A 72,089-nucleotide genomic window follows, 5' to 3' on the forward strand; every position below is an offset into this window, starting at 1 on the left:
GATAAGTTGCTTATAGTTTCCAAGATATACATCTCATGTGTATTTTGCTAACCTGTTTTCTAAGTACTTGATGTGTTGGACATTAGTTTGAATAGAGTAGAATCTTTTGTCTCTTTCTCTTCTAGTTCATGATTTGCATGTACAAATATGACAGGCATTTGTAGCTGACTATTTTGCTATATTGGCTTTTTGTTTCTAGGAGCCTCTTTATGGTGTCTTCAGCATTTTCTAGACATTTTATCATATCATCTGAAAATAGTGATAGTTCAACTGCTTTTCCAGTTTTGATCCTTTTATTTCTTTCTCTTGCATGAGTACTATTGAAACTTCTAATACTACCTTGAATAAAAGTAGAGACAGTGACATTCTTACCTTGTGTTTGAACCCAGAGGAATGCTGATTTTTTCACTGTTGAGATGACACTAGCTGTGAGTTTGTTATAGGTAGTAATTACAATTTTGAGATAGATTTTTTTCTAACCCTACTTTTTTCAAGTTCAATATCATTAATTGATGCTGTATCTTATAATGGTGTAATTAAAATTTTATTACCATTTCAGGTTTGGAGGAACTTTCCTCAAGATAGTCGAAGCCATCTACCACAAGTTTACGGCAAGCATTATCCTCAACGGGGAAAAACTAAGGGCCTTTCCTCTAAGATCAGGCACAAGACAAGGATGCCCACTCTCACCACTTCTCTTCAATATAGTACTGGAAGTACTTGCGATAGTTATTAGACAAGAAAAAGAGATTAAGGGCATCCAGATAGGAAAGGAAGAAATCAAACTCTCACTATTTGCAGACAATATGATCCTATATCTAGAGAAGCCTAAAGCCTCTACTAAGAAACTCTTAGAAACAATAGACTTATACAGTAACGTTGCAGGCTTCAAAATCAATACCCAAAATCCATGGCCTTCCTATACACAAACAATGAGGCAGAGGAAAGGGACATGAAAAAAGCAATCCCGTTCACAATCGTGCCCCAGAAAATCAAGTACCTCAGAATCAGCTTAACCAAGGAAGTAAAAGACCTTTACAAAGAAAACTATAAAACGCTACTCCATGAAATAAAAGAGGACATGAGGAAATGGAAACATATACCCTGCTCGTGGATAGGGAGAATAAATATTGTCAAAATGGCAATATTCCCCAAAGCATTATACAGATTCAACGCGATCCCTATAAGGATACCCATGACAATCTTCAAAGAAATGGATCAAGCAATCCTAAAATTCATATGGAACAACAAACGTTCAAGGATAGCTAAAACAATTATTGGGAAAAAGACAATGGGAGGCATCACCCTCCCCAACCTCAAACTTTATTACAAAGCAGTAACAATTAAAACAGCATGGTACTGGAACAAAGGCAGAGCCGCAAACCAATGTAACAGGGTGGAATATCCCTACACACAACCCCAAATGTATGATCATCTAATCTTTGATAAGGGAGCAAGAGATGTGAAGTGGAGCAAGGAAAGCCTCTTTAACAAATGGTGCTGGCACAACTGGACAGCCACATGCAAAAGAATGGGCTTAGACCTCGATCTGACACCGTGCACAAAAGTCAGATCAAAATGGATTAAAAACCTCAACATCAGACTACAAACCATAAGGTACATTGAAGACAAGGTCGGCAAAACCCTCCACGATATTGAAGATAAAGGTATCTTCAAAGATGACACAGAACTAAGCAATCTAGTAGAAACAGAGATCAACAAATGGGACTACATTTAACTAAAAAGCTTCTGCACCACAAAAGATACAGTGACCAGAATACAAAGACAATCTACAGAATGGGAAAGGATATTTACACAATACCCATCAGATAAGGGGTTGATATCAATGGTATATAAAGCACTGGTTGAACTCTACAAGAAGAAAACATCCAACCCCATCAGAAAACGGGGCAAAGAAATGAACAGAAACTTTCCCAAAGAAGAGATATGAATGGCCAAAAGGCACATGAAAAAGTGCTCTACATCACTAATCATCAGAGAGATGCAGATAAAAACAACCATGAGATACCACCTCACACCACAGAGACTGACACACATCCAAAAGAACAAAAGCAACCACTGTTGGAGAGGATGTGGGGAGAAAGGGATCCTTATACACCGCTGGTGGGAATGCCGACTGGTTCAGCCCTTTTGGAAAACAATATGGACGACTCTCAAAAAATTAGAAATTGAGCTCCCATTTGAGCCACCAATATCATTGCTGGGAATATATCCCAGAGAAGCAAAAAAGTATAGTCGAAATGACATCTGCACTTATATGTTCATCGCGGCACTGTTTACGATAGCCAGAATCTGAAAAAAATCCGAGTGCCCTAGAACAGATGACTGGTTGAAGAAACTTTGGTACATCTATACAATAGAATACTATGCAGCTGTTAGAAAAAAGGGGGTCATGAATTTTGCATATAAATGGATCAGCATGGAAAGTATCATGCTAAGTGAAATGAGTCACAAAGAGAGAGACAGACATAGAAAGATTGCACTCATCTGTGGAATATAGAATAACAGAGTAGGAGACTAACACCCAAGAATAGAAGAATAGTAGAAATAAGTACCAGGAGGTTGACTCCATGGTTTGGAGGCTGGCCTCACATTCTGGGGAGAGGACAACTCAGAGAAGGGATCACTAAGTATAACGCGGTCGGAGGCCATGTCGGGGAAGTGTGATGTGGTCTGAATGTAGACTAGAGACTGAACACAGTGGCCACTCAACACCTCTATTGGGAACCACAACACCTAATTAGAGGGAGAGAACAAAAGGGAATACCCTGCCACAGTGGCAGGGTGGGGTGGGGGGGGAGATAAGATTGGGGAGAGTAGGAGGGATGCTGGGTTTACCGGTGGTGGAGAATGGGCACTGGTGAAGGGATGGGTTCTCGAACTTTGTATGAGGGAAACATGAGCACAAAAATGTATAAATCTCTAACTGTACCCTCACGGAGATTCATTAATTAAAAATAAATAAATTTTTAAAAAATAAAAAAAAGTTCAAGGAACAAAAAATAAATAAATAAAAATTAAAAATAAATAAAATTTTATTACCATTTCATTTAGCATAAAGTGAGCAGAAACCTACATCACATCTTTCTAAATAAGTTTCAGTAAAACCTATCTTGCCTCACCCAAATAAAGTTAATAGAAAATGTTCAGAAAATTAAAAATTAAATAAAACTTTATTTTCAGACTGTTAAAAATTGGAAAATATAGTTCACTGATCTTCTCTTTTGGCAACAAAGGAGTGAAGCTTGCTGTCAGTGATGGCAGCATCCTTTTCTCATTTCTAGCAATTACCTCTTCTCTACACTGACTCCTTACTTTAATTAGCATTGCTCCACTTTACTTATTTGTGCTTATTCTCAAATCTCTTTAAAGCATCAGTGTTTCACGCATCTGATTTTTAAAATATGGATTATTCTTTCAAAATAACAGAATAAGTGACATGTTGTACCCTAGGCCGCAAATAGAGGGTTTCTACATTTCTACTCTAGCTTGTTAATTTTTGCACTTTTCATCTGCAAAATGAACTGCATAGATGAGAGAACCTGACATGTACTAACATACTGTTTCAATAACTTATTGCTATCAGAAATCTTGGGTCGGTATCATAACAAATGGAGGAAATAAACAGTATGAACTAAAACATTGCAAAGTGTTATTTAAGGCTATCATAGTGTTATTCCGTTAGTCATCTCATAATTTGACGTGCTTCTTTCTGAATTGTTATTACTTTTCTTATGATATATGTTTTTACTTTGTTTCTAAGGAGAAGAAATATCTGTCAAATAGAAACAAGGCATTTGGTGCTTGCAAAAATTATTTGAGTCTAGTTTTTGCAGCCAGTTCTCGAATTGGAAAGAAATCGATCGCCATCAGTTGAAGTTGGTGTGAAACTGGTATTTACAGGCAAGCAAGCTGTTTATACAATGGTTATAATTCCACAGAGTTGACTCTTTATTGGGAAATTAAATAATTCTTGTTGTGATGACTATTGACAGCTGCGTGGTAAGCAGTGAGTGATCTTTAAATAATAAGACACTGTGTATATGCTCATTTGCCATGTCAAAGAGTTGTTAACATATTTATAAACTATTAATTATTAATATTTATCTAATGGTTGGAATTGCTTGATATATTTTCCTCCGCATTTGGACTCATGTCATTAAGTCGGATTTATCTAATAATTTATTCATCTTATGTTAGTTATTCTATACAAGAATATCACAAAGTGTTATCAGTGGTAGATTAAGGGAAGCAAGTTATCAACTTAGTACACTAATAGGAAAAAATCAGGACAGAGAGACAGCACAGGTATGAAGGCACTTCCTTGCATGTATCTGAACCTGGTTTGATTGCTGACCCCACAGCATGGCCAGGAATTACCCTTGATCAGGAGAAGCTGCTGAATAACTCCAGGTATGGACCAGCCTACTTTCCCCACCAAAAAAAATAAATAAAAGCCAGGGAGGGAAATATATAAAATGACTTCACAGGATGATTCATTTTTCTCATACCCCTGCACATCTATACTACACTGGTTTTCTATTGCTAGTAATATTTATGCAGGTACTGTGATTATATTTGTTATAAAAACACTATGCCACATGTAGATTCTTAGAATATTTTTATTGTTTTACATAAGATAGATTATAGGGCAATGGCAAAAATTGTGCAAAAAAGATGAAATTAACGGGTTTCCTGAGATGTTCAAACTTCATATTTTTAAAAGACTCCTGTTTTGGGTGTTATCCATTACTGACTCCTGGGGTATTATTTCTAATTCTTAGCAGTAGACTGCCTTAAAAGAAATTTTGTGGGGCTGGAGCAATAGTACAGCGGGTAGGGCATTTGCCTTGCACGCGGCCGACCGGTTTTCGAATCCCAGTATCCGATATGGTCCCCCGAGCACCGCCAGGAGTAATTCCTGAGTGCATGAGCCAGGAGTAAACCCTGTGCATCGTCAGGCGTGACCCAAAATCCAAAAAAAAAAAAATTTGCATGCGTGAAACCTTGGGAGAGAAATCGACAATTTCATTAGATAGTTTTTGCTAATAGTGTGGTTCGTGGTAAATGTTTTTATTTTTTTAATTTAATTTAATTTTGGTTGTTTTTGCCACTCCTGGTAGATCTCAGGGCTCTATACTCAGGCATCACTGCTGGACAGTAAGGGGACAGTAAGAAAAATGTGTAAACATAATTTCACTAATACATATAAAAAACTTCAATAATGTGCAAAGATTCTTGAAAGACATGAATTGCCCAAAATCAATGAATAAGGAGATACTCTTTATTTGAAAATTATATGTGTTTATATACCTTCTATTCTTGAGAGCTGGGCAAGCTCCTGAGAGTATCCCGCCTGCCGGGCAGAGCCTGGTGAGCTACCCATGGCGTATTCGATATGCCAAAAACAGTAATGATAGGTCTCATTCTCCTGACCCTGAAAGAGCTTCCAATCATTGGGAAAGACGAGTAAGGAGAGGCTGCTAAAATTCAGGGCTGGGAGGAATAGAGATGTTACTGGTGCCCGCTCAAGTAAATTGATGAACAACGCGATGACAGTGATGACAGTGACAGTGATATACCTTTCCAGATAGAAGACACTCTATCCAGTTTCACTATTGAATTCTATGAAGTATTTATGGGCGAGATAGTAACAATTATGTTCATACTGTCTCAAGTAACAAACATAGATTTAAACCTTACCTTCTCATTATTCTCCAATCCCCTCCAATATCCAGAAAGACCCTGATAGCAAAAGAGGAAAACAAATTATAAAAAAGAAAACAACAGACCAGAGGTGATCTAATGTTGTGAAAATGGAGGAAAGGGAGCAAGCTCCCTGTGTTTATGACAAACAACAAGAAAAACAATTAAGAACAGAATATTTGGCAAGGTCATACCAAAAAGATAAACAAGAAAGATTAGTGACCATCTCCAGCAAACTACCATTAGGAAGTTTGCTGCACATCAGCATCTGAAGGCACAGTTGAGGAGCTTTAACAAATTCAAGAGTGAGAGGAGAAAGAGAGATACAGGTGTGTATCAGGGCCACTGGAGTCACAGCACCTAAGTCCAAGGTGAGGTCCGTGCGTAGGTGGGACCAGTGAGCATAATAGGAATGAGAGAGCAACTGTCTGGGGCAAGAACTAAGATGGAATCTGAGAGTAGAAATGTTGTGGGTGGATCTACAACCCTCTTGTTTGCATCTATTGCTGGTACTTGTTTGAACATTTGGAGAGAGACAAGGCATAAAATGCTTGCCAGGTGGGCTTGGTCTGACAGAACAGTTGGATTCGTGAATATGCATGAATACGCATGAATACTCTCTCCCTTGTGAGGACCAGTCTGCAAGCATGTCCCAGGTCAACCTGACCCAGGAGAACAGTCTTATGTGCAACATGAAGAATGCATGTGAGAACAGACACACAGGTGGGGACCAGGCTACATTTTTCAGGTATGCAGGACACAGGAGGACACATGGGCACACAGCCTTGTGCACAAAAATTAGTACTGTTATATATTAGTCTGCTGAGTTCTGGCCATTGAGAATTACTGAGTGTTAATCAGGACCTTGCAATAAAGAATTGAGACAAAGTAAGGCATTTCTTAGTTAAAGCCTGGTCTCTCCTACCCACTCACCCCCAAATTAAACAAACTGGGCTCACAGTTAACCTTGAGTTAACCTTGAGATTTCAGTAAACCTTGAGATTTCAGAAGATTGAATTTCCTGGTGTTGACTGTCCATATCTTTCAAAACTGGTAAAAGTGCACATATGGCTGCCAGAAATTCAGAGTTCCAGGCACCACCCTGATCTCACAAACATGAGCCCCTTACCATTGTTAAGCCTGATTCATATTTCGAGTTTCATTCCACCTTCCACATGTCTAAAAGGATTATGAAAAAAAAAACAATTCAGCTATATTGGTTAGCTGGGGACAAAAGCCAAGAAGGTTCCCCAACTACATAAGAACTTTCTAAAAATGCCTAAAATAGGATTTAAAACAAACAATCCTTTTGATATTCAATGACATGATAAATCTGTGCTAATGACCATCAATAAGCAAGAGGAAATTTCGATGAAAATGGAAAAATAATTCAGACAGAAATTTTTCAAAATTGAGTTAGAAATTTCATAAACCCAAATAGAACATCACTAAGACAGATTGTAATCAAAATGGAAAGAACCAAAGAGAGAGAGAGAATTCTTAAAAGCAGCACAACAGAACCAAAGATTCATGTGTGGAGGAAATGCTGTGTGTTCTCATTGAAATTCTGAAATAAAACCCGGCAAACGAGAAGAAAATAGTATGACATAACCAAAGTTCTGAACAAAGAAAAAATTTTCCTACCAGACATCTCTATTTTGGCAGGATTTTATTTAATTTTTTGTTTTGGGGCCTCCAAAGTGGTGTTTAAGGGACGCCGAGTCACTCCTGTTGATACTCAGGCTGTGAGGTAAAAGTTAGCACCTTAAGATGTGGTGCTGCTTAGACTTTTTTGTACCAGGACTACTAAGCCCACCCTGGATGTGTTCAGGGAACCTCCAAGACTGCATCTCATGATTCTTGGGGTCTCCAGGGCTACAATCAGCAATGCTTGGGGGGCTATATGGGCTCAGGAATTGATTCCAGGTCACACATAGGCAGGGGATGCACTGTATATGCTGTTTAATATTCTCTGTCCTTATTCTGACAGGCCATCACTGAGATTTGAGGGATTGATTAAAATTTTCTTCAGGCTAACAAAAATTAGAAACATTTTTTTCTTAAAACTAACTATGCTAGAAATAATAAACATTTTTCTACAAAAGGCAAAGAAATTTTATCTAAAGCACAAAGATAAGTAAAAGTCAAGAAATGGAGAAAAAGGTGGAAAATATTTAAGGCTTTAAATTTAAAGGAGAAATGAACTTGGAAGTTCAAATTTCACTTTACTGTAACTTCAGAACAAGACTCTTTAGAAGAAAATAACATAAGGAGGCAAATGGAAGCAAATCAGTACAGAAAGGTAAGCAGAGAAAACTAAGAAAACAATGTTAAAATGCACAACAACCCAAATCATAGGAAATTGGCTGTAAATTCTTTTACATCAATAATTTCTCTAAGTGCCAATGGATTGGATTTTTTATTTATTTTTTTTTTCCTATAAACTCTTTTTTTTTAATTTTTTATTGTGGAAAGTTACAAAGTTACAAAGTTTTCAGGTTTAAATCTCAGTTATACAATGCTCGAATACCCATCCCTTCACCAGTGCTCATATTCCACCACCAAGAATCCCAGTATAGCTCCACCCTGCCCCCTCACACCCCAAACACCCCCACGCCCCTAGCCCCCCCAACCTAAGCCCCCCCCCGCCTGTGTAACTAATAAATTTCACTTTACTTTCACTTTGATTGCATACAATATTTCAACAAAACTCACTATTATTGTTTGGAGAGTCTCTCCCCTAAAGTCAGACCTGCTGAAAAGGAAGCATTAGGTAATTTGTTTTCCATTGCTGAGGATGAAGAAGTGTGAGGTCGAGTGACCACACTTAGCGGCCTCTCAGTTTTGGGTTTCTGTAATTTAGTATTTTAGTAACTAAGTCCAGAGAGATATCTGCCAGAAGTTGCATCGTTGCCAACTTGTACTTCTCAGTTACATTATATTCCACATATGAGTGCAATCTTTCTATGTCTGTCTCTTTCTTTCTGACTCATTTCACTCAACATGATACTTTCCATGTTGATCCACTTGTATGCAAATTTCATGACTTCATGTTTCCTGACAGCTACATGGTATTCCATTGTGTAAATATACCAGAGTTTCTTTAGCCAATCATCTGTTTTCGGGCACTCTGGTTTTTTCCATATTGTGGCTATTGTGAACAGAGCGGCAATGAACATGGAAATGCAGATGTCATCTCTACTATACCTTTTTGCCTCTCCGGGATATATTCCCAGGAGTGGTATTGCTGGGTCAAATGGGAGCTCAATTTCTAACTTTTTGAGAATCGTCCATATTGTTTTCCAAAAGGGCTGAACCAGTCGGCATTCCCACCAGCAGTGAAGGAGAGTCCCTTTCTCCCCACATCCACGCCAACACCGGTTGCTTTTGTTTTTGGGGATGTGGGCCAGTCTCTGTGGTGTGAGATGATATCTCATTGTTGTTTTGATCTGCATTTCCCTGATGATTAGTGATGTTGAACATTTTCTCATGTGCCTCTTAGCCATTCGGATTTCTTCTTTGGAAAAGTTTCTGTTCATTTCATCAGCCCATTTTTTGATCGGGTTGGCAGTTTTCTTCTTGTGGAGTTCAACCAGTGCATTGTATATCCTTGTTATCAACCCTTTATCGGATGGGTACTGCATAAATATCCTTTCCCATTCTGTAGACTGTCTTTGTATTTTGGTCACTGTTTCTTTTGAGTTGCAGAAGCTCCTTAGTTTGAGATAGTCCCATTTATTTATCTTTGTTTTCACTAGCTTAGCCAGTGGCGTGTCAGCTTTGAAGATACCTTTGGCTTCAATGTCGTGGAGGGTTTTGCCGACCTTATCTTCAATGTACCTTAGGGATTCTGGTCTGATGTTGAGGTCTTTAATCCAGTTTGATCTGATTTTTGTACATGGTGATAGATGGAGGTCTAAGCCCATTTTTTTGCATGTAGCCGTCCAGTTTTGCCAGCACAATTTGTTAAACATGCTTTCCTTGCTCCACTTCACATTTCTTGCTCCCTTATCAAAGATTAGATGATCATATATTTGGGGGTGTATGTCAGAGTATTCAACCCTGTTCCATTGGTCTGCCGCTCTGCCTTTGTTCCAGTACCATGCTGTTTTAATGACTACCGCTTTGTAGTAGAGTTGGAAGTTGGGGAGGTTGATTCCTCCCATTTTCTTTTTCCCAAGGATTGCTTTAGCTATTCGTGGGGGCTTATTGTTCCATATGAATTTCAGGAGCGCTTGCTCCATTTCTTTGAAGAATGTCAAGGGTATCCCTATAGGGATCGCATTGAATTTGTACAATGCTTTGGGGAGAATTGCCATTTTGACAATATTAATTCTTCCAATCCATGAGCAGGGGATGTCTTTCCATTTCCTCGTGTCCTCTTTTATTTCCTGAAGTAGTGTTTTATAGTTTTCATTATACAAGTCCTTTACCTCCTTTGTTAAGCTGATTCTGAGGTATTTGATTTTTTGAGGCGCAATTGTGAATGGGATTGCTTTTCTCAGGTCACTTTCTTCTCTCTCATGATTTGCATATAGGAAAGCCATGGACTTTGGGGTATTGATTCTATAGCCTGCAACTTTACTGTACGAGTCTATTGTTTCTAGGAGTTTCTTGGTAGAGGTTTTAGGGTTCTCTAAGTATAGTATCATATCATCTGCGAATAGTGAGAGCTTGATTTCTTCCTTTCCTACCTGAATGCCCTTAATGTCTTTTTCTTGCCTAATCGCTATTGCAAGTACTTCCAGTACTATATTGAACAGAAGTGGAGAGAGTGGGCATCCTTGTCTCGTCCCTGTTCTCAGAGGGAAGGCTCTTAGTTTTTCCCCATTGAGGACAATGCTTGCCATAGGCTTGTGATAAATGGCTTTGACTATATTGAGGAAGGTCCCTTCTATACCTATTTTGGCTAGTGTTTTCATCATAAACGGATGCTGGATCTTGTCAAATGCTTTCTCTGCATCTATTGATATGATTATATGATTTTTATCTTTTCTTTTGTTGATATGGTGGATTATGTTGATTGATTTCCGGATGTTAAACCATCCTTGCATCCCCGGGATGAATCCCACTTGGTCGTGGTGTATGATCTTTTTGATAAGTTGTTGAATTCTATTTGCTAATATTTTGTTGAGAATTTTTGCATCTGTGTTCATCAGGGATATTGGCCTGTAGTTTTCTTTTTTTGTGGTGTCTTTGTTTGCTTTTGGTATTAGGGAGATATGAGCCTCATAGAAACTGTTAGGGAGGGTTTCTGTTTCTTCAATTTCCTGGAAGAGCTTGAGAAGGACTGGCAAAAGGTCCTCTTTAAATGTTTGGAAGAACTCACTAGTGAATCCGTCTGGACCTGGGCTTTTGTTTTTGGGGAGACTTTTGATTACCATTTCAATTTCCTTGATGTTAATTGGACTATTCAGGTACTCCAGGTCTTCTTGATTCAGCCTTGGGAGATTATAGGAGTTGAGGAATTTATCCATTTCTTCTAGATTCTCTTGTTTCGTGGCATAGAGATTTTCAAAGTAGTCTCTGATGATCTTTTGAATTTCATTGGTTTCTGTCGTGATGTCCCCCTTTTCATTTCTGATTCGGCTTATAAGGGTTCTCTCTCTCTCTTTCTTTGTGAGTCTTGCTAGTGGTTTATCAATCTTGTTTATTTTCTCAAGAACCAGCTCTTGGTTTCATTGATCTTCCGGATTGTCTTTTGGGTTTCCATGTCATTAATTTCTGCTCTAAGTTTTATTATCTCTTTCCTTCTGCCTGGTTTTGGCTCCTTTTGTTGGTCCTTTTCTAAGGTCTTGAGCTGTGAAGTCAAGTTATTTATGTGGGCCCTTTCTTCCTTCCTGAGATATGCTTGCAGAGCTATAAATTTTCCCCTTAAAACGGCTTTAGCTGCGTCCCACAGGTTCTGGTAGCTCGTGTCTTCATTCTCATTTGTTTCTAGGTACCTTTTGATTTCTTCCTTGATTTCCTTCCTGACCCACTCATTGTTCAATATAGAGCTATTTAATTTCCAGGTGTTTGATTTGGTTTTCTGCATCTGTCCACAGTTAAGTTTTATCTTCAGTGCATCATGGTCTGAAAAGATAGCTGGTACAATGTCTATCTTGTTGATTCTGTTGAGGTATGTTGTGTGGCCCAGCGCATGGTCTATTCTGGAAAATGTTCCATGTGCACTGGAAAAGAATGTGTATTCCTTTTTTCGGGGATATAAAGCCCTGTATAGATCTATTAGCCCTCTCTCTTCTATTTCTTCCTTCAAAGCCAGTATTTCATTGGTGAGTTTTAATCTTCTAGATCTGTCCAGAGGAGACAGTGCAGTGTTGAAGTCTCCAACTACTATTGTGTTGCTCGAGATGTCCTTCTCGAGGTCTCTTAGCAGCTGTTGTAGGTATTTAGCTGGTCCCTCATTGGGTGCGTAGACATTCAGGAGTGTGATTTCTTCCTGATGTACACATCCCTTGATTAATAAAAAGTGGCCTTCACTATCCCTTCTAATCTTTTTCAACCTGAAGTCTATGTTGTCCGAAACTAGTAAAGCCACTCCGGCTTTCTTGAGGGAGTTGTTTGCTTGCAGGATTGTTTTCCATCCTTTGACTTTGAGTCTGTGTTTGTTCTGGCTATTCAGATGTGTTTCTTGCAGGCAACAGAAGGTTGGGTTGAGTCTCTGAATCCATTTTGCCAGTCTGTGTCTCTTAATTGGTGAATTCAGACCATTGACATTAAGGGAGATTATTGTTATGGGATTTTGTGCCGTCTTTGTGCAAGGGTTTGTTGTGCTTGTAGAGGTTGTTCTTGTCTTACAATAGCCCCTTTAGTGCTTCTTTTAGGTTTGGTTTTGAGTCTATGAAGTTCCTGAGCTGTTGTTTATCCCCAAAGTAGTGTATGATTCCTTCTAGTTTGAATGAGAGTTTAGCCGGATAAAGTATTCTTGGTGAAGCGTTGATTTCATTGAGTTTTTTCACTATATCCCACCATTGCCTTCGAGCTTGGAGGGTTTCCTCTGATAGATCTGCTGTGAGCCTAAGGGGTGCTCCTTTGTATGCGATTTCCTTCTTGGACCTTGCTGCTTGGAGTATTGTGTCTCTCTGGAAGATGTCCATCATTGTAACTATGATATGTCTTGGGGTTTTTCTGTTAGGATCTCTTTTAGCTGGCACTCTCCGGGCGCCTTGAATCTGGATGCCTGCATTGTCCAGCTGTGGGAAGTTTTCCGCAATGATTTGTTTGACTGTGTCTTTTTCGTTGGGGTTGGTTCCCTGTGGTTCTGGTAGTCCAATGATTCTAATGTTGTTCCTCTTGAATTCATCCCCTAGGACTCTGATTCTGGCTAGAGCTATTTTGAGGTCTCTTGCCATGGTTTGATGTTGCCTGTAGGCCTCTTGCAGCTCATCTTCAAGCATACTGATTCTGTCTTCGGCTGCAGTCATCCTATTGTTGAGGGCAGTCAGAGAGTTTTTGATTTCATGTACGGAATCCTTCATTTCTTTTTGAAGGTTTTTTATTTCTGCTCTCATTTCTTCCCGTATTTTGTCGGCTGTCTGTTGTATTGTTTCCGCCAGGTCTTCCTTGAAGTTGTCCATCTTTGCATTGAGTTGATTGAACATGTTGAGGATTTCAAGTCTGAATTCTTTCTCAGAGAGGTCAAGTTTGTAGGAGGCGCCCATTGAGGTTTCCGGATTCCTTTGATCGTCCTCTGGTTGCAATGGGGATTTTCGCTGTTTCTTCATGTTGTTTGTGGTGATATGAAAGAGGGCTCTTGATGATGAGTGTCCCTGTTTCCTTTTGTTGTGAAAAAGGATTGTGGATAGGCTCAGTTAATAGTGGTTGGCTTTTTACTTGCCGGTGTAGAACCTGGTCTCCCACTGAGATGTTCTTATGTGAAGTCTTGTGTTTTATTGTCCTACTGCTTGCGAATAGCTAGGATGTTAGTCTTGGATAGGATGTTGAGAAAACTACTTTCCGCCGGGTGAGCTTTGGCCGCCGGCAATGAGGCCACGCCCACTTTTCTTAGGCCACGCCCCCTGGTGGTTAGGCCACGCCCCTTTCCCACAGACCTTTGCGGGAAGACAGGACGGCGGCGGCGCTTGGGGTCGGTGTGCCGGCCACTCGGCCGGCAGTCCGGAGGGGAGGGAAGCCCGGGGTGCTCAGGGCCGCGGATTGGATTTTTTAATCCAAAGACCTTGCTGGCAGTATGGATCAGGAAGCAAAATGCAATCTTCTACTTCTACTGTTTACACTGGAGATACACTTAATCTCTTACAATATATACCAGCTCAGAATGAAAGGCAAAACAACATGAACAAAACCCAGAAACAAACAAATACAAACAATAAAGCACCTTAGCACTGTCATCCCATTGTTCATTGATTTGCTTGAGTGGGCACCAGTAACATCTCCATTGTGAGACTTGTTACTGTTTTTGGCATATCAAATATGCCAAAGCGGATAGCTTGCCTGGTTCTGCCATCTAGGTGGGATACTCTCCGTAGATTGCTTGGCTCTCCGAGAGGGACAGAGGAATTGAACATGGGTTGGCTGCATGCAAGGCAAAGGCCCTACCCTCTGTGCTATCATTCCAGTCCACAAACAACAAAACCCCAAATATATAGACAAAAGATAAACAGAAAAATAAGGGACAACTTTTTTTTTCAGACCAAATAACATTCGCACTAAAAAATGTAGTAAGATATAGATAATGGACATGGCATACTGGTTAAGGGATCAAAAGAAAACTTAGCTCTTGTTAGCATATGTATATTAAATGAAGTATTTAAGTATTCGAATTTACAAGGAAGCTACTAGTAAAGATATATAATCACTAACACAATAGAAGTAGTGCAAGATTTTAACACCTCTTACCTGTCATTGGAAATAAAAAGGGAAAAATTATTAAAGACAGATGAATCCAAAATAAAAGATTAGAACTATGGAGTTTGCTACTACCAAAGTGAAATACACATTATTTTCTAGTGCACATGGGATATTCTAGACCAGAAAAATGTTGGAACATATTATGCATGCCCGCAAAGTTTTGAAAAATAGATATATATTGAGTCTCTTCTCAAACCATAATATTATAGAGGTAGAAGTAAATCATAAAAAATGTTGGTAAAGCTCAAATGTTTGAGAAATAACTTACTATTGAGCAACTATTGGGTTACAGTGGAAACTAAAGAATCAAAAATTTTCTCAAAAATACAACTATCGAATCCTATGGGATAAAACAAACATTATACTAAGGAAATAAGAGTTTATTATTACAGATTTTCATGAAGAAGTTAAAATAAATAGCCTAACAATCCTAAGTAGCTAGAAAAAGAATAACATTTGAGTCCCAAAGTCAGTCGGAGGAAGAAAATAAAATAATTGCAGGAATCAATGATATAGAAATCAAGACAATACAAAACATTGATGAAACCAGGACTTGTCTTTTTCTTTTTGTTTTTAAAGATTAAACAAGATCGACACATCCCTTGTTAGATTCACAACTAGAAAACAAGAAGAGTCTTGGGCCCGGGGCCGGTGCCGGCTCGAGCTCCGCCGAGATTCGACCCGGGTGGCCATGCCTTTGCACAGCTGCTTGGCTGCTGAACGAGCAGGATCCAGAGCCAGCTATATGACTTGGGGTTCCAGCGAGTGCTTGCAACCATGTATCCAGACTGTGAACTAAGCTTTTTCTCCATGCTGCTCCAGGAAGGGAAATGATTCAATTTCCAACTTAAATCTCCCTGGACTTAATTACTAAAATACAGAAATTGTAAAAAAGATAAAGAGACTTTTTATCTCTTCATCCTCATCAGTGGAAAACTAATTATCAAATATTTCCCTGTCAATAGGGCCGTATTCTTGGGGGATAAATTTCAACAAGAATAGTGAGTTCTGTGTTGAAACTCCAACAACAATAGTGAGTTTGGTGTTGAAATATGGAATGTAATCAAGGTAAAGAGAAGGGGAAGTGAGATTTATCAGTTATGCAGGGGGGGTGGTTGGGGTTGGGAGTTGGGATGTATACTGGGTTTTTCGGGGTTTTTTTTGGTGGTGGAATATGGGCACTGGTGAAAGGACGAGTGTTTGAGCATTGTATATCTGAGACATGAGCCTGAGAACTTTGTAACTTTCCACATGGTGATTCAATAAAATAAATTTTAAAAAAGTGAAAGAAAAAAAGAAAACAAGGAGAAAACATTGATAAATCAGATCAGAGATAAAAGGGAAACAGTTACAACAGACATCTCAGAAACGCCAAGGATTATGAGGTTAACATGAATATGTTTATACACTAAGTTGGAGAATATAGAAGAACTGGATTAACTTTTAGAATCATAAAACTCCCAAGTACGAGTCAGGAGGAAGTAGAAAACCTGAACAGTTATGGATTGAAAACTAAAATTATAATTAAAATACCTCCCCCAACAAAATTTCAGGTCCAAGATGGCATCACTACTCACTGGTGAAACCAAACCTTCAAAGAATATAGAAAAACCAAAGTCGGAAAAAGCTGAAAAATCTAAAAGCTAAAAGCAATGTCCTCCCTCCAAGAAAACTTACCTTTTAAACAACAGCAACAAACATTTATGAAGCAAAAGTTATAGTGATATATACTGGATAGAAATACATGATACATTTCTCTTTTTTGAAGTTTATGTTCATGTATTTATTTAATTAAATCTTGTGTGGTTATACAAATTTTCTAATATAAAATAGTATTTTAGAGTTTTAGAAACTTTTAATGGAGGAGGATTTACATTTATTCAGTGACAAGTTCTAGTCACTGTACTTATTTTGCTTTTCATAGTTTGTACAATAAAATTTTCTTTTTTATTGAATCACAGTGGGATACACAGTTACAAAGTTGTTCATGATTGAGTTTTGAGTCATACAATACTCCCTCACCTGTCACTTCATCAGTGTACATTTCCCATCACCAGTGTCCCCAGTTTCCCTTCTTTTCCCCTCCCTCCAGTTTGCCTCTAAGGCAGGCACTTTTCTTCATTTTCTCTCTCTCTTTCTCTCTCTCTCTCTTGTTCTGTCTCTCTCCCTCTCTCTTACTCTATCTCTCCCTCTCCTTCCCCTATCCTCCCTTTCCTTTTGGGCATTATGGTTTGAAATGCAGGTACTGAAAGGTTATCATGTATGTCCCTTTCCATAATTTCCATGCTCAGTTCTTATTCAGAGTAATCATTTCCAACTATAACTGTTGTAATGGTCCCTTTTCTGTGCTAATCTCCCTTTGCCCCCACCACTTGTGGCAGGCTTCAAACCATGGACCAGTCCTCCTATCATGCTGAGTGAAATGAGTCAGAGGGAGAGAGTCAGACATAGATTGACTTGACTCATTTGTGGGGTATTAAAAATATATAGTTTGAGAATAATACCCAAAGACAATAGAAACAGGAAACAATACATTTTTCCACATAAAAATACATTGAAAAATACATTGGAAATTAAATGCTATAGTAAAAAAATGACAGTGAACTATTGCCTCAGATTAGTGAGAATGTCAATATATAAAATACTGGAGACATGCAGTGTTGGCAGGATATGGTGGATAAGCTTGTCTGGTTCAGTCTCTATGAAAATCAACATGAATATCTCAAAAAAATAAACTTAGAATATCCATATGGTCTAGTGATCCTATTTCATATCATATATACCAAGAACACAAAAATGACTTGAAAAAATATATATATACCTGTGAGCATTGAAGTTCTTATATATTTATTTATTTATTTATTTATTTATTTACTTTATTTAGTATGGGACTGGAGCGATAGCACAGCAGGTAGGGCATTTGCCTTGCATGCGGCCAACCCAGGTTCAATTCCTCTATTCCTCTTGGAGAGCTCGCCAAACTACCAAGAGTATCCTGCCCATATGACAGAGCCTGGCAAGCTATCTGTGACATATTTGATATGCCAAAAACAGTAACAACAAGTCTCACAATGGAGACATATACTGGTGCCCGCTCGAGCAAATGATGAACAACTGGAGGACAGTGCTACAGTGCTACCTATTTAATGTGGGAGTACTACTATGTATACAGTCATTGATTGTTGGATAACACTTTGCTGCTCCCACAGGGAGCTTAAGGTTTATTGAGTCACTCCTACAACAGAGCAACCAAGGCACAACTAATAGTCCTGTATTACTTTCCTCTTTCCTTTATGTCATTTGTATGGCTTATTTAGCAACATTTTTTTTTATAGACACAGAAAAACAATTGATGCTATGCTATGTAACATGGGAGTTAATTGACTCCAAAATACTATTTACTCTTGGGCATCCATATTTACTTGAGTTAAGCCTCAGTTGCTCTTAGTTCCTTGCAATTTAAGAGCAGGGTCTCAAGGAGGGACTGATGGACCCACGGTAAGCTGTGAGCTACCCTGGCATCGAAATGGGCCAGGCTAATACTTAACTATAATTTAATAGCACGGTCATGGGCAAACTATGTCGTGACTCAAAAGAGATAGCTGAATAACCCCCTGCTGTGGTTAGGAAGACTAATCTGTACTGAGGACTGTGGTCCGGAATATATAGTGAGATGTCCCCAGGAAGAACCAAACTTTAAGCTTGATGTATCTCTTACTATGCTCATACAAAATGACATTGCCAGAAATATTAGAAGTTAATTTACTATAACTATTTTAACTGGATTACTAGCTGAGGACAGAAGAAATCAACACACCCTGAATGGAATCCTGTCCTTGAGTGGATCTCCTAATAATTGGGAGTAATCTCCTTAGATGGGATTTTGTTCTTGAGTTAGTCTCCTGGAGGGATTGCCTTATCTGTCTTTCCTGATTGGCTAATGTTCTTTGTATCCCCACCCTATATGATTTCTATATAAACTATGCTGTAAGGGCCTGGGGTGGTCAGAAGAGAAAGTTACAAAGTCAGAAGGTAGATCTCTGAATTTAGAGAATCATAAGTTAGAGTCAGTCGTCAGAAAGTCACAGAAGTCAGATAGCCAGGAGGCTGCTGAAGCCAGGGGGTTAGAAGGTCACAGAAGTCAGATGGTGGTCAGTCTCCATGGACAGAAGGCGAGAAACGTCAGGTAGTTGGGTCAGTCAGTCAAAGAAGTCAGGTCAGAAGCCACAGGGTGAGAAAGTGAGGAATGGCAGAGAAAGTTAGAAGGTTGGGAGAAGTAGATTACAAGGTCGGCCCGGACAGAAGACAGAAGACAGAGAAGAGCACAGCGATGCTGATGGAACTCTGACCGAAACTACGGCCATATGACGACTATGACTGTGCTGTGAAGGGAGAGATCAGACGATGCCAGGGAGTTCTCCTGTTGCTCACCCTCTGCCCATCGTCCCAGAAGGTTTCTGGGGAGGCCGCTGCTCCTGGTCCACCGAATGCCACCCCCCATCTTCTCCGTGTCCTGCCTGCACCTGACCTTCATGTGGACCTGCCTTCACCACAGCCCACCATTTCGTTTCTCACTTCTTATGTATCTTATGTGTTGTTGAGTTGGGACAAATAAAGATTCAACAATTGATTAAACTGATTGAATTGGGCATGAACTCCACATTGCTTTTAATTTAAAAAAATAATTGAATATCTGTGAGATAGACCATTACAAAACTGTTCATAATTGGGCTTCAGCACTCATCCTTCCACAGTGTTTATTCCCTACCACCAATGTCCCCTGTTTCCCTACCACCACCCACCAACACTCCATTTTCCCAAGCACCAGCCTCCTCAATGGGAGGTACTTTCCTTCTTGCTCTCTCTCTCTCCTTTTCCTTCCGTGAATTATGGTTTGCAGTACAGGTGCTAAGAGGTCATGGTGTCTGTTCAGGTTATTTGGTATTTTTATTTGGATGGTAAGGCTTTTCAATTTGGTGGGCGCTTTGGGGTGTGGATGTCACTGCTGAGGCTTCTGGAAATACAGGTGTGGGGGAGTTAACCTGTAGGATAACATAGCCTCAGATAGTTTAGGTTTATTGGGTTGTTCCCATCACAGTGCTCCCTTTGTATATTTTATTCAGAGCAATGTCCTTTTTGTATGAGCCTAGGAAGAGATACATTGAAGCTTGTAGGGCAGCTCTCCTGGGAACATCTTACCACAGACTCAGACTACAGAGCTTAGTCCAGATTTAATCATTCCTAAGGTAACAGAGTCCAAATTTAGTTATTACTTTTTGAATCATGACAGCATCTGTCCATGACCAAGTTCCTAACTTATAGTTAAGCACTAAGCATTAAGGCCAGGCCCATCTCTATGCCAGGGTAGCACATAACTCACCGCTTGCCCTGAGTCCATCCAATCCCTCTTCCGGACCCTGCTTTTAGGGGTGCTAGGAAGTAAGGGCAGCTGAGGCTTAGGTCGAGAGAACAGATGTCCAGGAGGAAAATATCATTTAGAGTCAAATGACTACCATATAACAAAAGCATAGGTTGCATTTACTACTGTCTTCCTTTGCCCATACAAAAAGGACATGGCTCCGAATAAACTATACAAAGGACTTAAGGGGAAGAGAAAAACAATATTTACAAGTCAACAGAGCACAAAGAAAGAAGTTACAAATTAACCCAGAGGAAAGGGAGCACTGTGATGGGAACAACACAATAAACCTAAACTACCTGAGGCTATGTTATCCTACAGCAACCCATCCAGACCCCGAGAAAGCCTGGAGATTTCAGTCACAAAACCCACATACCAGAATTTTTTGCAGATAATATTTTGGTGAGGTCCATCCTGAGACCTGTGGAGTCAGGCCAGAGTATGGTGGCAATTTTGGATTATGGGAGCAAGCAGCTGCTGGGGGCTCTGCTCAGGCATCTTCAGGCCTACTCACCCCCGTCCTATTTACCCAGGTCTGTTCAGCCATATGCGGGTCCGAGATTAACTGGTTTTTGATCTCTTTCAAGATTAATACATGGGTCTCTGAAAGAAGGCCAATAAATGAGTTTATCTAGCTGAGCCAGCGGTGGTTTGTGGGCATGGCTCCCACATAGCAAATTTTTGGTCATTTAATTTTTTGGTAAACGTGGCTCCAAATTGTTGTGGTCTGACCAAAGGCACAGCGGTGATTTTGGGGTATCAGGAAGCCTGAAGGCACCATCAGGCTGCTGATTATTTAAAATAACCAAGATCAAGAAACAAATTAAATGTTCAACAACTGATAGCGGCATAGAAGAATTGTGCTGTATTTACACAATGGAATATTACTCAGCTTTTACAAGAAGATGACATTTGGCCTTATGCTATAACTTGGATAAAAGTAGAAGGTGTAAGGTTAAGTTAAATGAGAGTGATAAGGATAAACCTGATGATTTCCCATATATGTATTATATCAATAAAGCAATGGAATGGACAGTGTTCAGTGAAAAGAAACACTTGGACTCTAGCAAGAGAACTGAGATTACCATATAGTAGGTAGAGTATTTCAGGGGAAAAGGAAGGAAGAAGTTGACTAGAAGGGACATGAAGATGATGATGGATATGCAGTAACATTATACATCCAAACAATATTAACAAATTGCAACCTGGTTACTGCACATACAATAAAAATGAAAAATAGAACAATAATTATTTTTAACATATTTTATTTTAATAAACTATTAGAAAACTGTGTTTGTAATTGTAGAAAAATACACTATCCCAAAGGATATATTTATGATTAACAAGTCTTATTTAACAATAAAATATCAGTTTAATATAGTTCTAATTTTACCAGGAGAGTTCTATGATTCTCCAAATGGATAAAGGATCTTGAACAGCTGAGATATATCACAAAGATATATAATTCATGTAATATTATGGGAAATTATTTTTAATATAAATTATCTGAAAAAGGCAATTTTTGAAAATTTCTTAATTGGTGAAAGACTGGATTCTCTTCTCTCAAATTGTACATAAATGAGGAAATGTACATTTTTATTTCTACTCGGAATTATACTGGAGGTATTTCATAATGCAATAGCACAAGAATTAAAAAACATACAATCGAAAAATTTATCTTTTTGTAAGATAATAAAATATGACATGTACAGTTTACTTTTGATTCTACCTAAAAGCAACTAAAGCAACACATGGGTTTAACCAACTCATAGAATATGAGGAAAGTATAAAATTAATTCTCTTTCTAAATATTAGTAATGGCTGATTATAATTGAAACAGCATAGATGTATAATTAAATATAACACCATGTCAACTTCTGGTAAGGGTATAATAAGAAAGGCAAACAAAGATCTCTACTAACAAATACAAGAAATAAACTATATATCATGCAAAAGCCTCAGTAACTCACATCATGGTTTTCCTAAAAGGTACATATGTCTGTCTAGTTGAAGGTTGTTATGACAACATGGAATGGAGTCAAGCGATGGCATCAATTGATGTGTTGATTGTAGATGGTGTGGAATACACAAGCCTCAATTATTGGTGGGCAGATCTTAGCGAGGAGCAGGGGGGTCAAGACAGTAGAAATAACAGTCTCTTTTAAGACTGGTGAAAAACTGCTCTGCTGGAAAAAATAAAGTTTTGGGACAAAATAAATTAGTCCTGCAGCTTTAGTGTTGTAATAGCTGGACTGGCTAAATTTTCCTCTTCATGCAAAATAACACAGCTCTCTGGTGACAACATAGGCGGTCACTGTAAGGCAGACTTTGGGCAGGAATAGGAGTTGGGAGTAGTTAAAGAGAAAAGGGGGAAGCATAGAGTTCTACTGACTCTTCTCACTCCCCATTGGCTGCATTGTAAAGGATTGTTCTAAATTTTATTCTCCTCCTCCTCTCCTCCTCCTCCTCATTCTACTTCTCCTCATCAGCAATATAGAAATAAAGAAGTCCAACAATAAAGACATAGCACCACCTGCAGGAAAACAAAAATGTTAGTCCTCATATATATGTAGAAAATTTTAATCAGAAATCATTGCAAAATTGGGATGGGATTCTTAAATAAATTTTAGAATTTCTTAAGAATGTAAGAATTTAAATTTAAAAAAATATTAATAATTTATTTTCCACATGACAAACTGAACAAGCCAAATTGGAGGAGTTTATAGACAAATAATGGAGACAGGCCATTTGTATCAGTCTTTTGGGGGGGCACATGTGGCAGTGCTCACTGTGTATTCCTTGCTGTGTGCTCAGGGATCACCTGTGACAGGATTCAGGGACCATAGCTATTACAGTCTTAATGAAGAGAATCTCAAGTAAGAACAGAGAAGCAAGTCTGAGACATCAAGTACAAGAAGTTTTTCATCAAAGAAATTAAAGATATAAAAGATCATTAACACACATGTGGGGCTTGAAAAATTTACCGGAAAGCATAATAAATAACTGAATCTCACAGAAAAAAATGTACAGCAGTAACTCAAATAGTAAAGGAGAAAGCAATAAGATATAAGGAAAGTAAAATCTACAGAAAATACGAGAATCAATTCAAAGGGTACAATGTCTCAAAGATTAAGAGAGAGAAAAAGAAGCAAATTCAAAGAATAAATAGCGGAACTTCTTAAACCTAAAGAAATAATCAACCATTTATATACATAAAATTGAAACTAGTCCAATATTGATATCTAAAATGAAATACAACAGGACATGTCATTTCTAAATCATCCAAAGCCAATAATAAAAAATGGAAAGCTTCTGGGGAAAAATGAGAAAGTAACATACAAAAGCAATTATATTAGGATTTTATTGACTTAGTAAAATTCTAAAAACCACAAGAAAGGCTATGTTTTCTCACTACTAAGAGACAAACCTTCCAGGCGAGAGTACTTTACCCAGAAAAATTATCATTCAAATATTATAGAGAAATAAAGGTATCTCAAACTAAAGCTTATAGTACTATCAGAGGTCTACATAAAATGATGAAAAGAACTTGTCTGCATGAAATGGAGAAGTTAAATAATGCAAGCTTTTGTTACGGTGATATTAGTGCAATAGAAGATACAGAAATGACAAATATTAGTTGACAGCAAAAATAAAAGTGTAGAAAGAATAGACAAAAAATGATATAACCAAACAATATTGATACCAACTCAAAAAGAGTTTTATTGAAAACTTGGTATAAACCAACAGCAAACCAAGCAACATACAAGAACCTAACTGAAGAGTTGGATAAACTGGGTATAATAGACACTTGCAGGACTCTACACTCCTGAAAGGACAAATGCACATTGCAGACTTTTGAGAATGGACCACATATTATCACGTAAAGCAAGTGTTAATAAATTTATAAATATTAGAAATAATACATTTTAAATTACAATGGAATAACATTAGAAACCAATCAGATAAAAAAGGTGGGAAAAACTCTAACGTTTTTGGATACTAAACAACATTCTACTGAATTTTGAATAAATGAGAAATTTAAAGAAGAAATAAAGGTGAAGAGATTACAATGGATGCAACAGAAATGCAAATGGTCATGAGATTACTATATAGGACTTTATGCCACCAAGGTGGGGGAGTTAGAAGGAACAAATGGATATTTAGAATAAAATAATCTCGGAGCTGGAGCAATAGCACAGTAGGTAGAGCATTTGCCTTGCACGCGGCCAACCTGGGTTCAGTTCCCAGCATACCATAAGGTCCTCCAAGCACCACCAGGAGTTATTCCTGAGTTCATGAGCCAGGAGTAACCCCTGTGCATCTCCGGGTGTGACCCAAAAAAAATCCCAAGAACCTGAATTATGAGGAAATAAAAATATGTAAACGGGTCTTATAAGTAAGAAAATTGAAACCATAATCAAGAGTCTCAAAAATCCAGAGAGATTGGGTTCAAACTCAGTGTACCATATATAATACCCATGCACATGGATTACTCCTGAGCATAGAGTTGGGGTTGAATGTTATCACTGCCCAGAAATAGAAAGTTTTCTTTTTCTTCATGTGTGACTTTTTGAGTCACACCCAATGATGCTTAGGGATTACTCCTGGCTCTGCACTTAGGAATTGGTTCTGTTGGTGCTCAGGGAACCATGTGGGATGCTGGGAATTGAGCCGAGGTCAGCCTCATGCAGGGAAAATGTGCTATCCACTGTATATTGTTCAGCCCTAAAAAGGAGTTTCAAACTCTAAACAAAATTCTAGGCAAGATGTTCTTACTAGTGAGATCTGCTCAATCTTCAAGTGTGAATTAAATACTAATTTATTTGAAAAACTTGATGATAAAAGAATTATCCCAAATAGTTTATGATATTGGCATTCAACTGATACAAAAGTGAACATATTGTACAAATTCAAAACTATATACCAATATTCCTAATGTTTTTGATTTTCACAGATGCAGAAATCCTCACCAAAATCTTGGTAAACCAAATTAAGCAATAAATTACATGATCATACAGATCATACATAATTATCCAGTGAAGTTTATTCTAGAGAGACAAGGCTGGTTTAGCAGCCAAAGAATCAATGACTATACTGCATTAAGAAAATAAAGTGGAAAATTATATAATAATATCAATAAATGTGAAGAAAGTTTTGACAAGATTCCATGCCCGTTTATGTAAAGTACTCTCAACCATATTGGAATTGAAAAAATATATCTAAGTGCAGAAAAGCTCATATACAACAAACCCACAGTTAATATCATACTTGACTGCAAAATCTGAAAACTTTAATATCAGGCACAAGACAACAATAAAGTAGAAAATTCTACATTTCTATCAGTAGGATTCTGATATCATAAACTTTTGGAATAATTCCCTTATCATCAAGTTAATTATCACTGTTTTCAAAATTTCTATGTATAATACTATATATATGAAAATCTAACAGTTACACTAAAAATGATTGAAAACAGTAAGCAACACAATAGAGTGGCAGGCTACAATATCAATATATTAAATCATGTTGTATTTCAACATGCAAACAACAAACTAGATGAAAAAGAAATAAGCAATTGCATTAAAAATTACTTGGAATCAATGAAACATAGAAGGTGAAAAACTTACAAATGAAAATGTCATTATTTCTTAAGACAAATAGTATGACAACTATGTTAATCATTTTAATAATTGGCTTAATTGTAGTCGCTAGGTTATGTACTTGGTGATGAAGATCCTTAAAACAATCACTTGTGTTTTTGAGATGGATGAAAAGTATCTTTGATATGTTTGCTTTTGTCTATTAAATTGTTGTTGTCATATTGCTACTTGGCTAATGAAATGAAACAATTTAACATATGCATATCAATTAATGTTATTCAACACAGAGAAAGATAAAAATTAAGGCCGGAGGCAGTACCTCTTCTGAGAATATACCCCAAGGGTTCAAAAACACATTGCAGAAACCCATCAGCACTTCTAAGTTCACTGAAGCACTATTCACAATAGCCAGAATCTGGAAACAACCTGAGTTCCCTAGAACGGATGACTGGATAAAGAAACTGTGGTACACCTACACAGTGGAATACTATGCAGTTAGCAAGAATGAAGTCATGTAATTTGCTTATAAATGGATAGACATAGGGAGTATCATGCTGAGTGTAATGAGTCAGAAGGAGAGGGACAGACATAGAATGATTGCACACATTTGTGGGATATGAAAAAATCAGAGTATGAGACTAATACCTAAGGACAGTAGAAACAAAAAACAGGAACAGTTGTCCAAGTGTTGAAGGTTGACACAAGTGGTAGCGGGGGAGAATAGGCAGGGTGAAGAAGGGACTATCATGACAATGATAGCCAGAAATAAGCACTCAAGAACTGAGTGCTGAAAGCTAGGTAAAGGGGAAAACATGATAATACTTCAATATCTGCACTGCGAACCATAATGTCCAAAAGGAGTGAGAGAGAAAACAAGCAAGGGAGAGAGAAGAAGAGAGAGGTGGAAAGAGGGAGATATAGAGGAAGAAAGAGAGAGAGAGGTATCTTCCATAGAGGCAGGCTGGGGTGGGGGGCTTGGCAGGAGGGAAACTGGTGGTGGGAAATGTACACAGTGAAAGGATGGGTGTTGGAACATTTTCTGATTGAAACCCAATCCTGAACAACTTTGCAACTATACGTGATTCAATTAAACATGATTCAATAAAAAAACAATTTCAATAAAAATGATTCAATAAAAAACACTATATACATATAATTAGGGCTTACAAGATAGTTCAGCTAGTAAGTAGCTTGCTTTTCACATGGCCAATCCAGGTTCTAGTCCCATACGGTGCCCCAAGCTCTGCCAGGAGTGATCCCGGATCACAGACTCAGGAGTAATCTCTGAGCACTGCTGGTGTGGCCCAACCCCTCCTGCGCCACCCCCTCCAGGAGATAAAAGTCATATGACTTTTGGGAACTCCTTAAATAACTAAGTATTACTCCAAAGAGGGACTGGACTTGGTTTATTGATCTTGAAAATGCTGAATATCATATTAGGGAAATGAAATATCATTTAATATGGATGAGAATGACCTATATAATCACTGTATCACTATCATCCCGTTGTTAATTGATTTGCTCAGGCGGCTCCAGTAACATCTCCGTTGTGAGACTTGTTGTTACTGTTTTTGGCATATCGAATACACCACAGGTAGCTTGCCAGGCTCTGCCGTGCAGGCAGGATACTCTCGGTAGCTTGCCAGGCTCTCCAAGAGTGATGGACCTAAATAAAAAGATTCAAAACAGCAATAGTTAGAGAGGATATGGAAATAATAGGCATTCTGGTACACTGTTGATGCAAATGTAAATTGGCTCAGCTTCTATGGACAACAATATGGGTATCTTTTAAAAAATAAAAAACATGTTTATCTCATAAAGCAGTGACACCCTAGACATTTACCTGAATGATATAATATTTTTTAATTAACTTATTCTTTTATTGAATCACCATGTGGAAAGTTACAAAGCTTTCAGGTTTAAGTCTCAGTTATACAATGCTCGAACACCCATCCCTTCACCAGTGCACATATTCCACCACCAAGAATCACAGTATAGCTCCACCCTCCCCCCGACCTCCCCAGCCCCCCCACCCCGCCTGTGTAACTGATAAATTTCACTTTACTTTCACTTTACTTTGATTACATTCAATATTTCAACAAAAAACTCACTATTATTGTTTGGAGTTTCTCCCCCCTAAAAGTCGGACCTGCTGAAAAGGAAGCATTTGATAATTTGTTTTCCATTGCTGAGAATGAAGAGATAAGAGGTCGAGTGGCCGCACTAGCGGCCGCATGGGAAAACACTAATTTGAAAGGATATTTGCAAGAGATGCCTAGAGACTCTGCGCCAGGCTGAGTCTTATCTGGGCTCAGAGCCTCGGAAGTGGAAAACCTCCAGAATGCAGCTGCTGCCATGCTCACGGCTGATCTCCGCAGGCTCAGGATGAGCCTCATCTACAAGACTGAATCTGTTGAAAAGCTTCGGTATGCAGGTTTTGTGGATGAAATCTCCAGATTCTCACCGAGTCAGGGATGGAAGACCTCCCCCAACCTCGTTGTTCTGGGAAGCTTACAGTCATGGTCAAGAACTGTCCCTGGCACCTTAATAAGCTCAGTAACCAGCCATGATTCAGAGACTCAAATAAATCCCAGAAGAGAGCAACACACCACAGAGATGTCCCCAGACCCCAAATTCATCATCTATTATTAAATCATTAATTTAAAATTATTAAATTGAAGTTAATAATTTAACTTTAGCTGTATCACCTTATTTAAAATTTTAGAATTCCTGGAGCATGAGGTCGTGACATCTCATATTCTAACCCGCTGTTGTCCCAAGAGTTGCACACCACATTGGATGGGGTATAAAGTAGAAGACAATCAATTTTGATCAACAAAAATTTGTCACACAAGCCTCAACCTGTAACACCATGTTAGTAATCTCTTATACAAGGGCTCAATGGTTCCAGAATGAGATACAATAATCTTCAACTACTTTAAGGAAACTTTTTTGGATCATTTTAGTGTATTTTTCATAACAACCAATACAAAATCAATTATTTAGGATTGCTTTGGGGACAAGTTTAGTTGGTGGTGGTAAAATTCCAAATAATGATGGTAGGAAGGTGTAATGGCAGTGGGATTTGTGTTGTAATATTGAATGTAATAAATTATTGTGAACAACTTCATAAAAATAAACTCTAAAAAAGGATAGTTGCATTCCTATATTCATAGCAACATTCTTCATAGTAGCCAAAATATAGAAATAACCTACATGCATATCAATAGACAACTGGATAAAATTGTGGTATATAACTTCAACCTATTCTACTATAAAGATAAAGTCATGCTCACTGGGGAAAAATGTCGAAGACACTTAAGTTGATTATGCTAATTAAAATAAGTAAGAGGTAAAAGAAAACTATCAAATTTTTCTGCTCATGATGTGAACTGGAAGTTACTAAAGCCAAAAAACTGTAGTAGTTATAAGCAGAAAAAATGAGGAATGTAATAGAGGCATCTTTTTGGTGGTGGAGTGACACTGAAATTTGGGTTATCAAGTCACGAAATGTATACGAATATAGAGGTATAGACCTAGAGCCCTGAAGACGGACCTAGAGACAGTGGTGGTCACACACTGATATTCTGGTGGTAAGTGTGATATAGCAGCATTGTATTTCTGAAACATAAATATTAGCAGTATTGTAAATAATATAACCTAAAAAGTATAAATAAAATGCCAATTAGAAAATTAAAAATTAAAAAGAATAAGGAATAGGAACTTTCCTTCAAACTCTACATAACTTTATATAAATAAAAATCAACTCAAAATGGGTCAAGGATCTAAATGTAATAGCTAACACAACTAAAGTATAAGGGAAAATAATTTTTTGACCTTTGTTATGCAAAGGAAATCACCAAAAGAAAAAAATGTATAAAGGAAGAAAGATGTATAAAGGAAGAAAGAAGAAAAATCTTCATAAAAATCATAAATGGGGGAGATAGAGCAATAGTACAGTGGGAGGGGCCACTAGCCTTGTAGGCGGCAATCCCAGGTTTGATCCCCAGTGTCACATATGGTCTTCTTAGTCTTATCAAGACTGAGTCCTGAGCATGGAGTCGGGAGCAACTCCTGAGTACCCTTGGTTGTAGCCCCCCAACAAAACACACACACACACACACACACACACACACACACACACACACATATATATATATATATATAAATTTGGGGAAGTTGATATAACACAGGGTTTATAAGCCCAACTGGGTAAGATTACCAGTACTGCATGGCCCACCTAGCATTGACAGGCATAAACCTGATGACCACCTGAGCACCTCACCTGAGATCTGGGTGGCCCCTGAGTACCACTGGGGGCCCGTGGTATAGCAGTATCTGAACAGCACCATCTCTTCGGGTCCTCACATGGAACTATCAAATCTGATTGAGTCGAGCAGATACACAAGGCTTTTGAACATGCCTAGAAACACCCCAGTTGGAAATAAGTATATGCTTTTGATCTTCAAAAGACTATTCTGAATATAAACATTATAACAGTCTTCTATAGAGTAAAAGTGTATTCTGAATATAAATTTGGAAGCACACCTTTGTAATAGCTTACTGAATAATGAGACAGAAATGTGCACAGGTGTCCAGCAGGCACATAAATGTTTGCTTAACATTAAGAACAATAAGTAGAGACAAAGTAAAACTACCATGGGATAAATACCCGTGAATACTACCAGAATATCTTTAAACTAAAAGATGGGAAAAGGCAGATTTTGGTGGGGTGGAACCATCTTCTACAATGCTGGTGAGAAGGAAAGAAACAGCTACTTTGGAAAACAATTTATCAAATTAAACATACCTGACATGTGACCCAGATAATCTCTTTTAAAAAAAAGTTTTTTATTGAATTACTATGAGCTAGACCATTACAAGCATTTCATGATTAGATTTCAGTCATACAGTGTTTCAAAACCCATCCTTTCACCAGTGTACATTTCCCAGCACCAGTGTCCCCAGGTTTCCTCCCATCACTCCGAATCCCACCTCCTCCTTGCCTCCATGGCAGGTGCTTTCTCTCTCTCTCTCTCTCTCTCTCTCTCTCTCTCTCTCTCTCTGGACCTTGTGGTTTGATAGTGAAAGGTTATCAAATATATCCCTTTACCAACTTTTAACTCTCAGATCTTGTCCAGCATGATCATTCCCAGTTATTACTGTTATACTGGTCTCTTCTCTATCTTACCTACCTTCAGCCTCACACACGCTTGTGATTACTTCCAACCATCAACCAGTCCTCCAAACTCCTGTTTTTCCTTGCCACGGATATTATTCTCACACACATCCTCAAATATATGGTCACCTAATCTTTGATAACAGAACAAGAAATATAAAGTGGAGCAAGGAAAACCTCTTTAACAAATGGTGCTGGCAAAACTGGATAACTATGTGCAAAAAATGGACTCAGACATCTACCTAACACCATGTACAAACATCAGATCAAAATGGATTAAGACCTGTACATCAGACTAGAATCCATAAGGTACATTGGAGAAAAGGTCAGCAAAACCTTCTGTGATATTGAAGCTATAGGTATTTTCAAAGATGAAATGCCTCTAACCAAGCAAGTAGGAGCAAAGATAAACAGATGGAGCTGTCTTAAACTAAGAAGCTTCTGCACCTCAAAAGAAACAGTGACCAGGATATAAAGAGCCTAGGGAATGGGGAAGAATATTCACCCAATACCCTTATGATAAGGAGTTAATATCAAAGATATACAAGGCACTGGTTGAACTCTACAAGAAAAAAACATCCAACCCCATTAGAAAATGGGGCAATGAAATGGACAGAAACTTTCTCAAAGAAGAAATTCAAATGGCCAAAAGGCACATGAAAAAAATGCTCTTCATCACTAATAATCAGGGAGATACAGATCAAAACAACGAAATATCATCTCACACCAGAGACTGGCACACATCTAAAAAAGAAAAGCAGCAAGTGTTGGCATGGATGTGGGGAGAAAGGGACTCTCCTTCACTGTTGGTGGGAATGCCTACTGCTCCAGCCTTTTTGGAAAACAATATGGATGTTTCTCAAAAAATTAAAAATTGAGCTCCCATTTGACTCAGCAATACTACTTCTGGGAATATATCCTGGAGGCTCAGAAACACCACCTGCACTCCTGTGTTCATTGCAGCACTATTCACCGTAGCCAGAATCTGGAAACAACCTATGCTCAAGAACAGATGAATCGATAAAGAACCTATGGCACATCTACACAGTGGAATACTATGCAGCTATCAGGAAAAATTAAATCATAAAATTTTCCTATAAATGGATGGGCATGAAGATTATCATGCTGAGTGACATGAGTCTGAAGGAGAGGGACAGATATAGAATGACTGCATTAATTTGTGGTTCATAAAAATATATATAGTAGATGCAGATAATCTTTCTCCTAGATTTTACCCACATAATCAAAATACCCTTTTCTCTAAAAGATTGGAAAGAAATTTTCAGGGCAACTTTATTCATAATACTTTAAAACTGGAAGCAATTAAAATGTTCATGGGAAGGCTAACAAATATAGCAGTTTGAAACAAAAAGCTTATGCTCTGCACTAATTAAAAATGATAAAAACCCAAATACAATGCATACAATACCCAAATACATGAAATTCAAAAGTCTAGTGAAAGATGCTAATCATAAAAATCTATATGATGTATCAACCCATGCATATAATTTCTTACAAGGGCAAGTTATAGTGCTTAAATAAGATATATTTAATGAATAAGAGTATAGGGGAGGTTGTGTAAAAGGAATGGTTAATCTCATGCATGTGTTGGTAGTATCTATTTGTCAAAAGTAATTGAATTATAAATTTTAAATTGGTGAACTTGTCTTTATACCAATTATGCCCACATAAAACTGATAAAAATGAAGCCAACGCTATTGGGTTAATTTTTTTTGGCAGCAAAATAAATCTTTCAGAGATTTTGCCGTTCATTCTCTGCTTTGACATTAGCATTGCTGTTCTATCTAATTCATCATGTTTTGTTGAAATCTAATATTCGCCAAAAGTGAAGAAGAGCATATTAATAAACAGAAACACTCTTTGGGAGGATAGTGTAAACTTCTATTGGTGGAATGAAGTGACAAGAAAAGTAAATAATAATCAGTCATAATCTAATTAATTGCTAAGTGGTAGAACGCAATGTGAAAAGCTCCGTGGAGACGAGGATCGCTCCTTTGGCTTAAAAGGTGCTTTAGTGCCTCTTGAATCCCAGATGTGGAAAAGAAGAAGAAAAACAAAATCCGACAGTAAAGCTGTCAGATGTCTTTGAGGTTTTTTCCCAAACGTGGGCAGAGCAAACCCATTTTCAGTAATTGACAAGGGAACATTGACTTTCTGATTTCCGTCCATAACTTCTCTGATCAACTTGGGGGTTGCAATCCCCTGTTCCATGGAGAATTCAGCAGGACTCCTGGGAGGGCAGAAGTCCGACAGGACTTCAGGGACACGTGTTCCTTTGCAGTGGAATGCTTGGTCATGAAGGTAGGCATATTTATTTATTTGTTTGTTTGTTTACTTATTTACTGGGAAATGTTGGGTCAAACCAGGCGGCGGTGCTGAGTCTTACTCCTGGCTCTGTCTTCAGGAATCACTCAAGAGACTACAGGGGGTCAAGGACTGAACATGGTTCTGCCCTGTGCAAGGCAGGAGCCCTACCCACTGTAGGATCTTCGTACCCCCAAGGGAAACAAACGCTAAGGTGGAATTTAGAAGCTAAGGCTATACTTGGCTTGGCACAGTGTATAAACACAGTCCCTATTTGTAGCAGTCTGCCAAAATTAGCGTTGAATGGATAGTTTTAACCTGAAAGTGACTATGAGCCTTTTTGAAAGTCCATTTGAGTAAAAATTTGGAGGACAGCTTTGTCTTCTCAGCTGGTAACAATGAATTTTATTGTTTTATTGAACAATGAAGGTTCAATGAATTTTACCTCTTTTTTGTTTATCCTTCTTGTCATCATTTTTAGCTGAATTATTGGCAATTCATAGTTTTCACTGTTTGATAACAAATAAACATATATGCACATGAGTTACACAATACAGATTAGTTAATTTTGTTGTTTTAAATGTTCTATTTGCCTTTAAAACTAGTATTGCAGAATATAAATATAAATGGTAAAATTAATTTTAATAATTGTATATTTATTTTTTAATTATTATAACTATTAAATAGTAAATTAAAACACCATTATGATACTAAAAAGCTGCAGAAGAGGGTTCTCACCACTTTGGAAGAGCCAGCGTTCTCTCTTGAGTGTGGTATCCTCTCTCTCTCTCTCTCTCTCTCTCTCTCTCTCTCTCTCTCTCTCTCTCTCTCTCTCTCCCTCTCTCTCTCCCTCTCTCTCTCTCTCTCTCCCTCTTTCCCCTTCTTCAAAACCGACAATCAAAACCGTTTTAATTTAAAAATGTAAAAATAAAACCTGAAGACGAAAGCAAAAAGCATTATGTGACAGAGTGCTGTAATGATACAGTGGGCAAGTACTTGCCTTCCTTGTGGTAGACTGGGTTTCTATACTCAGCACCATATATGGTTTCCTGAGTCTAGCAGAAGTCCCGAGTACTCACCACTGGGTGCCACCCCCAAAAAACAAGCATAAAACAAAGTAAAAATATTTATAGTTTAATACTTTAAATTTTAATCCTTTTAATTTTCCTATTTTTGAAAAAGGAGGACCATATTATTCTTTTGAACTAGGGCTCACCAATTATGCAAAGGGTTTTCTCTCAGCTGAAATGCATTAGTGCTGCTTTGCATCAAATGCTGGCTATGGAAGGCAATTACAAGCTTTATTAATTTTGTGTCTCTAACTACAAAACCTGACAAACATTGAGCAATCTAGTAGACCTTTTCTATTTTAGGTAAGACTGTTCTTTGATAAATTAATCCACCAGGAAATTGGGAATATGTGCCATTTTCTCTTTATGAAAATCTTCTAACTCAGTTGAGGGGGAAGATATTTACCTAACAAAGTAATAAATGGTATTTAAAGTAGATATGAAAGCACATAGGAAGAAATTGTACAATTGTAACTGGCAGAAAAGCAAAAGATTATATACACTAACAAATCTGTCATTGTTTCAATACAGTTGATTTCCTTAGAAGGAAGAGTTTTTGCATGTAGCTGGTGAATCTTGAATATGGCATTAAAACCTGTAGAATATGTTAATCCTATAAATTACATGAGTTCTGTCTTAAATCTGGAATATTTATTAATATATTTTTTTCTTTTGAGATTGAATTTTGTATTCATACTGTTTTCTAAAAGAGGTTTTAGCATAAGGTAGGGGTATTTTTTTGTGCTGCAAATACATGTGCATTTTTTCTTTTTGAAAATGAAATATGTTTATTTGTCCTTACATGGAAATATTGTGGTATTTTTGTGACAAGATGCTTATGTTGTTCTCTATCCTGACATGGTTCTGGACATAGAATACCTTGGCTTTTAATATAAACTGAAAAATGTCACCATTTGTTTCTATGATCACTGAAAGAAGAAATAATTACTTATGACTTATGAAGAAATTTACCCTGAACTGGATTTATGTGTAATAACAAGAAAAGGGGATTGAGGTTATAACTCAATATTCATTTAGCATGGTATTACTGCTGTATCACTGTCTTCCCATTGTTCATTGATTTGCTCGAGCGGGCACCAGTAATGTCTCCATTGTGAGGCTTGTTGTTACTGTTTTTGTCATTTTGAATCCACCACAGGTAGCTTCTCAGGCTCTGCCGGGCGGGTGGGATACTCTCGGTAGCTTGCTGGACTCTCCGAGAGGGATGGAGGAATCAAACCCAGGCCGGCCACATGCAAGGCAAATGCCCTACCCGCTGTGCTATCACTCCAGTCCATACTTAGCATGATATGCATTTTAAAATTGTTGTGATGATGGCTTTTCAGGAGTTAGTGTGGAATAATATCCTGTAGGAATTGAAGAGTATAGCTGAAATTTCTTTGAATCTGAATTTAAAGATGTTTATGGTAACCACAAGTCTTTCTGAATCCTTTGGTGATGGGTAGAAAGTCTTGGAGGTGATTGTATTCGTCTGAGCAAATGGGAAAGAAGACACCAGTTCTGCAGACTAACAGCTTTATACTTGTACTGACTTCTCTGTTACCTGCAGTGCTGAGAATCAGAGAAGAAATGGAAGAAATGATGGGAAGTGTAGAAATCTATTATGGACATGATAAGGCTGAAGTAACTGACACTAGTTTCAAGATCTTGTTTTCCACGTCCCGTGAATAGTTTCTCCTTCTACCTTCATTCAAATGACTACAAGCCCTGTCCTGACTTTCCTCAGATATACTGACCACAGAGCAGGAATAGGTGCTTACAGTGGAATGGGAAATGAGAGTCTGCCTGGAGCTGTGGTAGCTAAAGGTTAGAGTTAAACCGTGTTTACCTATAAACGTCTCCACGTTGGAGACCAAGCTATGTACTTTGAGAGATTGTTTTCCTCCAGAGATAAATGTCTTGTAGACACTCACTTCCAACCTGGCACTCTCTAAAGGGTCTTTTATAAATGATGTTCTCTCACTTCCATTGTTTGACTTTTAGCAGCAGGATGTCAAGAAAAGGCCTCACTCTGGTTTCGAGGGCCCTGGGGAAGAATTGCAAAAATAACACCTGCAGATGTGGAAGGTTGTTCCTTGACCCACAGTGTGAAGAAGGCCATGAAGAAATTACGAGATTAGAGCATCCACAGAGTGACAGCAGCTGTCTTCAGCAGCTTTCTCCTGTTACCATGAGACTAATTCAGCCCTAGCAGACTTATTTAGGAGCTGAGGAAATTGTACAAAGTCAAGAGAGGGGTAAAAATGATAGTTCCCCACTTTAGGGTGAGAGGAGTTATGTGTTTGCGCCAGGATATTGAGCAGTGGAGTGACTGAGCAAGTCCTGTCTGGAAAGTAACAGAATATACTGCTTTGCATTTCCCCAGGAGGAAATAAAACATTTATTTAAGCACTTAGAATTCCTTAGATAGTTTACAAAGAGCATTTCTGAAGACTTGAAAGCTTGTAAGTCAAATGAAAACACTTCCAAGTTTTAATCATGTGTAGAGAATACAATGAAGAACTAATAAATGATTAATACCTCCTTCAAAAAGAATTACAGCAACTCTTGGCTTATAATTTTATCTAACCATCCCTTATACAACCTCTTTCAATTTTCTGCTTAATTGTCAATGACAGAGAGGATTTGTTCCAGAATCTCCACAATTCTGATTATTGGAGCATTAAAATATGTTTTAGATTTTTCCCTAAAAATTACTATAGATACATAAGTGCAATATTGCATTGTATAAGTTTAAGGTGAACAAGGCAATGATTGAATCCATATATATTTTAGTGAAAAGTTTATCACAATAATATTAGTTAGCATATCCTTTATTTCACCAAATTACCATTTTGTTAGGATAACATTAATCTCTATTTTCATTACTTTTGAGAATATAGTGAAATATTGTTGACTATAGTTATCATGCAAGAAATTATTTCCCTAAATTTATCAGACTGTCAACTGCAATTCGTTCTCTTTGACATACACCACCACTTCCACCTCCTCTCAGTCTCTGGCAATCAACATTCTACTCTGTTTTTCTGAATTCAATGATTCCAATGATTTTAGATTCTGCATATACAGGAAATGACAGTATTTTCCTTTCTCTGACTTCTTTCACTTAAGATTGTCCTCAAGCTCTACCCATTATTACAATAAAAATTATATCTTTTATTGTACTACTTATCTTCTTTCTCCATTCATCTATTTATGGATTTTTTTGAATACTGGGCCACATTCAGTAGTGCTCATGGCTCACTCATGGCTTTGTGCTCAGGGGTCACTCCTGGTGAGTTTTGGGAGACCATATGAAGTGCTGGGGATTGACCTGCTGTATATCACTCCAGCCTCTGTTTATGGATTTTCAGTCTAGTCCCATGTATTGGCTTTAGTAAAAATATTGCATAGAAGTGAAGATATGTTTTGAAATATTTTTTAAAAAATATCTTTGAATATACATTTACAAATGAGATTGTTGAATGATGTAGCCGCACTTCAAATTTTTTCAGATTAACTTCCATAGTGTTTGTGATAGAGGTTATGCCATTTTACATTCCCACCCACAGCATACCATAGTTCATTTTCTGCATAACTTTACCAGCATTTGCTCTCTCTCTCATTCTCTCCTTTCTCTCCTTCTGCTCTTACTAACACCTGTGAAGTGATTGCTTATGGGGTTAGATTTGTGTTTCCCTGACAATTAGTGATGTTAAAAACTTTTTTCACATACAGGGATATTAACTGCAAACAGATAAATATTTGCCAAGCATTTTCCCACTTTGTAGTTTGCCATTTCATCTTGTTGATAGCTTCTTATGCTGAGCGCATTTTAAATCAAATTTGAGGCCATCCACCTAATGGTTTTCTTGCTGTTATTGCTTGTTCTTTTACTATTATTTACAAAAGCACATGACCAGTGCCAGTGTCAGGAAATATTTTCTTCTATGTGCATGTTTCTAGTAGCTTCATGCTTTCAGGTTTCGTGTTTAAATCCTTAAATCACTTGATCACAGTTCTATTGATTGTATCCGAGTGGTTTCCATTAGTGATGGTTTAATCCCTTCCTTATACCCAGCAAATGAGTGAGACCATCTGATATTGACATTTTCCCTTTGATTCGTTTTATTTAACATGACTTCTCCCAGTCCCATCCAAGTTGCAGTAAATTGTAAGATTTGATCTCTTCTCATAGCTGAGTAGTATTCCATTGTGTTTATATACTTTCTTTTCGTTTTTTTCATTTCTTTTTTTTGGGGGGGATACAAAATTTTAAGGCATATAGTGTTCTCTCAGCTTAGGTTCTTGATGTGGGTTTTGATAAGCTATAGGTACTGATTAAACCCAGGTATTAAAAGCTAAAAGAAAAATGTGTATCTTAGTATTTCTCCTGAACTTTTCTTGAAACATGGCACTGTTATGACCTTGAGAATCACTAATTTTGAAAACATTAGTAGTAAACAGTTGCAGCTTTCAGTGCAATCAGTGTTTTTCAACCTTTTCCAAGGACCATCACCCCCTCTCACCTGGTTTTCTTTCTGTGCCTCCTGTTCAACCAGTTGGTCTTTTAGTTTCATGCTGTGGCATGCCATTTATGTGATTTTAACCTGCAACCCACCCTGGGAGAAATCCTGGAAGCCCACAGGAATTTATTGGGCCCCAGTTTAGAGATGTTCATTTACAGTGAGACTAGCCAGTCCACAGTGATTTTCCTTTCAGTAGATTTGTGGACATGGCCTCCTGGCAAGCAGAGGTGAAAGATGCAAACTAAAACCTACCAATTGTTTCCCAGGTGCACATTTGGCCTTTTTGGAGTAATCAGAAATAGCTGGGGAGGACTTCATTTGGAAGGCTGTGTGGAAGACTGACATTCCCACTGGAACTCTGAGTTACCAAGATTTCAAATAGGTAAACTAAATCTTCATTGCTTGTGGCCTTGTATTCATTGATTTTCAAAGATCTGCATATGACAAAGAACTGATCAAGTGGTATAAAAATATAGTGAAAAAATAAGTGAAATATTATGATGCAAGCACTGGGTGCCTTCGACTTCCTGTGAGCAGGAGCATTCTGCTGGGAAAGTAGGACTTCTATCGCTGCATACTATTGCCTGCTGAAATTGCATTATTTTAATTTTAATTTTTATAAGGTTGTTCACAACAATTTATTACATTCAGAATTCCAGAACCAATCCCACCACCATTACACATACCCACCACCATTATCAAAATTTTCCCAACCACCACCCAAGCCTACCCCAATAGCAGGCCCTAAATACTTTATTTTGTATTTCTTGTTATGAATAATTCTCTAAAAATGATCAAAAAGTTGTCTTTAAAATAAAGTGTAAAGATTGTTTTATCTACCCTGGAGCCATTGAGCCCTTGTACTAGAGATTACTAACATGTTATTACAGGTTGAGCCTTGTGTGCTAATACTTTCTTGTAGTTGAGGTTTGTTGCCTTCTACCTTACATCCTAAACAATGTGTACTACCACTGGTACATTAGTGGTGTAGAGTGTGAGATGTCACTGCTGAAATTCTAAAATTTTAAATAAGGTGATAAAAGGGTGCTAAATTTGTATTTTAGTTTAGTTTAGTTTTTGATTGAATCACCAAGAGATAGATCCTTACAAAGCTGTCCATGATTAGGTTTCAGTCATACAAGTGTTCCAACACCCATCCTTCTAGCAGCACATTTCCCAGCACCGGGTCCCCGGCTTCCCTCCCATCATGCTCCAACCCTCATCCCCCAGGCTGCCTCTATGCTCTATTTCACTCTCTCTCTCTCTCTCTCTCTCTCTCTCTCTCTCTCTCTCTCTCTCACACACACACACACACACACACACACACACACCTTTGGACATTGTAGTTTGCAATACAGATACTGAAAGGTTATCAGGAATATCCCTTTACCCTCTTTTGACATTCAGCTCTTGTCCAATGTAATCATTTCCAGCTATTATTGCCATACTGTTTCCTTCTCTGTCTTACCTACCCTCTACCTCCCACACACTTGTGGTTGATTCATATACATGTGTATATGAATTCATACATATATGAATTAGCCTTTTTACACACTTTAAAAGAATATGAGTCTCCTTCTGTTTATAAGTGGGGCTCACACTGTCCACAGGGTCCTGGGCTTATTTCTGTCTCTTTGCACTTGTTCATGGACACACCCCTTAGCAAGACATGAAAGAGTTTCTCAAAAATGCTAGGGTGCCAGAGTGATAGCACAGCTGGAAGGGCATTGCCTTGTATATGGCCAACCCAGGTATGCGGGACCAGGGGCTGAGGTCTCCAAGCCTGCTCAGATCAGGACTGGGCCTCCTCCTCCTCCACCCAGACCCCCCATTTTTCAGTAGCTTGGCAGCCACACCCACAAAATGCCCCCTGTACCGTGTAATCCCATCAACAGCCAAGATCCAGAGACTTTAAAACCAAACTCCCAGAAGCGCGTGGCCGCATTTGCTGCCTCGAGACCTCTTACAGCCTGGTTCTTGCTCTGGGAGAACCTGGCAAGCTACCGAGAGTTTCCTGCCCACATGGGAGAGTGTGGTAAGCTCCCCATGGCGTATTCATATGCCAAAACCAGTAACAATGATGGGTCTCATTTCCCTGACCCTGAAGGAGCCTCCAATGCAGCACCATTGGGAAGGATGAGTAAAGAGAGGCTTCTAATATCTCAGGGCTATGACGAGTGGAAACAGTACTGAGACTGCTTGAGAAAATCGAGAAAATCAATGGGATTATAGTGATAGTGATAGTGATGAATCAACCACATATATATGAATCCCTCTATTTCTTATTCTCTCTCATGATATCTCTGATATATGCACATACACACACACACACACACATATATATATATATATATATATATACATTTATAAAGACTAATATCCATGGTTAGGAAAAACAAAGAAACAAAGACTGGAGTTAAAATTTTTAAAATGGTTAGTGACTTTGGGGTCTGAGGCACCTGGTTCAGCCTGGCACAGGATCTGGATGTATCTCTGCAGCTTGTTGATCTTTTCTAAGACTTATTTGCGAATCTCTGCCTGCTGAATTCTTAGTTTCAATTTACCTGCTGTCACCTTTGTTTTGGCACTACTTCCCCTTGCAAGTGCTGCCAAGGGGCAAAGGGCCAAGAGCAAGCCTGAGCAATGCCAGAGGTGACTCCTTCACTCCTTCCTTGAGCCCCTCCCCCTCGACACAGAAAACAAGAAAAAGAAAATAATAGAAAAGAAAGAAAAAGAACCTACGCAGGATTCCTAGGTCTTCCTTGTCCTCTGTTCAGTTTCTAGTAGGTTGAAATCATATGAGATACTGATGTCAGTTATTCATATTTCATAAACTGCTTTTAGTTTCTTTTTTCTCTTAGTATGACCACACATTTATGTATTCATCTCAGTTTTCTGGGCCTTACTTTTGCATTGTCTACCTTTTAAGAGGTTCAGTCTTAAGTATTTTATTTCTCTTCATGACTCTTTTCTACAAATGTAAGTAAGTTTCCTTCTAATAATATTCAAATATTTTACTATTATGTCCCCTTCCAGAATTATTTTTTGTCTGTTGAAATAATCTATTTTCTCTTTTTAAAAGATAGAGATAAAAGGATAGGTTTCTCCTAAACGAACTAGAGCATTCTCAGAAGTAGAGCATTCTACTGAAAGCTTCCATATTTCTGACATGGTTTTAAGAGAATTAATTAACTATTCATTTTATATGGAAATTGTGTTTTTTGTGAGGAATCTCAGACACCACATAAATAACCCACCAAATCACAAGAAATAATGCATAAAATCTCAAAGAGAAGCAATCCACAGTCAAAGAAGGAATGGCAGGCACCTACACACACAATCTGTACACAATAATTCCAGGGAAGGAATTTGGTCAGACAGTCATGCTGTTTAATTCTGTTGCCTTTATAAAGGCTATTGCAAAACAAATGTTGAATATATTTCAATTTTTCTTTTATCATAAAAATTAAATTGTTGAAATTTTCCTGGTTATCAGAAATAGGAAGATAAATAATTCTTTATAAAAGCAAAGTGGAATAACTTAAATATTCCAACAAGAAAAGTTACCAATACTTAGCAACAGAAAATTTTACCTCAGTATTCCTATGTCCACACACTAATATTTTGACATGCACTTATACAAAATGAATCGTTTCTTTATAAATCTATATATTTTTCCAGTTTTGTGTTTCTTTAAGATTTTAAAGTCAAGTTAAGTCTGAGCATAGAGATCAGCAGTTGAAATCTGCCTTGTATGTTTGAGACCTAGGTTCCATCCTTGGCAACGCACACACACGCACACATGCACACACACTCACACACATGTGTGTATTTATAAAACAAAAAAGAAGCCCGCGGCTTTCTCTTGTTGCCTGTTTTCGGTGGTCTCGGGTCACTTGCCCACTGGGGATGGCTGATGCCAAGGGTGGACAAAAGAGGAAACAAGGATGAGGCTGGTTGGTATCAATTGCAGTTTATTCCAATCTCATCTCCATTCTCTGACTCCTTCCCCGAATCTCTTTCCCTTGTCCTGGATTCCCCTTGATTCTCCGTGATCCTCTGATTCTCCTTAATTCCTCTCCACCAGATCCTGCTCCTACATTCTCCACCTCTACATTCTTCTATTCCCACATTCTTCTTGTCCACCATTCTTTTCCTTCTATCCACTGTCTTGCTAGTCTCTCTGTGCTTTGACTCACCATCCTGGTCTCTCTAGTCTCCCACACCCTCAACACCTTGGTGGTAGCAACCACACCCAGGTCTGTAGCACAGTCAACATATGAAACCCCTTCCTGATCTCCTGCAGCCAGGAGATCCATTCAAGGGCGAAATACCACCACGGGTGTGTATCTCTTTTCTTTAGTCCAATAGTCATTTAAACATTCATCTTAATTTTACTCCTTAATAATATTAGTCATCTTGTATGGACACAATAAGAGATACACTAAGTTTATAGGATGGCTGTCCTGGGGGCATTTCACCATAGATGTCAGACTACAGTGCTCAGGTCAGATTATCTTTCCTAATCCTAACAGGGTCCTAATCTAGTTGCTATTTTTTTAAATCATGACAGAATTTGTGCATGACTATGCTTTTAACTTATATTTAAGTATCATGGTTCTTTGGCCTGACCCATTTTGATGCCAAGGTAGCTCACAGATTATTCTGGGTCCATCCAGTCCCTCATCAGGATCCTGCTTTTGGGGTGCCAGGAACTAAGGGCAACTTAGTTCCTAGCTTAAGTGGAGAGAATAGATGTCCAGAAGTGAATATTATTCAGACTCAATTAACTTCTCAAATTACAAAGGTGTAGCATTAACTGTCTTCCTGTGTCCATACAAAATGAACATGGCTCTGAAGTTATGCAAAGGACATGAAGAGGAGAGAAAAGCAATATTTTACATATGAATATAAATCCAGTGTCCTTAACCTTACAAGTTAATAGAGTTTGATTAGGGGATACAATTAACCGGTTGGGGAAGCAGAGCACAAAGAAGAGGTCACAGATAAACACAGTAGAATGGGCGTGTGATGAGTATTACTCAGGAGACCTAAACTCCCTGTAGCCAGGGAGGAAGGACAAACCAATGTTATCCTACACACACGCCTACACATAAACACATATGCACACACACAATTTTAAAGTCATTAAGAAAGTATTTCATTGAGACAGAGATAATTCAGGGTTTAGGCTGTATACCCTGCATGTAAATGGCCCTGGTTCAATCCCCAGTATCACACAATCCTGTGAGCATTACCTGAGTGTAACCACAGAGGTCCCAGTGCAATCAGGGTGTGGGAAATCCTTCTCCTAATAAAAAAACTGTCCAAGATTGAGATAATCTTCTGAGGAAAACATCTATTTTCAGTTTGGTTTAGACAATGTGCAACCAACCAGGAAACATCTGCTGAGGCAGAATAGTAGACTACCATAACTACACATTAAAGGTACTTACTGATTGTTTATAACCCTCACCCACTGAACATAGGAATAAGGAGATAAATATTATGTTTTTAACATGAATTTTAATTTATATTTAATTACTCACATGACAGGAGCCAGGGAAAGCTGATACTTTACTAACAAAGAGCGAAGTCATTCCTTGTCAAGGGATGCTCAGGAACCTCATCATGTGCTGACTGTTCTCTGTAACCAACCCTGACTGTTGGGTTTGAAGAGTCAATCAATGTGGTGGTAACCAGCAACACCAGGGTGACCCAGGTAATTCCCAGCACCACAAGATCTGAGCAGCACTACATCAGCATTAAACTTTTGTTCTGTGTGAGCTAGAATTGCTGGCAATGGTCCCATCACCTCCTGAGCACTTAGACACCCCCTTCCCCAAAAAAATTATTTTAAAGGCTTGGGTTTATTCATTTATTTTTTTGGGTCACACCTGGTGATCGATGCACAGGGGTTACTCCTGGCTCTGTACTCAGGAATCACCCCTGGCGGTGCTCAGGGGACCATATGGGATGCTGGTAATCGAACCCGGGCCGGCCCTATGCAAGGCAAACACCCTACCTGCTGTGCTATTGCTCCAGTCCCAAGGCTTGGGTTTCTTTGGAGGTATTTTATTTGGGGTTATGTTCCTAGTTTTAATTCATCATTATGAGACAAAATTACAATATTTATGTTGGAGAACTGGGATATTTTTCCCTAGTAAGTCCTAGAATTTTGTAGATGTTGATGTAAGTTTAACAATATGCTTATCTAGCATAGGAACACACATATTCATTTCTGCTTTTCAATCATATGAAAGTGGGTTGAATATATAAGATCAATATTGTTATGTTTAAGGGTAGAACTATGCTTTATTTATTTATTTTTGGTTTGGGCACCACACTAGGTTTACTTCTGGCACTGCACTCAGGGATCACTCCAGGTGGTGTTCCGGGTAGCAGGGATCAAACTTAGTTTGCTATGGAAGTGCTCCATGCCTTAAACTCTCTCTTCATCCCCACAGCACTGTTTGGAATTTTCTCAAATAGATATAATTTCCTTCATAGTCATACCAAGTACAGTCTTTTTTTTTTTTTTTTTTTTTTTTTTTTTTTTGCTTTTTTTGGGTCACACCTGGCAATACACAGGGGTTACTCCTGGCTCTGCACTCAGGAATTACCCCTGGCCATGCTCAGGGGACCATATGGGATGCTGGGATTTGAACCCGGGTCGGCCGCGTGCAAGGCAAACGCCCTACCCGCTGTGCTATCTCTCCAGCCCCATACAGTCTTAAGATATAGTTCACATAACTCCTCTTTAAAGTGCTTATTTCTCTTTCATTGGTAGCTATTACTAAGAATATATCCAATTGCATGCAAATGAAATATGATATATAATTCTCATAATTTATAGTATTTAATTTTAATACAAAACTAGAAAAGTAATGCAAATAAATGAGAACATTTAAAGAACATCTTATAATCAATTACAAGGAAAATGCTACATGATGTGATTACTAACAAATCATGAAAATTGTGATTTTTGTGAAAGTTAATGTAACACTTCCCAGTATCAAAAATATCATTATATTGTTGTTTTTTTTCAATTTTGAAGTGTTCTGTGGGTTTCTCAATATTGGAATGGATGTTAAATAAAACTTAAAAACCATATGAGTTTATTGGAGAGTGTGTTTTATACCATCTTTCCATTATTTAACTATTTTGTGTGACAAATTATAACTCTAATACACACCCTCTGCATGATATAACCAAATATCTTTGTTTCTACGTGCGTTCACATGATAAATGATAGCTATTGATGAAAACATAAATGCTAATAATTACTATCTTACTATCTTCTATGATATTTTGTAGGTATATTTTAATATTTACTAAAATTTTAAAACATGTTTTCTTTGAATTCCACTTTGTATACTATTAATGTTAACTACCTTTATCTCTTACTTGTATTATTTCTGGGTTTTACCTTTACTTATTTCATATCTTAAAACAGCATACAGTAGATTTTTTTTCTTTTTGGGTCACAACCGGTGATAATAATGGGTTACTCCTGGCTTTCCACTGAGGAATCACTCCTGTCAGTGCTCAGGGGACCATGTGGGATGCTGATAATAGAATCCGGGTTGGCCTCATGCAAGGCAAACGCCCTACTTGCTGTGCTATAGCTCCAGCCCTTACAGTAGATATTTTTACACCTAAGTGAACCTGTCTTTTAATTAATAAGTTTTAAATTTAGTTATGTTTTTGATATTCAAACTATCTTGCTTTTAAAGCTACTTTTTATAATTTAAAAAGGCCACTTATAACTTAATTAGTGTTTCATTCATTAATAATTCTTTCTATTTTCACATCTAGAAATTATACAATATGTTGTACTTATAGTTCTATCAAAAGTATTTTTATATTATAAAAATATTTTCAAACTTATTTATTTATTTTAAATAAAAAATTAAACTCCAGTTTATATGAAACAAGAAATCCATAATTTACTTGGCTTCTCTACCACAGTTTTTTGGTGTTGGTCACAGTAACACATCATTTTTAGATCTTACTTATTATATATACATTTTATTCAAAAAATTTTGCTGGACACCAGTGTTTTGTTATTGTAACCCTTTTAGCAACCTTTATAGGCTGATACGATTGCACACAAGAACTATTATATTAACACAGTTTCATTATTGATTTTATTTTGATTACTTTCCTTTGCTTAAACAAATATATCTTTGAGTAATTTTGTTTTAAACTTTGAATTTTAAAGCAATAATGAGTAGAATATATTCTAACAATGATCACAATTTAGAATTGTTTTCCTCTGCCTTGTTTAAGTTCTTAATACCTAGAAAAATACTTTTATCATTTTTCTGCTCAAAGAGCTACATGTGATTGTTCTATTGTATTCTGTGATAAGAAATTTCAGAGACAAGTAATACCAGAGGAATTTTTTTTAACTTTATTGCCATTTATTTTTCTATCTGGATTCTTGAAAATTTCACATAAAAGCTATAACACTTTTTCATTTTTGCAAATCTGTCTTCTAGTAATTCACTTCATTATGAAACTTGCAATTTCAATTAGATTAGGAAAGTATATTTTATAATTTTACATCTTTTATCTATACTCCTGAAATTCTAGCTTTCACAAAATATAAATAAAAATGGTTATGTATTCTCTTATTTTTGCTCCTTTCTCCAAAGTATTTTCAAGCTATGCTAATGTCATGCATTTAGTTTTAACAATATCAAAATTTCTGTTCATTGACTTTAACTTTATAAGAATAATTTTTCATCTTTAAATTATCTTCTGACTGTAAATAATTTACTTTTATGACTATAGTCCATAGTTCAGTTAGTGCAATTTTATTTACACTTAGTTCACCTCTTTGTTTGATGAAATTCTCTTTGAACTTTAAAGCCCATTCAAATATTACCTCCTCCAGAAAGCCTTCTCTGATTTTTCTCAGACACATTATTATTATTTTATTAGGAAGCATGATTTAAAATAATGCTAATATTAAAGTTTCAGAAATACATTATTCATGCACAGAAGTGCTACCATTTCTCCAATGATGTTTTTATGGCCTTTGTCATCTTCACCCCCAACATTAGCAAGCTCAGTTTTATAGGCAGACTCCCAGAATCTGTTACTGTTGATCACCCTTTATTCCCTTACATCACAGATGAGAGAAATCATTCAGTATCTGTTCTTTCCTATTTAACTTACTCTGTTCATCATGATACCCTCCAGTGTTATCCAAGTTACAGAAAATTGCGTGTTTTCTTCTTCTGTTATCAAGGAATAGAGTTGCATTGTTTATAATACCACAATTTCTTTAGCTGGTCACCTGTTCTTGAGCATGTGAGCATGAACATGTATTTTCAAATTAATGATTTTGTGCTCTAGGCATAATATGATCATTTATTTATGCTTTAAGGCTAGCAATTGTTTGTTTAATCCACCAGTGTTAATGACTACTGTCCTATCTTCTACTTCATCTTTAAAGATATTTTTAATAATATCTAATAAACTAGCCCTAATATTGCAACTCTTTAAATTATTTTATGGATGTCTTTAATATTACATAACCTGATTTGTTTTTTTTTATACCACTGTGAAGTCAAATCTACGTGTAATAGGTAATCTTTATTGTTAACATTTCTGAGAAGTGTCCTTACTATTTTCCTTAGAGGCTCTAATAGCCAATAATCCCACCAGCAGTACAAAATGGTTCCATTTTCACCACATTTTCACACCAACATCACACCATCACTACACATTAGATCACCACACAAACCCTGTTTATTTTCTTTCTTTTTGGTACATTTCTTTATCAAAGGTATGGTGTGATAGTTCACTGTTATTTTCATTTGTATTTCCATGATGATGAGTGATGAACACTTATGGAAGATTCCTATTGGGTATTTGAAGTCTCTTTGAGAAAACATCTTCTCATCACCCCTCTCTACTTATATTTTGATGAGGTTGTTTTTTGTTAAGAGTGCATTGTGAATCTATATATTAGCTGTTTGTTATACATGGGGTGAACAAATGTACTTTTTCACTTATTAGGGTATTTTCTCTCTTTTTTTGTCATTTCTTTTGAGGTATATTGTTGTTGTTTGTTTTGGTGCCTTGGTCAGGCAATAAAGTTTAATCCTGGTCAGTGATCAGTTAATCACCTATGGAAGACCTCAGGGGATCATATATGGTACCTGGGATCAAACCCAGATTAGCTGTGTGCCGGTAAAAGCACCCTATCCTCTGTACTACCTCCCTGACTCAGACACTCTTTACTTCGATGTAACCTCATTTGTTTATTTATACTTTTATTTTCACAGTCAATAAACTCAAATAATTTATGAAGCCTCTAAAGTAAATATTATGAAGATTTCTTTTCTTCTTATGATTCCCTTAATGTGTCTTGTGAATTTGTGTCTAATGTTGAAGACTGATCCATTTTGAATTAATTTTTGTGTACGGTATGAAATAGGTACTCAGATTTTTTTCCTGTCACTAGCCAGTATTGCAGCATCTTTTGTTGAAGAATATGTCCTTGCTCCATTTCACACATGTGTCTCTTTTATCATAGATAAACCATCCACATATCTGAAGGCATATGTTTCTGCTCTTAATCCTATTCCAGTGGTCTGGAAGTATGCTTTTATTCTTTACTATAGCTTTCATTGCTATGACTTTGTAGTCTAATTTAAAATTTTGTTAAATAAAATAAGCTTTTATTTCTCTATATTGCATTGGCTATTTGGGAAATTTTATTACTTAAGTAAATTTTCATATAATTTGTTCCATATACCCAAAGAAAACCATAGGAATTTTGATGGGACCTCATTGAGTCTAAATAGTGTTTTTTGAAGGAGAGCCATGGTAATGATGTCAGTTTTTTCAGCCTATGAGTAAGGAACATGCTTTTATACTTTCACTGTGTAATGTTTCAGTTTTTTCTTTTTTGACAATTTTTATACATTTAATTTTCATAAAGTAGTACACAATAGTTCATCACAGATAATATTCAACTCCCTACCCCACCAGTGAGCACCTTCCCACCACAATAAGAAGGAAGTGTGTGAAGGTTGTTGTATTTCATTCTGGGGCCATTCAAGCCCATATATAAGAGAATACAAACAAGTATGTTAAAACCAAACAAAGGTCTGCTACTTTAGGTACATCAGTGGGTTACAGTATAAGAGGTCATGGGGCTGCAAATGTGGCCACACCCTCCAAGAAATACTGCATCGCTCTCTTCTGGAAGTTTTATTTTATAGTCTCTGGATCTTGGACGTTGATGAGATTACATGGCACCAGGGCCAGTTTGTGGGTGTGACTGCCAACCTATTGGAAAACTGGGAATCTGGGTGGAGGAGGCCGAGTCCCAATCCAAGCAGGCTTGGAGATCTCAGCCACGGGTCCCTCATACCGGGGTTCCTCTGTCGGTTCCCTTATGGGTGAAGCTTGTTCCAGTGTGTGGAGAATGATCTTGAGCATGGCTGCAGCTGAGTTCTGGAAGTTTTTGACTTCTGGAGTTCTGCTTGGGGCAGAGAGGGAAACTCAATCTCCTGCCCTCCGAGGTGCCCCAGTGAAGACAGCCTGGTGTGGGGTCAGGAGATCTGCTTATTTCCCTCTTTTTCTAAGTTCATATTCAGATATTTATTTGAGGAGACACTTGTAAATGAGATTAACATATTTTTATTGTCTTCTACCTCATTGTTTGCATATAAAAATGCAATAGAATTATATTTTGTAGCTTGCCATGTTGTAGGTTCATTGTTCCTAGAAGTGCGTGTGTTTGTGTAGGTATGTGCATAAAGTCTTTAGTGTTTTTATGTGTAAGATCAAGTAATTTGCCAATAGTGACGACTATGTCCTTCTCTTTTTAGCTGTGAATTAAATTTATTTTCCATACTTTATTAAAACACTATGGTTTACAAAGTTGTTACAGTCATTATTGCAGACATTGAATGTAACAATTCATGACACATTTATTACACGCTTTCAGTATCCCAAAGCAAATCTCACCACCAGTCTAACCTTCCCTCCACCACTGTTCCCGTTTTCCAAACCACCACTCAAGCCAATCCCTATAGCAGGCCCAATTTATTTTATATTGCTTGTTGCCAGTAATGGATAATGGAATTATCAAAAAAACACTGGCAAAAGAAAATTTGTTAAAATTGTTGTGTTTTACCATGAAGACAGTAAGTCCTTGTCTGAGTGCTTACTAGACTGTCATTGCTTGTTGAGCCTTTTGTATTAATATTCTTGTTGATCAAGCTTATTTGGTTTCTATGTTACAATATCATCTAATGCATGAAAAAGTGGGCTCGTGAATTCCAATAAAGGTTTTTTTGTGTGTGTTTGATTAAAAGAAGTAAATACATATATAATTTCATTCTCCTGCACTCATTCTACCTACATTATCATGCTCCTAGTTTGCATCTTCATTTCTCACCTTAATAATTCAGGATCTTCCTAATTAACCACTCTGCATCCTTGTTTCCTCAAACTGTCTCTCAGTGTTCTTTAAACAGGGATATTATCATGTCATTAGCTTAGTTGAAGTACTGGGCAGCTCCCCAGAGCTTACAGATTGAAATGGATATACAGTTTATTATTTAATTTAATTATTTCTAATTGTTCACTGGATTATATATATTGCAGTTGAACCCATATATTGGCATTTTCCAGGAAGACCTATATAAAATAATTTACTCTTTGCTCTCGCCTATGCCAGGGTCATTTTCTCTGGTCCCTCGATATGAATGATTTAGTTTCTAAATTGGGGCCATTGCCACTCTATATTTTCTTTGTCATGTGATTTTAACCAATTACTCCTAATATTTAGTTCATTTTCCTCATGCCTCCATTTCAGTCTAGCTTCTTATAGCATTAGCTTCCAATTGTGTTTCCCATGTATTTCTGAGCTCTGACAAGATGGTCAATTTTTCATTTTGTGTTCTTGCCTCTGCTTTGATAGCATGCTGCTTGGAACATAACAGATGCTCAATAAATGTTTTTAATAACTGAATAAAACAACAAAGTATGTATTATATAAAAACTGTACCCAGAAAATGTTTTTAACTTTATCTAATATGTATCTTCTTATCTAGTAACTGCTGCACAGACCAGGGATTCAGTGGGGAACCTAATTGTGAATACCTGCTGCTCTGAAGCAAAATTAGATACTTTGAACCTTATTATCTTATTTGTTAAAATGTAGCTGGAAAATCTTGGCTCTTAGATGCTATAAAACCTGATAATGAAATTGAACCAGCACACTATGCTAACCAATATTGTTCAACTGTATCACCTGTTGTACCTTTGCTAATCTATCTGCTTGAGTGGGTGCCAGTAACGTCTCCATTCGTCCCTATCGCGTGCTAGTGTAGCCAAAAGGCATCTACTCACTCCAGGAACATAAAGAGCATCAAACCATTCATTCATGGTCTTGGCAAAGAAGACTGGCCATCTCATAGGTGGGAGGCCAGGCGTTTTTTTGACATCAGGTGAAATCCAGTCGGTAATAGTTCTAGTCCAGTGGTCGTCTCCAAATCGAATTAAGTGTCCAACCAGTCTGATTTTCAACACCTTGGCAAACAAGGCAGCATCCCTGACCCTAGGTCATTGACGGAGGTTAGAACTCCAGATTCCTTCTCTCAATTGAATGAAATGTGAAACTTCAAGTATAGCTCTTTCGATTCCTCTTTGGAAGACCTGAATTATGTTCTCATTCTGTCTATGTAGGACCAGGTCTATGAGGTGTATGTTAGTGCAGGAAGAACGGTGGAGTACAAAAGATGTGCCCAGAGCCAGAGTTTCTTCATCCTCTTAACAACTTCTTTAATGCTCTTGAAGGCGTCAAAGGCTCTCTTCTTCCTGCGCAGTTCTGGCACCAAGTCGCTCATCATCTTCAGTTCTCTCGACCCAGGTACACATAACTACTGTATTCGGAGATGTTTGCTCTGTTGAGAGCAAATAGGATGTCATAAACTAGTCCGTTTCTCATGAACATTGTTTACATGAGTTTCAGCTGCAGTCCGACCTTTCCACACTCATAGTCAAAGTTGGCCAGCATTTGTGCCGCTTGGCTAATGTTTGGCATTATTAGAACGATGTCCTCAGTGAAGCAGAGGTGGTATAGTAGCCGACAGTCTATCTTTTTTCCCATTCCTTCCCATTCCAGTCATTGCATGATGTTCTGAAGGGTGGCACTGAAGAGCTGTGGTGAAATGGTATCATCCTGCCAAACCCCTGTCTTTACGTCGATGATTACTTTCTTGTAGAATGATGAGATCCTGGTGGTGAATCCATAATACAGCTCATGGAGGATCCTGATGTACTGAGTTTGAACACCCTGTATAGCTAGGGCTTCGATGGCCACTTCAGTCTCAACAGAATCAAAGACCTTCTTTAAATTGATGAATGGTAGACAGAGTGGCATCTTAAACTCTTGTGAAACCTCGATGAGCTTGGTCACTGTGTGGATATGGTTGATCATGCAGAATCCTTTTCAGAACCTAGCTTGCTCACATGGTTGTCCTTCATCTCCTGTTCTGCCATTCCTATTCAGGATAACTTGAGTGAACAACTTGTAGATGACAGACAACAGGCAGATCAGGAGATAGTTGCCGATGTCATGGATATAACCCTTCTTGTACAACACAACAGTCCTGCTGGTTTTCCACTGGAATGGAACCTTGCATTTAGACAGGTAGCATGTGAAGAGCCAAGCCAATATATTGACAAGTACTGCCATGAGATTCTTCAGGTGTTCGGGTCTGACCTTGTCTGGACTGGGTGCTTCTTTATCGACAAAATGGTGTGTTACATTTCTGAAGGAAGGATGCTGGGAATAACATATCCATCCTGCAGAATTTGGTATGTGGGATGGTGGATGTGGCTATCTAAGAGATCTGAGTAGAAGTCATGGATAACCTTCTCCATTGCTGTTCTGGAAGATGTGATAGATCCATCTGGATGTTGGAGGGCAGTCATCTTGGTCTTGTAGTTGGAGAAGGACAGGCAGTTGTTCCGAATATTTTCCCGGCTTCTGCTACATCGGCCAACACTGCTGCTCTTCTCTCTTTGAGGTCTTAATTTATCGCTTTTCTGCACAGCTTTGCAAGCTCGGACATTAGCTTGTGATTGCCTGAGGCTCATGCCAAACCACATTGGCAAATGAGCTAGAGAGTTTCTGAAGACAGGTGTCTTTTTGTGGCTTTCTTACTCTCGGCATTCCTTGCACAGTCATGGAGGTACTGAACCAGTCAATCATATTCCTCATCGATGTTGTCAATGATGGCATCTTCCCATATTGCCCTAATAGTGCCAAAGAGTTCCCAGTTGGTGGTCGTTCTGGGAGTTCTCTTCTTAAAACACCGCAGCCCTTTCTCCCCACTCCATGAAGTAGAATTTCACATGAAAAAGGTGGTGATCTGCTCCCATTTGGAATTTTGGGACAACAGTGACATCAGTCAGCCAAAATTGTCTATTGAATATAATCTGGTCAATTTTTTTGTGGAACTGTCCACCGGGAGTCTCCCATGTCCAAAGTTTAGATTCGGCATTCTGTTTCTGCGAGTTACCATGTATGGTCTGTTTGACATGAGAAACTCAGACAGTCTGTCACCCTGTTTGTTCCATTCTAGGCCGTGGGTCCTGATGTGGAGTTCTTTGGGTGACTTTCTTGGTCCTATCTTGGAATTAAAACCACTGATATTGACCTTGTAGGAGGTGTGATTTTCTTTATAGAACTTCTCCAGCTCCATGTAGAACTTCTCAATTTCTTCATTGTAAATGGATGTTGGTGTGTAGACGACAAAGATACAAACTGCTGATAATGATCCACATCAATTCAAGTGTAAGCATCCAATTCTGATTATTAGGTATTTGAACAAAATGATGCTCGTGGCCAAGTTCATGTTGATGAGGACATTGACACTACTGACATCTCTACTGTCACATGTTCTGAGGAACAGTTCTCTAGTGTCGAAAACATCGTGATGTGATCGATGCCTTCTCGTCTTGGTCAGTCCAATTGCGTTATATTTGATCTTCTGCACTTGCACCATCTGGTCCTTGATGGATGCTTCTGATGCGAGCATACTTGAGTTAAAAGTACAGACAGTCATTTTAGTTCTTCTTTGTTTTGGCAGCCTAGTTTGGCCCTTAGTTTTTATCAGGCTCTCCTTACTTCCCAACACCACCACATTGGGGGCTCTTTCAGGGTCAGGGGAATGACCTGATGTTTACCGCCTCATCAAGGCAGGGGATAATGGCAACGGTGCCAACTGGCGAAGAGTGAACCAACAGGTACTGCCTAGAGACTCAGGCAGGTGCATGTCTGCCAGTGTGAAGATTGCTAGAACATGCCAGTTCATCAAAAGCTTTCACTCAGTAGACTGGGAGCACCTGTAAGGGCGATTAGAGGACTCCCCAAAAGCCTCTGACCCTCTCAGAGAGCTCAGCAAGCCACCGAGGTTATCTTGCCCACATGGCAGAGCCTGGCAAGCTACCCGTGGTGCATTCAGTATGCCAAGAGCAGTAACAATAATGGGTCTCATTCTCCCAACACTGAAAGAGTCCCCCAATAACCAATATTGTTAGGAATTTAAAATATTAATTTTTCAATGGGATGACAGTAATATCATAAAATATAATATATATTCTCAGTAGAGGTTTTGAAATACATATATACACAGATTTAAAATCATGTATGACTACCACATAGAGAGATAATCAGTATTTTATAATATATTTATATAGTGTTTAAAATAAACACAGATGGCATGAACTATTTAGTGTTGTTTTTTCTAAAAGTACTACATTAGCAATGATCAATCACTGAGGATGTATTCAGCTTTATGTCTCATGACAGAAACATGTTTGTGTACTATTCTAAGCATAAAATTTTATGTTCAAAGCAGAAAGTTTTATCTCAAACTGGATTAAGCAATAAGAACAAAATCTTTTTTTCTCCTGTCACTAATCAAGTCTAACCTGAGATAATTCTGGTTGTCTTAGACTAAGACAATAATTTTCTGAAAGTGCACAAATGATCACTTTTTTCTGAGACACATGGGAAGAGGTGAATCTATTGACAAAATTAAGAACTTGTCCTAAAGGATAAATGGGGTGAGAAGATATTTACACCAAGGAACCTAAAGTAACCTAAATGGTGAGATCATTTACCTCCTTTTAAAATAAGAATTGAAGTCTATTTCACTTAAAATCGCTCAATTGTCATATGAGAAAAATGAAGTATTTTTTCTTCAAAAAAATTTTAAATGGTGTAACTAATAATATTAAGATTAATTGTTTGTGAGAACATGCAGGCTTATGAAACAATGCAAAGTCAAATTATATGCTACATTAAAATTTTTGTTACATATTTCCTACAGATGTCACTCTGTCTAATGTTCATGGATATAAGAAGGTCTTTGATTCTGTTGAGACTGAAGTGGTCATCAAAGCCCTAGCCAAACAGGTCATTCAAACTCAGTACATCAGGATCCTCCTTGAGCTGTATTACGGATTCACCACCAGGATCTCATCATTCTACAAGGAAGTGATCATCAATGTAAAGAGAGGGGTTTGGCAGGGTGATGCCATTTCACCGAAGCTCTTCAGTGCCACCCTTGAGAACATCATGTGACGACTGGAATGGGAAGGAATGGGAGTGAAGATAGACGGTTGGCAACTACACCACCTCTGCTTTGCTGATGACATAGTTCTAGTAACACCAAACATTAGCCAAGCAGCATGAATGCTGGCCAACTCTGACTATGAGTGTGGAAAGGTCGGACTGCAGCTGAATCTCATTATCACAATGTTCATGAGAAACAGACTAGTCCCTGACATTCCATTTGCTCTCAATGGAATGAATATCTCTAAATGCAGCAGCTATGTATGTGTACCTGGATCGAGAACTTAACATGACGAATGAATTGGTGCCAGAACTGCGCAGGAGGAAGAGAGCAGCGTGGAACGCCTTCAAGAGCATCAATGAAGTGGTTAAGAGGATGAAGAACCTCCGACTCTGGGCACATCTTTTAGACTCCACCGTTCTTCCTGCACTAAGATACGCCTCAGAGACCTGAGCCCTACGCAAACAGGATGAGAATGCTATTCGGGTATCCCAAAGAGGAATCGAAAAAGCTATGCTTGGAGCATCACATTTCACTCAAATGGGAGAAGGAATCCAGAGTTCCACCCTCCGTCGATAATCAAGAATCAGGGACACTGTCTCGTTTGCCAAGGCATCAAAAATCAGAAGGGCCAGACACGTTATGCGATTCAGAGATGACCACTGGACTAGAGCTGGATTCCACGGGATGTCAAAAGACTGCCTGGCCACCCACCTACAAGATGGTTGGACTTCTTCAAGATCTTGAACAAATGATTTGATGCTCTTCATGTTTCTGAAGTAAGCAGACACCATTGAGCTATACAGACACGTGACAGGGACGGATGGAGATGTTATCGGTGCCTGCTCGAGCTAATAGGTGAGCAACGGGACAACAGGTGATACAGGTGATAAATATTTTCCACAGGGAAATCACGCCATTTCCACTTATATCTTGAGAGAATAACTCTTTTTCTTTGACAACACTGGGTATTTTAATTTTATGTTTCCTTATTTTGATTTGGGGGTACACCATGAAATGCTCAGTTCTTACTCCTTGTTCTGTGCTCAGGAATCACTTCTGGAGGTGCTTGAAGGATTATATTGAGGCTAGGAGTCAAGCCAGGATTGACTATGTGAAGGTGAGTGTCAGCTTAACTTCTGTACTATCTATCTAGCCCTTATCAAAATATTTTAATTGATGCTTTTCTGATATTGAGGTTGAGTTTGTAACAAACTATTGTTTTCCTAACTGTAGGATAACATAGCCTCAGGTAGTTTAGTTTTATTGGGTTACTCCCATCACAGTGCCCCATTCCTGTGTTTATTTGTAACTTTTTTCTTTGTGTTCTGTTGACTTGTAAATATTGTTTTTCTCTTCTCCTTGAATCCTTTGCATAGTTTATTCAGAGCCAAGTCCTTTTGTGTGGACATAGGAAGACTGTAGCAAATGCTATGCTTTTGTAACCTGGGAGTCATTTGACTCTACATGATATTTTCCTCCTGGGTATCTGTTCTCTTGACCTAAACCTCAGCTGCCCTTACTTCCTAGCACCCCCAGAAGCAGGGTCCCGACGAGGGACAGACGGACCCAGGGCAAGCGGTGAGTTATGTGCTACCCTGGCATGGAGATGGGCCTGGCCAAGGTGCTTAATGCTTAACTATAAGTCAAGAGCTTGGTCATGGACAGATGCTGTCATAATCCAAAAAGTAATAACTAGATTCAGACCCTGCTAGGGTGAGGAATGATTAATCTGCCCTGGAGCCCTGTAGTCTGAGTCTGTGGCAAGATGTTGCCAGGAGAGCTGCCCTGCAAGCCTCAATCTATCTCTTACTGTGCCCATATAAAAATAACTAATATTGAGATGTTAATTAAGATGCCAGGAGGAGGGGAATGCCTTTAGGTGGTGTTTCCTTTGAACCTGGTGGGCCCTCAGGAAGGGATTTCTTATATTGATTTTGCTACAGGACTGTGTGTAGCCTAGAGGGCAAAGTAGAGAGAGACAAGTAGGGGGAGAGACAAGTGAAGAAGAAGCAGAATCCTGAGAGTGGGGATGAGTAATGGAGAGCTAGGAAGGAAGAGTGAGATGAGAGAGGAAAGATTGAATAAACAGTAACTAATCAGCAACCAGCTTGGTTCTCATTCACCTGTCCTTGGCCAACAGCTGTCCTGATCCAGCCCATACACAGCGGCTTGAGAACACTGAATGCGGGCATTGAGACAGGGCCGTCCAGAGATACCAGGAGCACACCCTTCAGTGTGCAAAGTTTTTTTTACATCTAACCACGTATGTATTTTTCTCTTTTCTATTTTCACATTCATTCTTAGAAGTGGGCTGGGTAGCAAAAACAAAACAAAGTTACATAAAGAAGAAAAATTTTGGAAAAGCCCAAAAATATCTGAGAAAAGACTTTTTTTCTAATTATCCAGCTCTCTTTTGATATTTCAGAGCACTATTCTCCTATAAAGAATAATTAGGGCTAAACCAATTAAACTTGCTTTGTTACACTCCATCCAACTCCCCTCCACACACACACTAGAGCTTTCTCATTCATCTTTAGATAAAGTGATTTCAAATAGTTTTCTGATGTGTAGGTCAGGGACTGATTTCATGGGTTTCAATCTCATGCTTTTTACTCATTGCAAAAGTTGTTAAGATATTTAGGTGCCCCATTAGTAATGATCTATTTTTATTTCTCCCAAATGTTACTCTAGGAAGGGGTGATTAAGAGACCGTGGCTTGTACCTCCTCTCAAATCAGTTTTTCAGCTCTGCAAAATCTTATAATGTTTATAAGATTTCATGCCAAATGTATGATATCATTAAATATAATAAATCTATACATTTGCAAGAGTTACATTTTGGTTTTAGTGTGTAAGACAATGTATTTTAAAAACACACATTGCAATCTCTAGCATAAAACGTTCTTGGAAATCAATCATACCTCTATTGTAAAAGTGTTTAAAAGCATTTCCAGCATCCCTGTATTTAGCTGGCTGTCACATGCATTACTTCATTTTTTTACAAAGAAATACATAGAGAATCTGTAACTTGAATAAAATATTGATAAATGTCTTTTTTTCCTCCTTTCTTTTATTTTTTATGTCCTCTCTAACTCTTGGTGAAACCTCATGAATTTACTTAGCTTTTGCTCTACTAAGACCAATTGGTTGATAGACTGGGAGGCAGGGGAAAACATTGGGTAAATTAATAGCAGTCTGTGCCTGAGAAGCATGCCTGGCTGATCTTGAAATCCTCCTGAAGCCTGAATTATTTGTATTAAGATAGGCCAGTACTCAGGCCTCTATGAGTCAATTCTTTGTAACAGTTGCCAATATTTTTATACCTGAGAGAGCAGCTTCATTCTTTATTATTGCTCAGGAATCAATACTCCCATTGCCCTCACAAAATGCTATACAAGCATTATTGGCATTTCACTTGGCAGTGAAGGGTATCAACATCAATCTCGCCAACTGCACACTTCACTAACCCTGCTCTACTTCTCCTGTGTCTATTTGTATTCCATCTGGACTGTCCATGGCTACTCGATTTGAATGGGAATCCTTAGCGCTGTCCTGACATGTTCTGTGATAAGGAAGTAGAAAGGTATTTTTTTAGCCCCTCTCAGACCAGTCCCACTCTCTGTACTGCTGCCTATTTTGTGCCTGGAGGTTTGCAGTATATAATAAAACAGCATTTTCCACCATTCCATGGTTCCTAAAATTGTCATTTCAGAATTCTTCATTAATAACCAAACGGCAGCTTCTATTCCAACTGTTGGAAGTTTCTGTGAATTTTAAAGTAGTATCTGGAGGTTGAGAATGGCTTTTAAAGTAACAGACCTTAAAAATGAAAATTCATATATGAGGTATAGCATGAATAAAGGGACATGACAGCAATGACATTTGTTCTGAAAACTTACTTGTAAAAAAAGACAACAAATAAAGTTGTATTTATTTAGTAAATTCAGTAACATGCTGTTAACCCCACATGTGAACTTCTCTTTACTCACTATTTTCACTTAATTTTAGTCACTGTGTTTTACATTTTCACAATGCTATCTACGATATAGTTTAATACATACAACATTCCGCCACCACATTCACCTGTGTCCCTTTCTGTTTCGCTTCAGTGTCCCTGGATCACCTGTCATCCCCTCCATGCCTCAACATCCCACTCTAACTCCACAAGACTCTGAAATATGCAATTCTCTAGCAGTATATAAAAAGAAACCATTATAGGGAATATTGTCAGATGTCATGTCATGCTGCGCATTATCAACAAATATCAGATGTTTGATCAAAATAAATATGTGTAATATATAGAAAATTATTACAATAAAACACTATTATATTAAAAACTAATTAAAAATGGACCATGGCCACAGTGGGAAGTCATACAAACCCAACCAAGCTCTTAGTTGAAGAGCTAAGAAAGTGGCATGTTTGTACATTGTTGGGGCAAATGAAAATAATGCAGTTGCTGTAGAAAATAATTTAGAAGCTCTTCAAAACATCAAACATAAGATTGCAATATGATCCAGTATTTTCTCTCCTAGATATATATTAAGAGGATGGAAGTAGGGGGCCAAGGGCCAGACAGTAAAGTGGGTAAACTGCTTATCTTGCATGCTGCGGGCTGGGTTCAATCCCTGGCATCCTCTACAGTCCACCTGGCACCGCCAGGAGTGATCTGGTGCAGTCAAGAGTAAGTCCAGAGTACCTTCAGGTATAGCTTAAAAACAAAACAAAATTTAAAAAGATTAGTTTTTAAAAATAAGAAGAGTAAAAGCGAATGGGCTTCAGAGCTAGTACAAAGGTCCAGGCATTTGCCTTCCATGTGGCTGCAACATCAACCAAGACCCTGACTTGAATCCTGGCATTGTAAATAGTTACTGAAGCACTGACAGGGTGGCTCATGAGCACAGAGCCAGATGCTACCCTGAGCACTGCTGGGTGTGACCCCCCAAACCTAAAATAAAAGTATAAATTATTTATAAGGGGATGAAAGCAGGAACTTGGATATCTATGTAAATCTACAGAGCAGTTTTATTTACATATCCAAATGTAGGGCATTCCTAGTCCCCACTAAACAGAGGTACAGATAAAATGTGGAATATTCATACATATAGAGGATCATTATTCAGCTTTGGAGAATAACAAAATCATTTTCATGCGACAGAATAGAAGGGATTCAAAACATAACTCTAAGTGCAATAAGCATTTCATAAAGAACAAAGTATGATTTTCATATGAGGTACCAGGTAAGGTAAATCATAGAGATGGAGAAGTTAGGATTGAGGTTACCAATGATTTAGAGAAAAGAGTTTCTCCTGAGATTATAAAAAATGATTGAAAATAGGGGACTGAAGAGATTTTACAGCAGTGGGGCATTTGCTTTGCATGTAGTATGTCAGGGTTCAATCACCTCACGTGATCTGCTGAGCACTGCCAGGACTGATCCCTGAAAGCACACTCAGGACTCTGTCTGGAGCACCACCTATAGTGTTCTCCAACTAAAGTAAAATAAAAAGTTGTTCAAAAAACTGATGATAATTATACACAAGTGAATATACTTAAATACTACTGAATTGTTCACTTAAAATAGTTAAGATGACAAAAAATTGTTACATATATTTCCCACAATCAAAAATGATAGATATAAATAGATAATTAGATGAATAAAAAGTCAATCACTATATCGCTGTCATATATGATATATGTATTACATATATATTTATATATGTATATATATATAAAGAGATTGGTGGTTTTCAAAAGTGGGGGGGCATAGTTACTCCTGGGTTTATTGGTTCTTCAGAATGTTGTGAAGTTAAACAGAGATGCACAACTGTGAATACGCAAAACTCACAGAATTGTATACCTTATTTTATTTTATAATTTTTCTATTTATTGCAAAAAATTTAATGATCCAATTTCCAAATATTACCCATATAGCATTGTATCTACAAAACTTCAGAAATATAATATATAATATTCTAGTCTATAGAATTTGAATTTGTTCAGTGTAATTGTTTTGACAAATATTACCTATAACAACCATGTTTAACTATATTTTATTGCTTTCAGTTAAACAGAATCTTGAATGAATTTTCTTTGCCTTTGAGACCAAAAAGACATAGACTGCTTATCTAGATCATTCATTATTCAGTATAGTAAAAGAATAATATAGAATTCATTCAAAAATATTCATATAACTGGATAGGATATGTAAATTATAGGGTGATCAAGTAATGACTACCCGCCCTGGGCCATATGAAAGCTTAATTCTTAGTTTTTGAGATGTCTTCATATTGTTTTCCATAGAGAGTTTACACTTGTTGACATTCCCATCAGCAGTTGATGAGGGTTCCTTTTTCTTTGCATCCATATCAAAACGAATTGTTTTGCTTGTTTTTATTTGTATCAGTCTCACTGATGTGAGATGATAACTTATTGTTTTGATTTACATTTTCTTGATAATCAGTGATAGAGAGTATTTACTTTTCATATGCCTAGGTCATTTGTATGTCTTCAAAGAAGTGACTTTTCCTCTGCCTTCTACTTTACACACCATCAACATCAAATGTGCTGTGCTACTCTTGGTATATCAGTGGCATAAAGTTCCAGAAATTCTAAAATTTTAAATAGGGTGTTAGAACTGGAGTAAAATTTAAACTGAACAGTGATTTTAGTGTCCAGAGGCATCTTCTGGGATTTATTTAATGGTCTCTGGATCATGGTCACCAATGCACTTATATGGGGTCCAGAGGCGGTTTGTGGGTGTGACTGCCAGGCAGCCAGAGGCACAGTGAGATGCGGGGAGAGGCCCGTTCTTGACTTTGTGTGAATCTACAGGATTTAGTCACAAAATCTGCATACCTGGGTTTTTCAGCAGATTCATTCTCATGCGTGAGGGGACTCATCTTGACTAGGTGAACATAGGCAATGAGCCTGGTGGTGCTTGGGTTCTAGAGTTTGTGCCTGCTGGCCTTCCATGCACCTGCCCTTCTCTGAGATTTGCTGGAAGAAGTGAGCCTGGCGCTGGCTGAGGTGGCATCTCTGCAGCATGTTGCTCTCTTCCAAGATTTATTTGTAAGTCTGATGTTTGAATTATTAAACTTTTATGTTTTATTGTGTTTGTTTCATTACTTTCTTTTTTCTATTTACTTTGGGTTCCCTTTGTTGGGCATTTTTTTCTCGCCCTAAATTTTGCTATGAGGCTCTTCTTGTGAGCACTTGGAAAGCACTGAGCTCCTCTCTTATTACTGTTTGTGCTGTGTCCCATAGTTTCTACTAATATATATCTTCATTCTCACTTTTTTTCCCAGAAGAATTTTATTTTTTCCTTTGACTTATTGTTTGACTCACTGGTTGTTCAGGAGTATTTTATTTTATTTTCAAATGTCTCATATTTTTCTCCCATTTTCTGTTTGTGATTAATTTTCACTTTCAGACCTGTTTAGTCTAAGAGGACAGCTCACATTATTTCTCCCTTTTTAATTTTGTGGAAGCAAGTTTTTTGACCCAACAAGTGTTCTATCATAGAGAACGTTCATGTACATTAGAAAAGAACATGTGCTCTACTTTAGGGCGATGAATGATGCTCTATATAAGTTAGACCCATCTCTTCCAGTTATTCTTTTAAGTGTTTTCTTGAGAATTGTACATAATAGATCTAGCTGTGAGAATGGAGTGTTAAAATCTTTTACTGTTAGGGTTTGTGTGCAGCTGCCATGGCTTTAGCAGGGCGGCTTCTCAGCTTACCTACCTCCCCAGAGTGTTCCTAAGTTTGTAACTGTGGGGACAGGTGTTACTCTGAAATTTAGCTGTTCAGTACGTACCTATTTGGACATTTAGTGGGACACCTGAACTGCAACTGTGGATGGTGGCTGTGGCTGACAGGGTTTCTGGAAATAAGGGGAGGCTGCCTATACTGACTCAAGAAGTCACCAGAATTCTCAGCTTGTGCACCTAATATCCATCCTTCCAAAGCCCCAGCATCTGCACTCACATCCCACCTCTGCAGCCATGAAAAGAGCTCAAATGCACCATATCACTCATATTCTCCGTAGAGACATCATCATCATCATCATCATCATCATCATCATCATCATCATCATCATCATCATCATCTTGTTGATCGTCAAATTTCTTGAGCAGTCTCAGTAATGTCTCCATTCGTCCTAGCACTGAGATTTTAGAAGCCTCTTTACTCGTCCTTCCCAATGATGCTGCATTGGAGGCTCGTTCAGGGTCAGGTGAATGAGACCCAGCTTGTTACTAGTTTTGGCATATGAATACACAATAGAGACCTTGCGAGGCTCTCCCATGTGGGCAGAAAATTCTCGGTAGCTTGCCAGATTCTCTCAGAGAAATAAGTAGGCTATAAGATGTCTTCTGGGAGCTTGGTTTTAAGTCTCTGGATGTTGGCCATTGGTGGGACTACACGGCGCTGGGGGCAGTCCCTGGGTATGACCGCCTAGCTACTGGAAAATGGGGAATCTGGGCAGATGAGGCCCAGTCCTGATCCGAGCAGGCTTTGAGGTCTCAGCCCTGGGTCCCACACATCTGGGTTCCTCTGCCTGTACCTTCATGTGTGAGGCTTGTCCCAATGTGTGGAGAGGGGCCTTGAACATGGCTGTGGCTAGGCTCCGGAAGTCTTCGGCCACGGGTGCTCTGCTCAGGGCAGGGAGGGAAGCTGGAGCCCACCCACTCCTAGGGGCCCCGGGGAAGACAGCCAGGCTCGTGGGCAAGAGACTCTACTCTCTACTCTACTACAGAGAGTACAAACATCAAACTTTGAATAATACAGGTACCCCAGATCTCAGTATGAGAACTCTGGTGTCTTCTCAGAGTGGGGGTGGTAAGTCTCACCTCCCCACACATCCAGAACCCCCAGTAGCCATGCTCACCTCCCTCAGCCACTGCCTTGTTAACTTATTGGCTCATCCCATAGATGCTTAAGTCTCTGGATTGGGCAGCTTTGGATTCAACCACACAGAATCTTCCAATTCCTTAATATCAAAATTCTAGTAGGAGTACATCAACTCAAAGAGACAAGTAATATAGAAGACATCTAAATCCAACAAGCAAAAATAACAACATAGAAGGCTCAACTAGCAACAGACAGGTTAACAAATTCTTTGATAAGGATTTAACAATCCCATGATGATACATAACCATTTTCACATAAAAATTGATTTTTTATACTTATGGTCTTAATATGGAGCTATGTCATACAATCAACTCCAACTACAGATGTATTACCAGTTGTGGCTTTTGTTTACATTAAAATAAATAAAACTTTGAAAAAATCTTCTACTATTATTGTGTTGCTCTCAATGCCTTTTTCCAGCTTGATTAGTAATTAAAAACTATTTTGATGAATTTTCATTAGGTTTATCTATATTGGTTCTTGGTGTATAGACTCTAAGATCATTAAATAATAACATGTATTCCTTGCAGTCTCTTAAATTTGAAATCAGTGTTATCTGATATAAGCATGGACACCCAGACTTTGTGAGGGATTTTTTTCTTCTTTTTAAATTGTTTTCCATTCTTTGACTTTAGCTCATGCTTATGATGATTGTTCAGATATGTCTCTTTTAGGCTGCAGAAAGGTGGATTCAGGTGGATTCATTTTTCCTAGCTGTCCTACCATTCTCTGCCTTTTGATCTTGTTTTTGTTTTGTTTTTGTTGCACAGTCCTACCTACTAAGGATGAGGTTAATTTCTTGATTTGCATGAATGAGCAGATGACATAAATATCTGGCAGTAAATTAACACCTAAAATCTTACTAAAACATACTTTTCCTTGTTCCAGTCCTTGAGCCTGTTTAGGCAATGGGTTTTATAGAGTCCAACAATGGATTTAAATATTCCTATTTATTAATATTTTAAAAATAATATAGACTTTATAATCTTATCCTACTCACTTTACAATAAATACATTTTACTTAAAATATTAAATGTTGATAAATCCTGTAAACATGGAGTTTTTAAGAAATGATCAATAATGCAGAATTTAAGGCTTAAATTATGATCTAGATAAAATGCTATAATAAAATGAATGGCTTTTCCTTTAGTGTATAGTTCTAAAAACATTTAGTTACCCAGATCAAGTAAATTGTATCTGAAGCTTGCTTTACTACATAATTATTAAAATATAACAAGGTCCTTCACGGCAGAGCCTGGCAAGCTACCCATGGCATATTCGATATACCAAACACAGTAACAACAAATCTCACAATGGAGACATTACTGGTGTCCGCTCGAGCAAATCGACGAGCAACGGGATGACAGTAATACAGTGATACAGTGAATAAAGTCCTTATCTTTACCGTTTCTTTCAAAAGATATAAGCAGGAGTGATAACAGTAACTATATGGAGTCCTAGGATTTGGAGTTAGAGGAAGGAAATTGTTGAACAGGCTCCTTCACGTATTCTCAGGCTAATCTAGAAAACTCTATGATTTCTCTGAATCTCAGTTGATTTCTTTGACATTCAGAGAAATGATACAGTTCTTCAGGTCATTTTGACAAGTGAAGCTTCAGAGGCTGGTAGTGAGAGTGGTGATGCTGATGATGCTGATGACAAATGTGAGAGCAATGGGATCATGATTCTATTCATGGTAGTGATAAGGAGTGATTATAAAGTGGCAATGATATAATAATAATAATAGTAGTGGTGATGATGTTGTGGTAATGATGTGATGAAGTCCTCATATGACTTGTCAAGATTAAAATTTTTATTTGTAATATTATTAGTGATGAAATATCTTTTTATAACATATAAAAAGCAATCATTCTATGTACCTTAAAATTAGAGTGATTTTTGTCAATTATTTCCCAATAAAAGTGAAAGATATATTATGATATAGCATGAGTAACATAAGTTAGTGAGATTTGTGATAGTACTTAAAATAGTAAAATACTGTAATTCTTAAATTTAAGTTGCATTTAAATTCTAGGAATCAGAATATCTGTGTGCTTCATATCAAGTATATGCAGAGAAATTCAAGAGGCTAATTTTTTCCTTAGAGGATATGCAGAAAATTTCATAATTTATGTTTGCATTATACATTTGAGTGAACGTAGATTATGAGTTTTTGCAATATCCAATTTCAAAATTGCATTAACTTTATTAGTGGTGAAATAGCAAAGCTATTAATTCTTTCCAAGGAGAAAAAAACTTTTTTTGTATGACATGTAACAACATGTTGAATTTCTATTTATCCCTTCTTGTACTAGGTAAAAAGAAAATTGGCTTTGAAAGGATTATTTACTGTTTGTATTATTTATACATTAAAATATAAAGTGTTCCTGAATTTTATTTATTGATTTTATGTTTTAATATGCCTTCATTTACTTAAATATTTCTAAGATAAAAATTTTGGTCCTGCCATCCTTTAAGTAACAAAATTCCCTGAAATCAGAACCAGTAGTCTTTAACTCTAGAACCAGTTTATCACGTGTTAAACACGACAATAAGCAAGTTAGCTAGAGGGCATTACTTTTCTCCTCTGTCAGTTGTTTTTAAAAGCTCCACCCCTGTTATACTAACTATTGAGGATAATTCAAATAATATTTGTGGAACTGCTTGCAAATTATAATGTTCTGTATATACAAAGTATCATTCAAAATTATAGCTAAAATTATTAATTATAATGATGTATCATTAGTTATATTCCTCTCAGAATAAAAATTCTGCCAATTAAATTATGATTAAACATCTTAAAATGCTTGTTAGATGCATTCAAAAATAGGTAACAAAAGCTTGTTTTTTCATTTTGGAGATTTTTTTCATATATTCTAAGAAGTATGGTGGCACATTTTGCTTTTAATTTTGTTGCTTAGCAGGAACTAGGCAATTATTTTTTTTTAAATCATGTAACTAAGTTACAAAATGTAACAAAATTCCCTATTATTTTCTGACTATTAAAGCATTTGATTGCAACATTGTAAAATAAACACAAAATTTCAGTCTTTTATCCCATAATTAACATTGCTCTGCTAATTAATATTTAAACATTTCTACTCACATGTCTTTGTTCATGTCTCAGTTCTTTGACAAATCAAACTACAGTATTTTGAAGACATTAGAAATTAAACTCAACATGAAGTGATACCACAATGTACATATTCAACTGAAATGACAAGACTGTAAGCAGCTATGGACAAACTTGTCCATTCACTTGGTTCAAAGCTCTTTAATGTTGCCAACCTGCAGGCAGCAAATGTAAGACAACTGCTGATTTCAGGGATGTTTAAATGAGAGAGTTTGGGGCTTGTTCCCTATCTGAGGTCAGGGTGTCCATCCTGATCTGCCTCGGCTCCACTGGTGCCTCTTCAGTTTCAGATTATGTGGAAGCTTGCTCCAAACTTTATCTGCCTCTGCTTGTTTCAGGCAGCCGTTTTCATGCCAAGTCACTGGATAAGAAGTTCTATAACATTTTTCATCTACCTCACACACTTTAACCCTCCTGTGCTGCACCCTGTCAATCTTGCTGTCAATCCACTCTACCCACTGTGTTTCTGCCATTATAACAAGGGACTGAGAACTCTCCTACGATATGCTGCTGAAATCTCTTCACAAGTTGGTAGAATTGGCCAGAAATCAATAGAGGCATAAAGAACAGCCTGATATAGCGAGAATAGCATATTTGATCTTAATGCAGACTGTCTGGAATATGAGACTTTACTGTTAGTACACACAAAACTCTAAAAATAATGAGACAACAACAGAATTCAGCTGCTCAGTAGACGGGGACAGACTTTTAGGTAAGTAATTGAATATATCAACTCTACACTGCTCAAGAATTAGCTCAGAATAGGCCCTGCAAAGTAAAAGGAATGAAAGAAGTACTAAAAGAGAAATTTAGACAGCTGACAAAAAAATTAGTGCAGAACATTGAAAGTATTCATCCAAAAGTAATTGGATGAGCTGTAAATTGAGAAATATAATAGCAAGTCATAGCACCAGAGTATAGTAGGTTGAAAACGGTATCAATGAACTTGAAGACAAAACACAAGCTATCACATCAACCCCCAAATGCAATAGAAAAGAGATGTAAAACATTTGATCAAAATGTAGATATTTATCAGCAATAGGAATTATTGCCAAACATAGGGATACCAGAAGGAAAGGATAATAAGAAAGGGGGAAAACTGATGGAAGAGATAGTAGCTGATAATACATCCAGAGTCTAGAGTGAAATCTTTGCACAGATTCAATAGGTCCAAAGGGTACCAACAAAATCAACTCAATAAGAACACCAGGACAAAATATTGCAGTCAAAATGGTAAGCAGAACCTCAAATATAAGGGAAACATCAAATTCACAACAGAATTCTCAAATGAAGTCCTCTGTGCAAAGAGATCTGTGATGGAACTTTGTGTTCCTAAAACAACTATGAATAACTTTGTAAATAATGTTTTAACAAAATACAATTTTAAGGGGGAAAAGGTATGGAATTAATACTCAAATTTCACACGATCACATGAATCACAAAAGCAGAGAGTCTCTTGCCCGAATGCCTGGCTGTCTTCCCCGGGGTCCCTCGGAGGGGATGAGCTCCAGCTTCCCTCCCCACCTCGAACAGAGTTCCCGGTGGCCTAAGACCACAAGAACCTAGTCACAGCCATGCTGAAAACCCCTCTCCACATGTTCGGACAAGCCTCATGCATGAAGGTACCAGCAGAGGAACCCAGGTGTGTGTAATCCCATCAAGGGCCAACATCCAGAGACTTAAAAGCAAGCTTCCAGGAGCAAAGCAGCCGCGCAATATCTTACAACCTACTTCTCCCTCTGGGAGAAACTAGCAAGCTACTGAGAGTTTCCTGCCCACATGGGACAGCCTAGCAAGCTTCCCATGATGTATTCATATGCTAAAGCCAGTAACAAGCTGGATCTCATTCCCCTGACCCTGAAAGAGCCTCCAATGCGACATCGCTGGGAGGGCAGAGTGAAGAGAGGCTTCTAAAATCTCAGGGATAGGACGAATGGAGATGTTTCTGAACCCGCTAGAGAAATCGACAATCAATGGGATTTCGTGATTCGTGATTCGTGATTTGAAGAAAGGATAAAATGCTTTCAAACAAGACCTGAAGACATTTGATATGTCTAAAGCAACTTTGCAGGAACACTTAACGGTCGTTCTCTCATTAAAAAAACAACAACAACAACAATGGCTTTTCCATCTTTGCTAGTGGTATGAGATCATTGAAGATATCTTTGAGGTCTTGATTTTGCAAAGTTTTGCCTATGTTTTACTCAATGAGTTCTATGGATTTTGGTGGTCGAATCTTTAGGTGTTAGGTGTGGTGTTCAATATTTTTTTGTACTCTGTGAGACATGGATCTCATTTCATTTTTTACAAGTGGTAATCCTATTTTCAAAACACAATTTGTTTCATTTGCAAAGATAACAAAACAAAAATAAGCAGGCAGGACTATAGGAAGTTAATTGGTTTTTGCATATCAAAAGAAACTCAAGCTAAAATAAGAAGGCACAATCCAATTGGAAGAATAAAATATTTAAGTATAAAACTTTAACTAAAGGATGAATAGTCAATATTTATAAAGTTCTCACAAAGCTCAACAGTGCATACTATTGTTATTGAGCTTTGTGAGAGCTGGTAGTTGGAAATGATCACTCTGGATAAGAACTGCATGCTAAAAGTAGGTAAAGGAACAAACATGATAACTTCTCAGTATCTGTATTGCAAACCATAATGCCCAAAAGGAGAGAGAGAGAGACAGACAGACAGACAGACAGACAGAGATACAGAGACAGAGAGACAGAGACAGATATAGAGAGAGATAGAGATAGAGACAGGGACAGAGACACAGAGAAAAAGAAAGAGAGACAGCAGTAGAGACAGAGAGAGAGACAGAGTGAATGTGGGGCAGGGGAAAGTGCCTCCTGCCAGAGTGACTGTGTGTGGGGGAACAGTGTGGGGGGAGGGAAACTGGGGACATTAGTGGTGGGAAATGTGCACTGGTGGAGGGATAGGTGGTGAAATATTGTATGACTGAAACCCGACCATGAACTGCTTTGTAATTGTGTTTTTCATGGTGATTCAATTTAAAAAAGTATTATTTTATCTTATGTTTTATATATGAATATTTCCTTACATTTCACAGGGGAGTTTTGTTGTTTTAGTTTGAGCTTCTCTTGCATATAAAAGCCTTTCAATTTTAGGTAGTCTCATTTGTTTAGTTTTATTTCTGTTGTCTATTTCTGGAGCGAAATAATTAAAGACCTATCAAAGGTCCATTTTCTGAAGGGTTCTGCCTACATATTTTATAGATTCTGGTGTAATTCCAAGGTATTTAATCCACTTTCAGTTAACTTTTGTGCAAGCATTAAACTTTACCTCCTTCCCTCCTTTTCTTACCTTCCTTCCTCCCTTCCTTCTTCCTTTCTTCTTTCTTTCTCTCTATTAAGTTTTCCCACCACCATTTGTTAAAGAGATTTTTCATGCTTCATTTCTTTTCTGTCTCAGATTACTTGTCCATAATTCTGAGGTTTATCTCAAGACTCTATTCTGGCTCATTGGTGTGCAAGTCCATGTATTACAGCCCCACATTGTTTCAGTTTTGATTGCAATAGCTTTATAATACCATTTCAAGGTCAGGAAATCCAATACCTACCAACTTACTTCTTCTAGAGTTCTCTGACTATTCAGTGAGTTTCATGGTTCTATAAAAACTTTGGTAGAGTTTCTTCCAAATTCTTCAGGAGAGTTTGTAATTTTAACATGTAT

This window comes from Sorex araneus, chromosome 1 (assembly GCF_027595985.1).
Source record: "Sorex araneus isolate mSorAra2 chromosome 1, mSorAra2.pri, whole genome shotgun sequence".
NCBI classification, from domain to species: domain Eukaryota; kingdom Metazoa; phylum Chordata; class Mammalia; order Eulipotyphla; family Soricidae; genus Sorex; species Sorex araneus.